General features: G+C 44.7%; 1 protein-coding gene across 1 annotated transcript; it reads left to right on the plus strand.

Moving 5' to 3' along the window:
* Nucleotides 1-11,446: 11,446 nt before the first annotated feature.
* Nucleotides 11,447-47,754, plus strand: SLC48A1 (solute carrier family 48 member 1). Its single transcript, XM_088465980.1, has 3 exons — nucleotides 11,447-11,643; nucleotides 38,895-39,062; nucleotides 41,701-47,754. Exons 1-3 carry the CDS (start codon nucleotides 11,511-11,513, stop codon nucleotides 41,835-41,837), a joined length of 438 nt encoding a protein of 145 aa, XP_088322106.1. The 5' UTR covers nucleotides 11,447-11,510; the 3' UTR covers nucleotides 41,838-47,754.
* Nucleotides 47,755-72,089: the final 24,335 nt, after the last annotated feature.

Consider the following 72,089-nt stretch of genomic DNA (forward strand, 5'->3'; position numbering starts at 1 on the left):
CTTATGTATGTAATTATCCTGTGTCTTTTTATAACATTTTACGAATCAAATTTAATCAGAATAAAAAAATATCTTACCTATTTTTAACATTGTTTAATTAAAATTTTCATAAATATTAAAGCCATATGCATATGTCAAAACTAGAGCCAATTGAAAAATAAGCATGGCATATTCATGATCAGGAGCACAAAATTAATCAAAATCGACTCTTAAATACCTGGCAACAGATTGACTGTTCCTCAGTGTAATAATAATAGTATCTGAATTATTCAAAAGTGAAAAATGGCATCTAAAGATATTAGGCCTGATTTAGAAGTGGATGCATTGACCATGTTTTCACAAATTGCAGATTTATGTTATTACTGCGCATGCATATGTCACACTGCGCATGTGCCACAATGGCCCTGAGACAGCAGTCTCAGCAGGGCTGGATTAAGAATTGTGGGGGCCCCGGGGCAACTAAATTGTGGGGGCCCCATAAAATAGCCACTGCTAGGGTAAAACGCAGGATTTAGAGTGGGGGGATATATATAGATATAAAAGATAGATAAATTGATATAGATATATATATAGACGCCGGAGACCGGCAGCAGTGAAGATCTCAACAGGGGATTAAGGTAAGTAACCCTAACCCCCCCCAACCCTCCCTTAGGGGTGCCTAACCCTAACCTCCCCCCTAGTGCCTAACCCCCCCGATCCCGCAGCCTAAACCTTAGTCTCCTGGGGGGTGCCTAACCCTAACCTCCCCACGGGGGTGCCTATCCCTAACCCCCTCTTCCCGTAGCCTAAAACTAACCCTCCCGGGGGGGTACCTAACCCTCCCGGGGGGGTGCCTAACCCTGTCCCCCCCGGGAGCCCTTAACCTAACCCTCCCCCCCCGCCCAGCCCAGCTTACCTTAGTTCGGTTTGCCGGATGTTGGGCTCCCGGTGTAGGGATAATGATAGGCGTCGGGATTTCGACGACTATCATTAGTCCCGTCGGGAAGCCAGCGGTCGGCATTTCGACCGTCGGCTTCCTGATTGCATCCCACTTCCTGACTGCAACCCATATAGATATATTTATAGATAAAGTTAGAGATATAGATAAATATACAGTATAGATAGAGAGAGGGGGGGAGGGAGCAAGGGACAGGGAGGGAGAGGGGGGAGAGAAAAGAGAGAGAGGGAGGGACAGGGAGTGAGACAGAAGAGAGACAGAGAGGGAGTAAGGGGAGAGAGAAAGGGAGAGCGAGAAAGGGCGGAAGGAACAGGGAGGGAGGAGAAAGATGAGTAAGGGGAGAGAGAGAGGGCGGAAGGAACAGGGAGGGAGGAGAGAGACAGAAAGGGAGTAAGAGCAGAGACGTATTAAGGGGAGTGAGAATTAGGGGAGAGAAAGGGAGGGAGAGAGATGGAGGGAAATAGGGACAGGGAGGGAGGGAAGGAAGGAGAAGGGGAGAGAGAGTGGGAGCGAGACAGAGAGGGATGGGAAGGGAGACAAAGAGGGAAATAGAGGAAGAGAGAGGGAGAAACAGAGAGAGAGGAAGGGATTGAGAGGAGGAGATAGAGGGGAAGAGAGGGAAGAAGGGAGCGCATACACAAACCTCTTTCAGCTGCAGCAGGCAACCCATCAGCCTCCTGTTGGGGGCGGGCACTTCACTGCTTTAGGCCCCGCCCACTACCCAGGCACCTGCGAATCGCGGCATTATGTCAACAAGGGGGGGGGGTTTCCATAGACAGCAACTTGCAGGTCTGTGAATCAGTGGCAGTGAGACTGTGCTGTGATGCTGCCGGGACTGGAACTCGGCCAGGGTGAGTGGCCAGGTTCCAGTCAATATTTTCGGCAGTGTGGGGGCCCCTGGACGACCGCCTCTTTCACCCCTCCTATAATCCGGCCCTGTCTCAGTGAGGATTTACTTGCAGAGTGATTGACAGGCAGGAACTGTTTGTGGGAGGCAAAAGGGGGTACAATACAGGCGTGTTGCAACCATTTTCAGGGAGTCTCAGCCTGCATTCGCGATTCTGTACGCAGTTGCGAAGGTTGCGGTATCTCAGTCCGGCGGCCATTCTGAGTAACCATGGGATTATTTAACAGTTCGATAATCAATCAATAATCCACCTGGGGTGGAACTGAAATGCTGCAGGTGGGTATCTCAATACAAATCCTGGTAGCTGTGACATTTGCATATTTTCACACAGCCACTGCGTATGGGATCGCAGCAGTGACAGCATCTGCATCCATCTCTGAATCAGGGCAATTGTATTTTTCCCTATCACTAAATAAGAATGTACTTACAATATAAATGAAAGGTATACTGAGTCTGTTATGAAATTTTTTTAAGGTCTTAGGGCCTGATTCAGAGGAGCATGCTATGTCACTGCCGCACACAAGTGTCCAATGTATTCAGTCTGCACATGCGTCCAAATCACACTGTGCATGCGTCACAATGGTTACCCCCAAAAGCTGCAGAACAAATTTGGAAGCAGAGAGAGGCAATTTCAGTGGGCGATTCTGGGTGGTAACAGAGGATGGCTAGCCAGATGCAGTTGTGTCACCATTACACTAATTTTGGTGGCCATGTTTAAATGGACTTTCTGCTCCTTCATAGGACTGGTGCAAAAATCGATACTGCATCTTAATATACAAGGTGGTAGTGCTGCAGCCTGTGGGCGTCTCTGTATGAATCCCATTAGCATAAAGAAGCAGTCACGCTGTGGATAAATAAGCAGTTGTATTAGCATGCACCTCTGAATCAGGATGTGCACTAGTCTTAACCAGGCCCACTTTCTAGCAGAATGCATCTAACAGTAACATTTGCAATAGGCTTTCTATCTTCAGGGGATGTTATGGACATATGGAGTCCTTTGTCTACGCGCAGCCTACGCTGATGCATTACAAACCCAATGCCATCAGATTTGAGTATTGCAAATACAGTAGTTTTTCTAACTACTCAGTTATGCTCCAGTCGGGGATGGTTATAGACAAAAAGACTGCATAGGTCCAGCACTCCCTAAGTGAAGAGTCTGCTGCAAAGAAAGTGCTAGGATGTAGAATATTACACTCTTAGGGGTTTATTTACGAAGCGCAGGTTTGTAAAACTCTGTGTTCTGATGGTGTTTATGCCCGATATTTAAAAGGGCAATGCTTGTACTAGAAAGACACGGCTTGTGAAAGCATTGCCCTTTTAAATATGGGGTATGAACACTATCAGCTCCAGGTTTTAAAACTTCGTAAATAAATCCGTTAGGACAGAGGTTCCTAAACACGGTCCTCAAGGTTCCCCAACAGTTCAGGTCTTAGAGATATCAATGGTTGAGCAAAGGTGGTTAAATCAAATTGACTGAGGTAATAATTAAGTCACCTGTGCTCATCCAAGGATATCTCTAAAACCTGTACTGTTGGGGAGCCTTGATGACTGCGTTTGGGAACCTCTGCCTTATGGTGCGTACACACGGCACGATTTAAATGAACGATATCGTTCATATCGTTATCGTTCACTATTTTGCAGTCACCAACCTGACATCGACCAACGATTCGCGTTCCCGCATGGACAATAACGTTATCTATGGTTTTCCATACATGCAGGCCAACTTGGACGATTTCAACACGGTTTGCATGTTAAGAGATAACTTCACTGAAATATCTATCATAGATATCTATCAATGTGTACACCCAAAATAATTCTGCACTACAGAAAGTTGAAGGGAAATCTATCAGTGATATCATTGGTTGTGTAGGTTGTACCGTGAGTATGCACCATTAGGGTCTGACGCCTAGCCTATCACTTGTCAGTGCATGAATACATACCTATTATAATATCTGTCACTTCTAATTGGTTGATTGTAGATTGAACTCAGGACCTCATTCAGAGTCGGTCGTTGCGGCCGCACGGTCGTACGCCATCAATGTTCGCTAAACTGCACATGCGTAAAATTCGCAATGCGCGTGCGCAAACTAGCTATTACGATCACAAATTTCTCTCTTCTTCAACTTGGCCAGGTCGTTAGTTTGAGTGACAGGATGAGGCGTTTGTGGGTGGTAACAGGGGAAGGCGCTTGTGAACGGGGGAGTGGAGATCCGAACGCAGGCGTGCCTGACTATGCAAATGGCGTTTTATGGGAGTGCATAATTAACTAAGTAGTGTCATGGCACATGTGACATGGGAGGTTTTTACACTGACTTGATCGTAGTGCTTAAGAGAGGGTATGGTCAGCCTTAAGCTCTACGACCAGCTCTGATGGTTCCTGATGGTCTCGATTAATCCTTATATGCCCAGAGATGACGTGTAATGCGAACGAAAAGGGGGCGTATTTTTAGTCTTACGGCCGCATCCTCCCCTCGCTCGTCCAGCTAACGATCCCATCTTAACGACGCAACTTGCGAGCGCTTCATTTGTCTTCATCAAGTGAAATGCATGCTCAATCAGATTCAGGTCAGGGGATTGACTTGGCCATTGCATAACATTCCACTTTTTAGCCTTAAAAAACTAATTGGTTGCTTGTGCAGTATGCTTCGGGTCATTGCCCATCTGTACGGTGAAGCGCCGTCCAATGAGTTCTGAAGCATTTGACTGAATATGAGCATACAATATTGCCCGAAACACTTCAGAATTCATTCTGCTGCTTTTGTCAGCAGTCACATTATCAATAAATACAAGGGAAACAGTTCCATTGGCAGCCATACATGCCCACGCCATGACACTACCACCACCATGCTTCACTGATGAGGTGGTATGTAGTGGATTATGAGCAGTTCCTTTCCTTCTCCATACTCTTCTCTTCCCATCACTCTGGTACAAGTTGATCTTTGTCTCATCTGTCCATAGGATGTTGTTCCAGAACTGTAATGGCTTTTTTAGATGTTGTTTGGCAAACTCTAATCTGGTCTTCCTGTTTTTGAGGCTCACCAATGGTTTACATCTTGTGGTGAACCCTCTATATTCACTCTTGTGAAGTCTTCTCTTGATTGTTGACTTTAACACATATACACCTACCTCCTGGAGAGTGTTCTTGATTTGGCCAACTGTTGTGAAGGGGTTTTTCTTCACCAGGAAAATAATTCTTCTGTCATCCACCACAGTTGTTTTCCGTGGTCTTCCGGGTCTTTTGGTGTTGCTGAGCTCTCTGGTGCGTTCTTTCTTTTAAGAATGTTCCAAACAGTTGATTTGGCCACACCTAATGTTTTTGCTATCTCTCTGATGGGTTTGTTTTGATTTTTCAGCCTAATGATGGCTTGCTTCACTGATAGTGACAGCTCTTTGGATCTCATATTGAGAGTCGACAGCAACTGATTCCAAATGCAAATGTCACACCTAGAATCAACTCCAGACCTTTTACCTGCTTAATTGATAATGAAATGAGGGAATAGCCCACACCTGTCCAGGAAATAGCTTTTGAGTTGATAGTCCCATTACTTTTGGCCCCTTAAAAAGTGGGAGGCACATATAAAAACCGTTGTAATTCCTACACCGTTCACCTGATTTGGATGCAATTACCCTCAAATAAAATCTGAAAGTCTGCAGTTAAAGCACATCTTGTTTGTTTCATTTCAAAGCCATTGTGGTGGTGAATAGAGGCCAAAATATGAAAATTCTGTCAATGTCCCAATATTTATGCACCTGACTGTACCTGCATTATATGTTTATGGGGGCTTACTGTAGAAATACTTATTTTGCTACTGTTCAATAATGCACAGCTATCTATGATTGATGGAGTCAGGTTAGTATAGTCTACATTTGTTATGTGTGTTGTGCAACCACCTTAAGACTTTAGTAGTGTCTTACATCCAGTGGCGTATCTATAATGGGTGCAGTGTGTGCGGGGCACGTGGGCCCCGGGTCCAGGGGGGCCCTGCACCGGACACCCTGCACCCAAATTATTTTAAACTTACCTGTCCGTGGTCCCGCGTTGGGTGTCAGCGCTGCTCAGAACACCGGAAAATGGCAGCTGCGGACATGATTCCAGTGTTCTGCGCATGTGCAGTAGACTCCGGGCACACTCTAGTGCCCGGAGTCTACTAATGCTCCGGTGGCTGGCCAGCTGCGTCAGTCGGCTACCGGTCACCAGGGAGAGAGGAGGGGGCCCTGCACGGGGAGTGCACACGGGCACCCTCCTCTCTTAAAACACCCCTGCTTACATCTCACATATTATCCAGTTTCCCATCCAAAAGCAGCAGGGTTCTCTGATATCATGGATATTGGCCACTCAATGGTACCTGACCAACAGATGCAGCATCTGCATTGGACTGATGCTATGCACGTACCTTACCAACAGATGCTGCGCCTGCATTGGACTGATGCTATGCACGTACCTGACCAACAGATGTTGCACCTGCATTGGACTGATGCTATGCACGTACCTGACCAACAGATGCTGTGCCTCCATTGGACTGATACTAAGCACGTACCTGACCAACAGATGCTGCACCTGCATTGGACTGATACTATGCATATACCTGATCAACAGATGCTGCACCTGCATTTGACTGATGCTATGCACGTACCGGACCAACAGATGCAGCGTCTGCATTGGACTGATCCTATGCACGTACCTGACCAACAGATGCTGCACCTACATTGGACTGATACTATGCACGTACCTGACCAACAGATGCTGCGTCTTCATTGGACTGATGCTATGCACGTACCTGACCAACAGATGCTGCGTCTGCATTGGAATGATGCTATGCACATACCTGACCAACAGATTCTGCGCCTGCATTGGACTGATACTATTCACATACCTGACCAACAGATGCAGCGTCTGCATTGGACTGATACTATGCACGTACCTTACCAACAGATGCTGCACCTGCATTGGACTGATACTATGCACGTACCTGACCAACAGATTTGGTGCCTGCATTGGACTGATACTATGCATGTACCTGACCAACAGATGCAGCACCTGCATTGGACTGATACTATGCACGTACCTGACCAACAGATGCAGCACCTGCATTGGACTGATACCATGCACGTACCTGACCAACAGATGCTGCGCCTGCATTGGACTGATGCTATACACGTACCTGACCAACAGATGCTGTGCCTGCATTGGACTGATGCTATGCACGTACCTGACCAACAGATGCTGCACCTGCATTGGACTGATGTTATGCACGTACCTGACCAACAGATGCTGCGCCTGCATTGGACTGATCCTATGCACGTACCTGGCCAACAGATGCTGCACCTCTACCCTACCGAAAGATGCTGCGCCTGCATTGGACTGATGCTATGCACGTACCTGGCCAACAGATGCTGCACCTCTACCCTACCAAAAGATGGTGCGCCTGCATTGGACTGATACTATGCACGTACCTTACCAACAGATGCTGCACCTGCATTGGACTGATACTATGCACGTACCTGACCAACAGATTTGGTGCCTGCATTGGACTGATACTATGCATGTACCTGACCAACAGATGCAGCACCTGCATTGGACTGATACTATGCACGTACCTGACCAACAGATTTGGTGCCTGCATTGGACTGATACTATGCATGTACCTGACCAACAGATGCAGCACCTGCATTGGACTGATACTATGCACGTACCTGACCAACAGATTTGGTGCCTGCATTGGACTGATACCATGCACGTACCTGACCAACAGATGCTGCGCCTGCATTGGACTGATGCTATACACGTACCTGACCAACAGATGCTGTGCCTGCATTGGACTGATGCTATGCACGTACCTGACCAACAGATGCTGCACCTGCATTGGACTGATGTTATGCACGTACCTGACCAACAGATGCTGCGCCTGCATTGGACTGATCCTATGCACGTACCTGGCCAACAGATGCTGCACCTCTACCCTACCGAAAGATGCTGCGCCTGCATTGGACTGATGCTATGCACGTACCTGGCCAACAGATGCTGCACCTCTACCCTACCAAAAGATGGTGCGCCTGCATTGGACTGATGCTATGCACGTACCTGGCCAACAGATGCTGCACCTGTACCCTACCGAAAGATGGTGCGCCTGTGTCCGACCGACAAAGGTTGCACACGTACCCGACTTACAGATGCTGTGTCTGTATTTGACTGAAGCTATGCCTATACCTAACAAACATGCTGAACATGTACCTGACATATACACTAGGATTGCAAACAACAAATGTTACATTGGGTCCCGAGTGGATACCGCACCTGTATCCAATCTACAGACCTGACCAATGGACCTAAAGCTAGGTACACACTGGAATGGTCATTTTTGCCAAATCATAATGACATATTGTGCAGTGTGTATGCACAATATGCGCACTCCCGTGGTCGCATGCGAAATGTCAGGTTTGATTTGCTGCACATCAAACCTGACGATATCGCAAGCAGCTCCATTCATGTCAATGAAGGACGGAATGAGTGGTCGTTCCGTCGTTCATAACATCGCTCTAATGTGTATCTGCGGTACGATATGTTGGCCCGACATATCGTCCCCGTACTCATCGTCCAGTGTGTACCTAGCTTAACAGATGCAGTGGCGTAACTATAAATTTTGCTCCCCCCTGCCAAAAAGTTACTGGGGCCCCCCTCCTCCCCCACAAAATGGCATTTTGGTAAAACTAAAAAGCATTTCTTGTGAAGAATAAAAAACATACTTTTATTTTTGACAACTATCTGAACTTCTTTCTCCGTGCCTTGGCTTCAGCAAAGTCATCAATAACTTTATCCATGTTAAGTTTTCTAGCTGCCTCACATTCTATGCTTAAAAGTGAAAGTCCTTGCAGCCGCTCCTGAGACATGTTGCTTCAAAGGTAATTCTTGATTAATTTGAGCTTTGAGAATGGTCTCTCGCATGAAGCCACTGTGACTGGTATGGTCAAGAACAATAGTAAAGCTGTGCAAATGTTACAAAAGCTGCTTGCAATAGTACAGTTTTCCACAATCAGCATATGTGCAAAATCAGCTATGTTGTTTAACTTCTGAATGTCTACCTTTAGTGCAGTTGTCAAGGTTAGCAACTCTTCGGCAAATAAGCTTGACAAAAATTTTGGATACAATTCTACAATCTTGTTTGCTGACCTTACAACTTCTTCATCTATCGCCTTTAACAAGTTGGCAGGTATAAGAATGCCAAATCTGTCTACAACTTGCCTCATACCTTTAAACCTGTTTTTGAGTTGTGTGTTAACTACATCGAGTGTGGCATAGTACACGTTAACTCTAAAAGTATCTTCGGGGTCTTTGAAGGGTTTGTGTTTGGCCAAATCATCAAAGTGTTTTGATACAGCGCGTGAGGGTTTTCTGCTAAAACTGACATCAATCTTCCAAGTTTTTGCTAATGCCACAGCTTCCTCCTTGGTTGGCTGAAAATTATTTTAGTTCAGTCATGTCATTGGTAGCCTGTGCCAGAAAGTTCACACTCTTTAATAAGTCCACATCTTTTGCCTGAAGGGACTTAGAAGTTGTTTGAACTGATTTCAGGACCTTGTACCAAATAACAAGGATGAAAACAAATTCAAAAGATTCCATAGCTTTTTTCAGGCCGCTAGCCTCAGCTCTTTCATCTGGTTTTCCTAGCAAAATAATCTGTGTTAGCGCCTTCATTATTGCAACAAATCGATGCAGCACTGCTATTACAGCATCAAACCTACTAGCCCACCGAGGAGGACACAATCTCTTCAATGTCACATTAGGATGACCATGTACATTCATGCTGTTAAATTCATGGTACGGTTCGAGAAGACTCCAACACTTAATGCTAGCAGCAAAAAAAGTGTACAACTTCTGCAAGACGTCAAAGAACTTTTGAACATCTTGAATTTCTGCTACAGCATCATTCACAACCAAATTCAGATTATGGGATGCACAGTGGACATACAAAGCATTTTCTACCTTTTTTTATCTTAGCTTGGACACCATTGTAGATGCCACTCATTGCTGTAGCTCCATCGTATCCTTGGCCAACACATTTTGACACATCAAAATTTTTTTTTGTAAACCATTAAGAATTATTACAGGCTCTTTCTCCCCACCAGCCCTTATTATTACAGCCTCTCTTCCCCCCCCCCCCCCCCCCAGCCCTTATTATTACAGGCTCCAGTCTCCCCCCAGCCCTTATTATTACAGGCTTTCTCCCCCCCCAGCCCTTATTATTACAGGCTCTAGTGGCCTCCAGCCCTTATTATTACAAGCACTCCCTGGCTGGGCCTGCTCTTTTTTACAGCCTCTGCCCTGTCCAGCCCTGCTGTATCACAGCCACTGCCCAGGCCCAGCCATGGTACAGCTGGGCTGGGCAGCACCTGTGATTCTGGGGTGGGCAGGGCAGCGACAGGCAGCCGCTGTGATACTGGGGTGGACTGGACAGCGGCTGTGATACAGGGCTGGGCAGCGGCTGTGAATACAGGCTGTCACTGTCACAGCCGCTGCCCAGCCCTATATCACCGCCGGTGATTAACCATCTGGTCGCGGCTCCCACGCCCCTGCAGGCCGCCCACGGTCCTCAAGAAGCGGCTGCCGCTCACCTCTCAACAGCAGCCACCCGGGCACTCTTCTTCAGTTCACAGTCACACTGACTGATACACAACAGGCGCTCCCGCGGCTCCCGTGCGCCTGGCCAGTGACTCGTCCTGGTCCTTCTCCATCTCCGGTGCAGCGCAGCATAACAGTACACTCACTCACTGCACTGACTGAGCACTGGGCGCAGCTCTCCCCTTGCTTCTTTGGCGGCTAGCGCCCTCATTCGGCGCCGCCCCCAAACCACCGCGGGGGCTGCAGGGACACTAGTTACGCCACTGAACAGATGTTACACCTGTATGCAACTGACACGAAACCTGTAGCAAACAAACTGACACTACACTGCTACCCCTACTGTCAGACACTATGCCTGTAACAGCATAACAACTTCATTTATGACTGCAGTCACCTGTGCTGAAAGTGAAACCCTTCTACAAACATACATAGACTCACGGGACCAGCCGCACCTGTTTACTACTCAGCATATCACTAATGTTTCTCTTTTCTGTTAAGCTTAATTTTTATTTTGTGTTTTAAGCACTTTGATTCCTATTCGGAAATAATGTAACATTATTATTATCATTATGTGGGAAGTCCAAGAGCAGAACAATTTCTATCTGGTAGAAGGGGTTATGTTTGAGGTTCTGTATTAATCAGACCGACACACACACTACGTGGTACCCAGCTACTGGCGGACCTGTGCCTGCAGCACCTGCACCGCTCGTTACGGACCTCGCAATAAATAAACACAGCGAATCGATGAGAACATTTGTCTGTGCACCACATGATCTGCCAGGGAACACGGCGTAAAAGCTCTTCTCCTATTGGGTAGCCTTGCTTCGGTTTTTCCATTGGTTGTGTCGCTGTAACCCCTCCTACCGATTACGTAGCCAATGATTCCTAGTAGTATACCTGACAGCTACGTCCGCCAATCTCAGCTGAAAGTGCGGCGAGAGCAGTTATCTGTTCCCGCCCCCTCCGCCGGGCACCACCCCCTCCTTCCCTCCCCTCCGCCGGGCACTGCCCCCGCTCTCTTCGTGTTAGCTGCTCTCTCCGGTGTCTCTATGGCGGTCACCAAGCAGCTCTGGATCCGAATCGTGTACGCCGCCGTGGGCACGGTCATTGGCCTATCGGCTTTTCTGACTTGGAATGTGGCATTCGGACAGCCCTGGACCGCAGCCATGGGGGGCCTGTCAGGTAGGCGGCTGCTGGTAATGGTGTGACGAGCTGCAGGTGGAGGACGGATGATGTCACTGTTTTCTTTACACGTTATGATGTAAAACTAGTGTGTGTGCCTGACCGGTGCCTGTGGGAAGATCAGCAGCATATTGGGCGTTGGGTGCTGTGTATTATGGTAGAAGTACATTTGTTGTAGTCAGTGCTTGTCATTTCCAAAGTGTGCACATTTGGTGGAGAGATATTCTGTGCCAGGAGGGCTTGGAAGGGCTGCTCCAGCGCCAGGAGGGCATGGAAGGGCTGCTCCAGCGCCAGGAGGGCATGGAAGGGCTGCTCCAGCGCCAGGAGGGCATGGAAGGGCTGCTCCAGCGCCAGGAGGGCATGGAAGGGCTGCTTCAGTGCCAGGAGGGCATGGAAGGGCTGCTTCTGCACCAGATGGGTAGGTGTGTGCCATGAAGCCATAGGGGGGTTTACTGTATATTGTGAGGGCATGGAGTGGGTGCTAGGGGATTTGGGGTGGCTGTGTACCAGGAGAATGTCACATGGGCTTGAGGGCGCTGTTTGCCAGGTAGGTTTTGGGGCAAGTAACTATGTTGGAGAGCTTTGGGGGGGGGGGGGGGGGGTGTTTGAAGAACAGGTGGTTGCATCGTGACAGAGACCAAAGCAATCGCTCCCTTCCTTTTATACTGGGGGTGGGAATTGCTCTGCCGTCACTCTGACGCTGCCTGGCACTGTGATGCGGCCAATAACTTGCGCTGCGCTGATTTTTCTATATAAAACGTCAGTGTGGCGCGACTTTCGGCTATGACACAGTGGTTGGGGATAGATCCCCTTCAGTAAATGTACCCTAATGCCATAATTTACTATCAACGTGGACATCGATTGGGAATAGTAACCTGTTGCAGTGAATCGAGTAATATTCAGAATAGTTAATCCAGAAATGCAGGCATGCTCAATAAAAGTAAAAGAGCACTAAAGAGATATATATATATATATATATATATATATAATTCTTAATGCTTTATACCTCTCAGCACAACCTGGAGTGTACAAGCAGCAGCATGTTGGTATTGTGACAGCAGCAAAAGGCTGGAAAGAGGCAGGGGTGTATCTATAATGGGTGCAGGGTGTGCGATGCACACGGGCCCCTGGATCCAGGTGGGGTCCGCACAGCACATACTTACGTCTCCGAAGTCCTGCGTCGGGTCTCCCAGTGCTGTTCAATAGATGGGAAAATGGCCATCGCAGCCATTTTTCCAGCGTTTGCGCATGCGCTGTGAGAAGATCGCTGGGAAAATGGCGGCTGATCTGCGCATGCGCAATAGACCCTGCCCAGAGTCTATTGATTCTGCAGTGTCCGGCCAGCCGCGTTATTCGCTGCCGGACACCAGAGTGAAGAGAGGGGGCCCGTGATGGGGGATGCACACGGACCTCCTTCTCTCTAAAGATGCCCCTGGAAACAGGTGTGTGTGTGTGTGTATATATATATATATATATTTATCTGAGCGGCTACGTGGAGCGGCTGGTTAGCCGTGGGTAGACGTTGGTAGCTGAGTGGCTACGTGGAGCGGCTGGATAGCCGTGGGTAGACGTTGGTAGCTGAGCGGCTACGTGGAGCGGCTGGATAGCCGTGGGTAGACGTTGGTAGCTGAGCGGCTACGTGGAGCGGCTGGTTAGCCGTGGGTAGACGTTGGTAGCTGAGCGGCTACGTGGAGCGGCTGGTTAGCCGTGGGTAGACGTTGGTAGCTGAGTGGCTACGTGGAGCGGCTGGTTAGCCGTGGGTAGACGTTGGTAGCTGAGTGGCTACGTGGAGCGGCTGGTTAGCCGTGGGTAGACGTTGGTAGCTGAGTGGCTACGTGGAGCGGCTGGAGTGCAGTGGGAAGGCTTGCTTAGCTAAACTAAGAAACTAGTTGCACTGGCAACTTGTGTGAGCATTGGGGATCCTTTTATAGTGGACACTGGGAGCTGACAGGCTGAGAGAGAAGGAGAAGGCTCCTCATTGGTGGTAGTGGGGTCACATGGGCAATCCAAGATGGCCGCGCCCATGGACCGGAGGACAGCGCTTCCTGGAGGTAGTCAGCGGGGACCAGCGGTCAGCAGGAGCCGGCGTGGGAGCAGCCCAGCAGCGGGACCCTCCAAAGGACAACAGCGGAGACTGCCTTGGGAGAAGAGGAAGGAGCGTACAGCGCGGGAGCCGGAAGACAGCGCGGGTCAGCGCCCGCACAGGTAAGCGACGGGGTCTGATTCTGGGGTCTCCAGGCCGGCGTGTGACAGTACCCCCTTCTTCAAGAGTGGCCACCGGACACTTCCTTGGTTTATGAGGTAATTTCACATGGAACGCTTTGACCAGATGGGGTGCATGGACATCGGAGGCATTATCCAGATTCGTTCCTCCGGACCATAATTCTTCCAGTCGATGAGGTATTGAAGACTGTTGTATCGACAACGGGAATCTAAGATTCTGTCAACTTCGAACTCCTCTCCCTGCTGTGTTTGAACACTAGAAGCTTTAGGCAGGACCTTCTGAAATCGGTTTAAGACTAGTGGTTTTAAAAGAGAAATATGGAAAGAACTTGGAATGCGAAGAAATGGAGGAAGCTTTAACTTGTAAGCCACAGGATTCAAGACTTTGATGATTGGGAATGGACCAATGAATCGCGGAGCAAATTTCATCGAGGGTACTCAGAGTTTTAGGTTTCGGGTAGAGAGCCAGACCATATCCCCAGGTCGGAAATTTGGAACCGCTCGTCTTTGGCGGTCAGCAAATCTCTTGTACCGGGCTGACGTTTTAGTCAGAGAGGAACGAACCTTTTCCCAGATGTTGGAGAACCGTTGAAGGGACATTTTGACCGCAGACACATCTAATGTGGGAAGAAGAGGGAACTCTGGCACTCGAGGATGTTGACCAAAAACTGTAAAAAAAAGGAGTTGAGCTGGTGGACGTGTGATAATGATTATTGTGGGCAAATTCGGCCCAAGGAAGAAGTTCAATCCAGTCATCTTGGGAGGAGGAGACAAAAGTGCGCAGGAACTGTTCCAGGTCTTGATTGACCCTTTCGGTCTGACCGTTGGTCTGGGGATGATAAGCCGTAGAAAATTTGAGTTTTACCTGAAGGGCTGAGCAGAGTGACCTCCAGAACTTCGCTACGAACTGTACTCCCCTGTCGGAGATGATCTCTTGAGGAAGGCCGTGGAGCTTGAAGATCTCTTTTATAAAGCTCTGGGCGAGTAGAGGTGCAGACGGAAGCCCAGTAAGTGGTACGAAATGAACCATTTTAGAAAAACGATCCACGATAACCCAAATTGTGTTGTGGCCCCGAGATGGAGGAAGATCAGAGATGAAATCCATAGATAGGTGAGTCCATGGCTTAGATGGAATTGCAAGAGGTTGGAGTTGACCGTGTGGAACCCGCCGAGGTATCTTGTGTTGGGCACATTTGATGCATGAAGACACATAAGACCTGACGTCCTTTTTCATCGAAGACCACCAATAGGACCGCTGGATAAATTCTAGGGTTTTATCCATACCCAGGTGACCAGAGAACCGGGAAGCATGAGCCCATTGCAGTAACCTCTTGCGGAGTTCCGGAGCGACGAAAGTCTTCCCAACCGGGGGTATAGAAGATAATTGGGTAGAGGCGAAGAAAGCTGAATTCAAGATTGGTTGGGGCTGTTCCATGGGTAGATCAGGGTTGCTCGTCATGGAACGGGCGAGTGCGTCGGCTTTGAGGTTTTGTGAACCGGGGCGATAGGAGACTTTGAAGTTAAATCTGGAGAAAAACATTGCCCACCGGGCTTGACGAGGGTTCAAGCAATTTGCAGATTTAAGATAAAGGAGGTTCTTATTGTCAGTAAAAATGGTAATGGGGTAATGAGCTCCTTCTAGAAGATATCGCAATTCTTCGAGGGCTAGTTTCATGGCGAGTAACTCTTGATCTCCAATGGTGTAGTTCTTCTCTGCAGGCAAAAACTTCCGGGAAAAGAAACCACAGGGATGAAGTTTTTCATCTTTAAATCGCTGGGAGAGCACTGCACCGACACCTTCAGAGGATGCGTCCACCTCCAGGATAAAGGGCCGGGTGGAGTCTGGTTGCTTTAAGATGGGAGCGGAGATGAAGGCTTGCTTAAGAAGTTGAAATGCAGAGGTAGCTTCGACGGGCCATATAGTTGGATCTGCTCCCTTGCGGGTGAGGGCTGTAATCGGAGCTACCAGAGTCGAGAAACCTTTTACAAACTTGCGATAGTAGTTGGCAAATCCTAGGAATCTTTGGTCTCTTCCTTAAAATCCATACAATCAAGAATGGCTTGTAGTTTTGACGAATCCATTTGAAGGCCTGTTCCGGAGATAATGTATCCCAGGAATGGTACACTCGAGACCTCAAACAGACACTTCTCTAATTTGCAAAACAGTTGATTGGACCGCAACCTCAGAAGGACTTGTTTGACCTGGTCTCGATGAGTTTGGAGGTCTTGAGAAAAAATCAAAATGTCGTCTAAGTAAACGACCACACACTTGTACAAGAGGTCCCGGAAGATTTAATTGATGAAAAACTGGAAGACGGCCGGAGCATTACAGAGGCCGAAGGGCATAACGAGATACTCGTAGTGCCCATCCCTGGTGTTGAAGGCCGTTTTCCATTCATCGCCTGGACGGATATGAATTAAATTATAGGCTCCTCTTAGGTCGAGTTTGGAAAAAACTGTGGCTCCCTTGACTCTATCAAATAACTCTGTAATGAGAGGAAGAGGGTAGCGATTCTTAATAGTTATTTCATTAAGACCCCGGTAGTCAATACACGGGCGCAAGCCACCATCTTTCTTTTTTACGAAGAAAAATCCAGCCCCTGCTGGAGACGTGGAAGGTCGAATGAAGCCTTTATTTAAGTTTTCCGTAATGTACTCCGACATGGCCTGAGTCTCAGGGAGAGTTAGAGGGTAGGTTTGGCCTCTAGGAGGATTCTTCCCGGGAATCAGATCTATGGGACAGTCCCAATCACGACGGGGAGGTAACAGGTCTGTGCTCTGTTTGCTAAAGACGTCCTGAAACCCATCGTAGGCTTTGGGCAGGTCTGTAGAATCCCGTACAACGGAAGATCTGATAGGTATTACCCGCTGAAGGCAGCCTTTGAAGCAATTGGAACCCCAGGAAATTATTTGCATGGTGGTCCAATCGATTTGAGGTGAATGTCTCTGTAGCCAGGGTAATCCGAGGACTAAAGAATGAGAGGCTTTGGGAATCACTAGGAAGGATAGTTGTTCGGAATGGAGCACCCCAATGGTAAGTTTAAGTGGTGTTGTACGATGGGTGATGGTTCCACTAGAAATGCGGCTACCATCGATGGCAGTTAAAGTGATGACTCGAGGCAACGCTTCCATGGGGATTTGATGCTTCTGGACAAATTCAGTAGTGACAAAGTTCTCTGCCGCTCCGGAATCCAGGAGAGCTAATACAGCTTTGGAACCTCGAGGACACTTTAAATGAGCCTGGATGGTGGAATCAGACTTCCTTTGTGATTCAATGGCAACTCCTAACTTAACCTCTCTTTCATAAGTTAGGAGGAGGCGTTTCCCGGACGAATGGGACAAGTTTTAACTAAATGTTGAGGAGATCCGCAGTACATACAGAGGTTCTGCCTCTGCCTTTTCTGCCGCTCCTCAGCCGATAAATGAGAGCGGTTGACCTGCATGGGTTCTTCGCCCAGAGGAGGAGAGGGTAAGCGGGAAACTGGATGTGGCCTTCCACGATCAAATCTGCCTCTTTCCAAGGCACGCTCCCTGTGACGGAGATCCACCTTGTTGCAGAGAGAGATTAACCCATCCAAACTGGTTGGAAGATCACGGGAAGCTAGGTCGTCTTTGAGCCTTTCAGAAAGGCCACTCCAGAAGGCAGCGATGAGGGCATCCTCGTTCCAATTGAGTTCTGAGGCCAGAGTTTGGAACTGGACTACGTATTGGCCGACGGTCCTGCTGCCCTGACGGAGGCGTAGAATATCAGCTGATGCGGAAGTGGTTCTTCCGGGTTCATCAAAGATTTTGCGAAATGTAGCAACAAATTCGGGGTAGTTGGAGAGCAGGGGATCCGACTTCTCCCAAAGGGGCAAGACCCAATCGAGTGCTTGGCCAGAGAGTAGGGAGATGATATATGCCACCCTGGTTCTGGCCGTCGGAAAGTTGGCGGATTGTAGCTCGAATTGGATTTCGCATTGGTTTAAAAAACCCCTGCATAATTTGGGGTTGCCATCGAACTTGCTCGGAGGGGAGAGCTGAAGACGAGCAGGAGGTAGAACCGGAGGAGCAGGTGACACCACAGGAGGAGAGGCGGCTTGGGAGCCAGCGGGAGCGGGATGAGCCAGTAAGGACTGAATGTTGTCCAGGCGTGACGACATATCTTTGATAAATTGGATCAGCTGAGCCTGAGAGGTCTCCTGTCTTTCCAGACGGGATAGTACATCCTGCGAGGCTTCTATCCCAGATCCTTGACCACTTGCCGAGTCCATCTGGCCAGTGCAAACTGTCACAAGCGTGGAATTTAGGAGCTGTGTTCCCGGACTGGGCCTTGGATCTGTATTACTTGGCGCAGACGCTCGCTGGAGGAGACTTGGCTTAATGAAGTTTCTCCGCATGAGAGGGTGCAGCGAACTGACAGGAGTTTGAGGAATGCGGCAGTAACGAGGTAGCTAGGAAGCTACGTGGAGCGGCTGGATAGCCGTGGGTAGACGTTGGTAGCTGAGTGGCTACGTGGAGCGGCTGGATAACCGTGGGTAGACGTTGGTAGCTGAGCGGCTACGTGGAGCGGCTGGATAGCCGTGGGTAGACGTTGGTAGCTGAGGGGCTACGTGGAGCGGCTGGTTAGCCGTGGGTAGACGTTGGTAGCTGAGCGGCTACGTGGAGCGGCTGGTTAGCCGTGGGTAGACGTTGGTAGCTGAGCGGCTACGTGGAGCGGCTGGTTAGCCGTGGGTAGACGTTGGTAGCTGAGTGGCTACGTGGAGCGGCTGGTTAGCCGTGGGTAGACGTTGGTAGCTGAGTGGCTACGTGGAGTGGCTGGTTAGCCGTGGGTAGACGTTGGTAGCTGAGTGGCTACGTGGAGCGGCTGGTTAGCCGTGGGTAGACGTTGGTAGCTGAGTGGCTACGTGGAGCGGCTGGTTAGCCGTGGGTAGACGTTGGTAGCTGAGTGGCTACGTGGAGCGGCTGGTTAGCCGTGGGTAGACGTTGGTAGCTGAGTGGCTACGTGGAGCGGCTGGTTAGCCGTGGGTAGACGTTGGTAGCTGAGTGGCTACGTGGAGCGGCTGGAGCGCAGTGGGAAGGCTTGCTTAGCTAAACTAAGAAACTAGTTGCACTGCCAACTTGTGTGAGCATTGGGGATCCTTTTATAGTGGACACTGGGAGCTGACAGGCTGAGAGAGAAGGAGAAGGCTCCTCATTGGTGGTAGTGGGGTCACATGGGCAATCCAAGATGGCCGCGCCCATGGACCGGAGGACAGCGCTTCCTGGAGGTAGTCAGCGGGGACCAGCGGTCAGCAGGAGCCGGCGTGGGAGCAGCCCAGCAGCGGGACCCTCCAAAGGACAACAGCGGAGACTGCCTTGGGAGAAGAGGAAGGAGCGTACAGCGCGGCAGCTGGAAGACAGCGCGGGTCAGCGCCCGCACAGGTAAGCGACGGGGTCTGATTCTGGGGTCTCCAGGCCGGCGTGTGACAATTCTGCTTTTACTGCTCTTGACAGCAATTAAATGCAACTAAATCGGGTTATGTTTCTCCTGCAGCATTGTGCCCACTGAGTATATACTTGCAGGGCCTTATACCAAGTGAAAATGGGTGAGAACACTTCTGGGGAAAAAAAGAATTATGTACAGCATAAATCAACCTAATTTATTCTAAAATTAAATACTACCCTGCCTAATGGATGACATTAATATGGCCTCCAGTGCTCAGTGCCATGTAGTTCACTTGTGCTAACTGTTGCTGTGCTCTGAATTATGCAAGCTCTCTCAGCTGATTGCAGACAGGAGTCCACCCCCAGCTGACTCTCCTGTTTGTTTTGACCTGGATGAACAGCTAATACATGGTGCAATAGGGATGGCCATTGGTGTGGTAACCTCGATGGTTACCATCGATGGCAATTTAGCAAGTGGCCATCAATGGTGACCAACTATGCAATGGAGGACTATCGATAGTTTCACCAACCGATGGTCATCCCTGTTCTCTGACCAGGGCCATCGAAAACTGGGGACGGGACTTTGCGGATGTCTACGGCCATTCAGTTATGTTTTACTACCATCGATGGAGGGAAACCCTCTGGTTCTCCCCCATTCATGATTACAGCATTCAACATCGGCCACAAACCATCAATGATGATGCGTCACCGATGGTCGATGGCCATCCCTATGGTGCAAAAAGTAAAGCCTGCAGCTACCAAACGGAGTCACAAAAAAACTGAAATAGTGATGCAGTATAATAGGATATACAATGAATTCTTGTATAAAATTCACTTTGAATTTCATGCCGCATGCTCATATTTATCATTTCTGAATTTGGCCCATCAATATTATCATTATTATTATACTTTTTGTTAGGCTTTTGTCTTGATGGTTATGTTTATTGGTATTTATTTCTCAACAGTTTGAAACCATCCCTGTGTTCTTGGAGAGCTGTGTACTTTTGTTTGGATTGATTGTTTTCTGCTTGGCTGCACTAAAAACAGCTGCATTCTGCAAGATAAGGCAAAAAGTGCTGCCAATATGTCTGTAACGCACTCTAGGCCAAAATTACTTCTGACCGTCATTAAATTCATATGCAGTATACCTAGCAGGAAATAACTCCAACTGAATTCAGTGCCAGTAGTTAATATTTTCAATTAGCTTTGTGTTTTGGTGGTCCCGGAATATGCAAGCTATCTAGTAGCAATACAAAGTCATTGCAAACATCTGTTTTCTCTTTAACAATGAGGGAATTTGGGAGATTTGGGAATACATTTAAGATAGATTTTGTCTGAGGATTTGGTTGTTTTCAACCACATTGGCAGACTAATTGAGAGATGTGAAAAAATGTATTTCAGATAAAAAAAAAAAACACTCCTTTTAGATTGCAATTTAATCATTGTGACAAGAATTCTGGGAGTCACTGAATACTGAACTGGCTTTGTGTATACAGTGCTCTAAAGAAGGGTAACATGGACCCACTGAATATCTGTTCTCTCACCTAGTTTACTAAACATGTCACGTTTGCGTGGGTTGCAAGATTTAGTAATTAGGTGTCTGATTGACCAGACCTCCGCAATGTATAAACACACTAATTGGACAAGCCGTAGTTAAAGCAAATTAGCCTCGCTTCAGTATAAGTTTCTCCGGGCAGTAAGAATCCCTTTTTAAAGTATACTGGTAATTGTACAGTTTGTCTACAATGTTTCTGTGATAGATCAGTTGTGGTATTTGGTACATTTTCTATTATGGCACCACAACACTTACTAGACACTACTGCAGAACCACCAATTGAACCTGGTTAACCAACATTTGAATAATGCTTGTAATGAAGCCAGAAATATAGTATGTTGCGGTTACCAAAATTCTTTTGGCAACAGGTTATGCCTTAAGCTGCATACACACACACAACGATTTTGTAAATGAACGATTTTAGTAAACTATTTTCGTTAATTTTTTTCAAGGGAAAAATGACCGAAAATCGTTTACTAAAATCGATCATTTACTAAAGGTAATGAACGATTTTTTTGAACTACAATTTTTGCATATTCCCTTACTGAAAATCGTTCAGTTGGTCAGCCTGACTAAACTACAAACGTGAACGCGCATGAATGATCGTTCATCGTTTTAACTAATACCCCTTTTACACAGGAGCTAAAACCTGGGTTTTTGCAGGGTTAACCCGGGCAGCTCCTTGGTGTAAAAGGGGTGAGGGTTGGATCGCCGGGTCGAGTGACCCGGCAATCCAAACAAGGTAAATAGCAGGGTTTAACACTGGCGTAGCCCGTGAAACCCTGCTGTGTACGGCGCACTCCGGGTCTTGATGACTTGCAGTGCGCCGCAAGCCGGCCGTTTGGTCCAGCTTCAGTGGCGCTTGGAGATGACGTCATCTCCAAGCGTCCACTTTCACGCCGGAAAAGCCTGGTCTATGCAGACCCAACTGCGGTGTGAGCGGCGCCGACTCGGGAATATCCAGAGTCGGCGCCGGCTAAATTCCGGGTCTGATCCGGATAGGAACCCTGTTCCAAGTCCGGGTCAGACCCGGCATTTTGGTGGGAAAGGGGTATTAGAAAGTGAACGATTTTTTGAATGATAAACGATATTGTTAACGATAATTGTTCAAAAATCGTGTGTGTATGCACCTTCAGTCATAATAGAACCATTTTTTTTTCTTGTAATTATGCAGGTGAAGAAAAGAAAATCCAATATTTTTATTTTTTTTTTGCTTGGCTTAAACATGATTATTCTTGGACTCTGGACTGGTCATTCCCAATATGCAGAATGGCATAAACTTGTTTTTGTCATTACATTGTATGGTCCATACAGGGGTATATTAGTGTTTGTATTAGTGTTTGTGTGAATATCATTAACAATTGCTTAGATTGCACTAGCCTATTCCGTTACGCTTTACAATTGAATAGAAATGTAATTGTGTATAAACTATTGTGGATTTTCATTCTGCCAACAGAGAACAAGACAAAGGGGAGAATTTACGAAGCTGTCTTCTGTAAGCCGCTGCTTCCCAGGGGGTTGCACAAGCATATTTAAAATTGCACCCTCAGTCAGTGTAAAGCCTGGCGTGCTCTTCACTGATTCTGGTTAAAATATTCACATGCAACACGTCGGGAGGCTGCGGCTTACAGCCGCTGCTTAGTAAATTCTCTCCAAAGTGTCACCTCCACCAAGTGTATGCAGCTGATCAGCTCACTAGGTATCTGTTACATCAGCAGAGAACTGACTGACGAGACCACACTTTCAGTACTAGTTCCTAGCTAATTAATGACTTAATTGGATACCTTCACAGTGTGTTGGAGAAGAATACACTTTAATGAACAAGAAGCTTTAAGCTGGATACACATTACCCGGCCACCCGATGCGACGACCGATGGTGCCGATGATCGTTATATTGGGAGGTCGGTACACACTGCACGATCCGGTAACTGACTGACCCACATATCTTTAACCGGCACCATTGAACTTGCCAACGTCAGCAGTTGGGTCACTCCATGCACGGACGATGGAACGACCCTAATGTTGGGCCGCAGGAGCGTGTATAGTGGGTACACACTAGAGAATGTGTCCGAGTTGTGGGCCTGATCTGTGGGATCGGGCCGACATATCGTTTGGTGTATAACCGGCATTACACATTGATCCAAGTGTACCACGTATATCTCCCATAACCCACACAGACATGTTAGCTCACAGAGTTTAATTTAAAATAGTTGTAAATGACATTCTATTATTTTTTGCTCTTAAGCAATACTATTAAAAATGACATAAATTTTGTAGCTTTCCTGCTATGGTCTTAACATTGTCATAGTATATTTTACTTTATCATTATGCTGTTCGAGAACCTGGACCAAGCAGCTGGTTAGTACAGTCACACAAGATCGCATTCACAGGACAATAAGGACGATCAGTGGTCCTCTTCCGATCATGTTTTACACCATACCCGATCATGACCCTTTCAGTTTCAAGGTACCCATATGCTGTGATATCTGGCTCATCAGCAGCTTTTTTTTTTTATTGCTGCATGATTCATTTTAATAAATAGTTTGCACCTTAAGTAAAGGCTTTAAAATCTTGAAGAGACTGATAATTGAGGTGGTCTTTAACATTTATCTCAATTCTAACCATTGCTTTCTTTATTCAAATCCGTTCCATGCCGGGAAATCCTATATGAAATATGTTTTTTTATGTCCGTTATTGCCCAAGATCTGCATAGAACTCATTGCCTAATATTTCTTGCCTCCCACATGTAATTTTTTCCAAATGACTGCATTCCTGAGGATGGGAGGGAGAGGGATTTCTTGTGAAAGTTACTTTGGGAATTGCAAGTTTTTCCAGAAACTCCTGGGAACTGATAAGTGTAATCATCTCAATAAAAACACTTGTGAATATGTGGTAACTATGTAAAGTTTCGTATTTGTTTTATGATGTTTAAACTATTTTATTTTTTTTATTTTTAAACTATGAACACCGCTAAAATAAGTACTTTGTTAAACAACAGTCAAACATGTTTTATATGATCACGCACTAATAGCATTTTCTAATATGCTGTTCAATGTACAAGGTCCAGGAACTTAGCTGTAAACATCTACAGTGAGGCAACCTTTGTTCCAAAGATGAAGCTGTTTAGAGGCCTGTTAACTGTTCACACTGTAGGATAACCTGCCAATATACCCACTCCTTTACATTCGATGGGGGTCATCATTATTCCCAAAATCAATGCTAGCTGAGTCTCCAACATCCAGGCCAGGATTTCCTAACACATCACCATGCCAGTTCTGTCCCATGTAAATAGAAAACTGAAATTAGTAATAAAGCTGGCCATACCCTGAAAGATTTAGTAGACCATCCGACCAATGTTTATGAAGGCCTGAGACATATTTTTTTTTTTTTAAAGCTTTTGCAGTGCCTACGTACGCTGAGTGATGTGTCAGCACGATATTAAGTACAGCGAATGAAATCAGCAGAACGTCAGTCTAACCGATTTAGAACGTTTGAAAATCAAAACCAACGATCACCACTGTTGTTATGCTGTTTTCCAGCATTGGATGATTATAGTTCATGTACATACACTGAACAATTCTTGTTCAGAACAGTCACAAATCGGCATGATTAGAACGATTGATTATCGTTCAGTGTTTGGCCGGTTTAAGTGACTGAAATCTATTTATGGTATTACAAGCATCTCGCAACATATATTGTTGGGTTAGTAGAAATTTAACCTGGCATTAAAAGCTCTTAGCGCAAAATCTTTTCGCACGTACAAAAACAAAATAACATTGGAAATTGAAATGATCATTGTGGAAGATAGGGCTAATCTTTTAAAGCTACTCTACCACCTAAAGTGGTGAATATTCTAATGCCCCCCTGACCCCACCACTATAATGCTCTGCTCCACCCATATGTACTGTGCACCTTTACATATCTTTTAGATTTTTCCCATTTGTATTCAAGAAAAAAAATATATAAATACTGTTCATTAAGTTATGTAGCAAATAGGGTTATGCGCAGTGATAGGTCGTCCGATATGTCGTAACATTTATCAGGCACATCGTCTAGTGTGTACCATCAATGTCACTGACTATGCACGTTCCCGCGCTTTGTCAGCGACATCGCCCATCTCGGGGGACATCGTTACTGAGGGCCATGCTGCCACAAGGCCGGTACAGACTAGACATTGGTGATTACCGGCCTTTACAGATGAGGAGGAACCGTTACAATAATATCATTAGCTTTACACAAATAGCAGGAGTCATGTTACTCTGCTTTATTTACTCAAAATAATGTATAGTGTAACCATAAATCCTTTATAATCTCAAATATGCTTCATTCATGATTTCAGAATGCAAGATTGTGATCTCCTCTAAACCATGCGCATTAAATGTGACTAATCATCGTTGTGCAGGGAACATGCTATATTACAGGTATAATTATGTATTTATATGTTGTCATGATACTCTCTGCCTTGGTGAATAAAAAGTTGTTCCTGGCAAGTGGAGCAGGTACTGCTGTTGTCATGGCATGCATTAGTATGTGGTGTCACAGCTGGTGGGGTGGCAGGCTTGGTTCTGAAATGGGTATGCATTGCTATACTGAATGTCACATGCTAGTTTATGGGGGCACTTGTATAAAGTGGTGGCATAGACTGATTTGTGGGACATTAGCTGGGTAGACTGTGCAGCTACAGTTTCATTAGAACTTCTAAACGCTTAATAATGCATAGCTCACTGTATAAAGTTGGTGGCTCTTAAATTTGGGCACAGGTTCCTAGACTTTGTATGCATTTTTCCAGGCTTGCCTTAAAGTAACCTCTGACATCACTAATGGCTTTCCTGCGGGCTGCATGAGACCCGGAATGAGATATTTTTTTTTTTTTTCCAGCCTGCAGAACAGGTCCAGGATAGTGTTAGAGAGAATGCATCAGTACATTTTATAATATGCTAGCTAGAAGCTGATTGGTTGGTGTGGGCAACTTGTCCCGTTCTCCAATCTCTAGAGGCTTTGATAATTCTCCCCCTTAAGCGGCCCATACACGGTGCGATAAAGCAGCCGATCCGACAGATTGATACGAATTGGCTGCTATATTACACCGTGTATGGGCATGATGTCAGACCGAGCGTACACCTGTGTGGTTGTACATCACACCCCCTGATCTTACTGCAGGTTCAGTCGCTCATGGCATGTGATGTGCGATCACATGCAGCGCTATGCGGGTGTAGGAGGGGGGAGCTGGCATATCGGATATGATATGTCGGACGTCTGATTCCTCTGCTGCGTCGCACGATGCCTATTGCACCGTGTATGGGCCGCTTTAGTCTTGTGAGTGATACATTGGTTGTCTTCTCTTAGGGTGTAGGAAATGTGTTATAAGGGGAAGCATGGTAAATGTTTTACAGCGGTGGGGGAGGACAGATGTGTTACAGGGAGGGGCATAACGTATGTCACCTCTGTAGCATCATAACGTACCAAGCAAATCTATCACCACTGGACTTTTTAACAACATTACAATCTGTAGCAGGAGTGCAGCGAGAGAGATCTTTCCCTGTTGTACAATACATACTATAAAAATGTACTATGTTTTAAAGCTAGGATTTGCTACCTCTTCATATGTGCAGGAGCCAGGAGAGGAAGAATGCAATGCCTGGAATTGGGCACATGGATTTGAGTTGTAATAAGTCCTACATTATGTATTTTACTTCCTTAAGGATTGGCTCCCCACCTATCTTGCTGAGCAATTGATTGTGCTGGACAACTTTTACATACGGTACTAGAGAATATATGGGATTGGGGAAATATTGTGCCCGGAAGCTGTAGAGCATCGATACCAAAGTGGCCTGTAAAACTTTTAATTACTTTAAAGAAGAGGTTAATTTTTTAGATTTCATCATATATGTGGAGGATAACATAAAAACAAAAAACTTCAGTAAGCCTATGGATAGCAATTCATTTATAAATGTTAAAAGCAATCACGGAGTCACCACCTGTTATGGCTGAAAACTATACCTAGAGGCGGGTACGGAGGAATTGCACTGACATAGGAGTATTTAGAGAACAAGAAAATGATCTTAGGTGGAAGTTTATGAAAAAAGGTTCTACAAAAAAAAAGACCTGGATCCCCATATAGAGGAGATGATTAAGATGAACAGAGATTTATTGGTCAACAAATCGAGTAGAAAGAACCTGAAAATTTGTCTTTACCATTTATTACCACTACAATAGTCTACATAAACAGGTGGAGAGCATCATAAAAAAGAAAGCACCACTACCTATTGAAACAAGACCCCATAATTGGGTTCAGATCACCTGCAATTTATATATAAAAAGGCCCCAAACATCAGAAATAAGCTTGTTAAAAGTGCTATCCATACGGGGCTTATGCAGTTGAGAAGCCGGCGGACCTAATCCCGACAGCCGGCTTCCCGACTGCTTAATCCCGGCGAGGGTTAAATGACAGGCGTCTAAAACTAGACGCCTGTCATTTTACCGACGCCGGGAGACCGGCTCCTGGCATCCTGATCGAAGGGATGCCGAGTGCGGATAGCCGGGGGGGGGACTTAGGGTTAGGCATCCCCCTGGAGGCTAGGTTTAGGTGTAGGCGGTGGGGAAGGGGGGATTAGGGTTAGGCACTGGGGGTGGGGGGAGGTTAGGGTTAGGGGGTAGAATTAGGTTAGACAATACTTACCTTGGACGATTGGGATTTCTTCCTCTGCCGGGATGCCGCTGTCGGGATTCCAGCCGCCAGGCATGGGTCCGGCGATAAATCATACCGATTCCTTACGGGGAGAAGGGGCAGGATAAAAACCAAGGGGTTTTTGTAGATGCGGATTATGTTTAATGTGCAGAAACCATGTCTATCAAGAGGGGAAAAATAGTCGAATATACATTGAAATCGACAGATCTTAAGTTTACTATAGGTGATTTTGTCGCATGTAACAGTAGGAACTGTATATATCTGGTTGAATGTAGGTGTGGACTATAGTACATTGGTCGAACATCAAGACCGTTGAAAGAGAGATGGGCTGAACACTTTGCTTCACTGTGTAATAAATTGTAATTTTTTTTATATATACAGCGCTCTTTGTCCGAAGTAGTCAATCTAGATTTATTACTATTAGCCACTGAAGACATTTTTCATGTGTGAATTGACCATGTTTCAGGATTTCCATTTTTTAGCCAGATCAAATGAGTTTAACAGATTAACTCATTATTAGGAGCAGCTCTTAAGTTATTATGCTTTGTTTAAATACATTAGTTTATATGCGCCTGAATTGTATATGTTGCCATATATTGTACCATAGGAACAGCAAAAAAGGTTAATTGTAAAGAATGTCATCATAATTCGGCCACAGGCATAGAAAAAGTAATTGGTATTAAACAAGTTAGGCAGCATTGGAGAAAAAAGGGGATTGAAAATGAGTTGGCGAACGAAGAGATGAGAAACCCTGATACCACACTCTTTATAAGAACCATTTTATCTCAAAATCATTATTTAAAGTGTTTTTTTATATGCAACATTTTTTTTTTCTTTTTTAGATATATCTACTTTTATGTATTTATGCTATTTTAATTATACATAAATTATGGACACATTGCACTTTAATATGATGTCCTGTATAATGTATACCACTGGAAAGGCACAGTGGGCCTGATTCAGAGCTGGGAGTAGAGTGAGATATCTCTCGCAACTGATAATCTTGGTGAAACCATGCTGCACTGCAGATGGGGCATATTTAAAATGTACAGATTTAGATTTGGGAGGGAGGTGTCCAAACTGACATCTAAATTGTAGAGTAATAATAAAGCTGTGCAGTATTTGTGAGCTACGTACAAAAGCAGCCAGTATTTACCCTACATGCAAAAAAATAAAATGTATTTACACCCCTTGCATTGCAACATGGTTTGTCCAGGTACACAGTTAAGTGCTATATCTCTCTCTATTCCCAACTCTAAATCAGGCCCAGTGTACCTTGGTTTGGTCTGTTTTTGGCTATTTATTTGAATAGATGTACTTTAGTGTTCAATAGGATTATTGATGGGAAGTTTTGTCTCCCCTGATACTTTGTAATCTATCCTAGGGAGTTTGTTTATTTTACAAATGTATTTACAGGAAATACTTCACATTCCAGTAAGCGGAACACAAGTTTCTGGGTTCTGGTATAGAGAAGAGGGTGGACATTTGTGCGTTCCAGAGATGTAACGCATGACTCATACCAGCCTGTAACCAGAAGTAGCACTCAGACCTTAGGGTTTATGCTATGGTCGGTACGAAAGATGATCGGGGAGGTACCAGTCTGTGCTTCAGAGGTGGAACACATGATGAGGGTCCCGAGTCACCACGTGATGTTGTATTCACCTATGGGAGTAAGTGAGTCGCTTCCTAAAATCCATTAGGTGCGTACCAATCAGAACGCTGAGACTGGAAGTGTCTACGGTCACTCTGGTTTTCTTGATACTAATAGGTTTGCCAGTAGGAAATGACAAAAAATAACAGTGCAATTTGCCCAGAATAAAAGGTATGTTTGTTTTGTGTTGATTTTAACCGATGTTGGAACCACTTCCTGTCATTAACCAATGGCAGTACGGAGTAGGTGATAAAAGGGATTTCAGTCCCCCAGGGTTATACACGTTGATACAAACTCTAGACAGGCAGACTCAGGACATCAGCTTCTGTTAAAACAGGTTTTTAAACCTGGGAAAAAGAACCTTGTTGTTTGTTGGAATACTGTTTACACCTTCCATTCTGGTACGAGGCTATATCCCACTGGTGGTGGGTGATTTGAGTAATCGCTGGAAGTTTAATTAAAACGGAATTGAATCTTTTTTTCCTCCTATGTGCTACAGTGGTGCTTGTAAGTTTGTGAGCCCTTCAGAATTTTCTATATTTCTGCTGAAATTTGGCCTAAAACTACCTCAGATTTTCACACAAGTCCTAAAAGTAGGTAAAAAGAACCAAATCAAACAAATGAGAAAAAAAAAATTGCTCTTTTTTTTTTTTTTTTTTTTTTTAGGAAAATGATCCAATATCACATATATGAGTGGCAAAAGTATGTGAACCTTTAGGCTTAGCAGATATTTTGAAGGTGAAATTAGTCAGGTATTTTCAATCTATGGGATGACAATCGTGTGAGTGGGCAACCTGTCTTTTTAAAAGAACAGGGATCTATCAAAGTCTGATGTTCACAACACATGTTTGTGGAAGTGTATCATGCCATGAACAAAGGAGATTTCTGAGGACCTCAGAAGAAGAGTTGGTGATGCTCATCAGGCTGGAAAAGGTTACAAATCCATCTCTAAAGAGTTTGGACTCCACCAATCAACAGTCAGACAGATTGTGCACAAATGGAGGAAATTCCAGACCATTATTACCCTCCCCAGGAGGGGTCGCCCAACAAGGATCATTCCAAGAGCAAGGAGTCTAATAGTTTGTAAGGTCACAAAGGAACCGAAGGATGACCTCTAAGCAACTGAAGGCCTCTCTCACATTAGCTAATGTTAATGTTCATGAATCCATCCTCAGGAGGACACAATAACAATGGTGTGCATGGCAGGATTGCACCCAGCAGGTGCACAGGTGTAGTCATTACTCACTGACACATTTTAAAAGATCCACAGGTGGTTATAATTATTTCACTATTGATTCTGCGAAGAGAACTGGAAAACATACTCTGTGGGGTCCTGAGGACCAGGTTTGAGAACCTGTGATCTAGCAGCTTCTAGAATATAATAGCTAGAATCTGATTTCCTGCTATGTGCAACAACTTCACTTCTAAAAACCCCGCACTTTAGTAAATATACCCCTAGGAGTCTGGTGGAGGCAACAAAACCCCTGGGGCAACTAGATCAGAATGCACTTTATACTTGCAGGTGGCCCAGGACCCAAACCAAATGGCACAAATAGGAATGGTCAATGATGTTAAGTTACTGGGGAACCATCCTGTATACTGGTGGGGATGTAGTTAGCGGACGGGATGCCGCCGGTCTGAATCCCGACTCTGGAAGTCCGACACGGGACTTAAGGTAGGCATTGAAATATTGACTCCTATCTTAATCCTGACGCCAGAAAACGCACAGACGCCAACCCGAACCAGCTAAGTCCGGGGCATCTTGGCTGTTAGCCGCGGGTTGGGGGGGGGGGGTTGTTAGGTTTAGGTAGCGTAGCAGGAATAGAGTTAGGCTTTTTTGGGGTGAGGTTAGGGTTAGGCAACCTACGGGATGCCGTTTTCGTCTGTATTTTGACAGGAGGCATCCTGACAGCCGGCATTACATAACGATTCCTACTGGTGTCAGTCACAGCATTTTTTTTTTTTTTTTTTACAAAATCTGTGCAGAAAACAGGAAGTTAATCGCATGCAAACATGTGTGCAAAAACATGACTTTTAACAGCAAGAGTTGGTCAGTAGTGGTAAGGTCAGCACAGTGACGATGACTTTGCATATTTGAGATTGTTAGAAAACAGCTGAATCACGCTGGGAGGCTTCCTGTGTTTGAGCAAGCACTATTCTGTGAGTTCCTGTTTTATGTTGAAATTGAAGCAGATTAGCTTTTCTGTTTATGCAGCATTGTTGTAAAGATGTGTCCACATACACCTATCCTCGAATCATGTTAAGCAGTCCCATTTGGCATGCCATGAATAATGCAACTAAGCCGCACCATGCATCTTTTACTCTCCATCATTTACTGAACTTCTGTCTTTTTCGCACTGCTAATGCGACAAAAGTACATGGTACCCTGTACACCACTAGTGGCTTTGTGTGCTATAGCAGTGCGAAAAAAATAAAATGCTAATCTGAGAAAAAAAGACAAGAGACCAGGGACCAATATGACTGAGCCGCATATGTCGAGCTAATTGTTTAAAAAAAATAAAATAAAAAAATAAAGCACTTTCTAGACCCTAAAATTTGTTTAAAAAATAATTAAGCAATAAAATATCCTAAACGATAGTCAGTGTGCAGTGATAACTGGCAGCATGCAATGCTTAACATCGTGCTGTCTTCAGATGTGTTTACTGCATTATCTCTAGCGAATCCTGGCAGAAAAGTTAGTAGTAAATGTTAGCCCAGGGCATGAAGGTACCATGTGTCAAAGCTGGATAATTGGCTGAGACAAGATCAGTTTAAAATTGGATTGCAGCGACACCATCTTGCGACTGGCCGCAAGACGCCATCTTGGAAATGAGATCGCAAGATGCCATTTTGCGAATGGCCACCTAAGCGCCATTTTAGATAAACTCACACTTTAGTACTTGTGGCGATATTACTATTAGCATCATGCGATTGCATCTGTGACCATCGCCATAAGTTACGGCGATTCATCAAAAGCCCATTTCATGACTTTACGTAGTTTGGGTGCTCTGGATAAAGTGTGTGTATTATTATAATTCCCCTAAAGGATGTATTTCAGAAATGGCTGTACAGTATGTCAAAATTGGATTGCATTAGCTAAACAGAGCAAATGGCCACGTGACAACTAGCCTGTGAAGACGAGCTTCATGGACATAACATCTGCTCTCACTCCAGGTGGCACTGCTCGAATACAGCAAGAGGGTCGTTTGTAGTACCTTACATTAGCAGGCTTCCTACAATAAAATACCTTCAAAGCCAAGAGTGTTATTTGAGGTTTGGGTCTTGTAGCTGTGCTAATTTGCATCTACACAGGCCCTGGGAAAACAAAGACCAGTATTTTGGCGCCTGAAAAGGGTAGGGGCTGCTGGGGCATGAGCAAGTCATGGAACTATAATGCTCAGCATTCCACACTGCTAGGTGTTCTCATACACACATTAATACGCACAATTGCGCTGTTAACTAGTCGCATATTAGCGAATGCATAAGACCCTGTATGAAAACGCTGAATATTAGCTCCATGCACACGCATCTGCCCCAAGTTAACTAGCCATCAAACCCCACATACTCACACATTACATATTCACATACAAGGTTCCATAAGCTTTAAGGTATAAGATTCAAGTATGCACATTTACTATAATTGCTATGAAATAAATGTTATTTCGTAACTAAGGTTTTATACGTGATAAGTAAGCCATGTTTGGTATTGTACTGATGTGTACTCTCTCAACAGTATTCCGGTAATATCGATGGAGAGATTGCAACATGCATTCTCAACTTATGGACCGCAGAGACTTCAAGCAACAAAATGTACATTATATGAACAACTGTTAGGATTTGCATGAGGCGGGAAACCAGAGACCTCCAGTTGTTAGAGGCTGGATTGTGTCTATTTGAACCAACCTGTTAAATTCCTTGTAACATATGCCCTCTCCTTTAGGACCAATGGTATTAGCAACAAATTTCTCTATTGTGTTGTTTATTCCTGGGGGGTATAAATGTGTGCTCTGACCCTGGGTTCCTATTCTTCGTGCTGAATGCTGATGGACGAGGGGTTTCTTGCTGATGCCTAACATCTGGACCAGAGAGCGCTGCGTATGTATAATTGTACTTGGGTCTGTATAATCTCTTTGAGCTAAGATTATATGAGGATCATAGCGTGTAACTGCTGTACTTCTACTTGAATAATACTTTGTGCTTTGGAACCACAGGTTTTAGGTCTTAAGTCTTTATTTACTGTATGACTGCGTACGCAAAATAGCGTCATCCTTAGAGGTTTGTAGGCAGGATATTAGAAGGTATAGGCAGGGGTATATAGAGGTTCAAAGGCAGTATCCTTACATGTTATGCACTCAATGCTGCCAGTTATCACTATATAAACAATACTCTGATTTTTTTTTTTTGTAATACTTTCCTTTGGGTGTTTTTTATATAGTGCCCATGCAAGCATGAGGAAAACATACAAATTCCACACAGGTGGGCCATGTACGTGAGTTGAACTCAGCACAGCAATGCTTACCACTACGTCATCTGTGCTGCTCACTTTGTTTTTATGTAACACTTTCCAGTGCCTACAAGAGGCTACATAATTTAACTTCTATTGTACCGTTACACTTGTGAGTTGCACAGTGTTGCAATGGATAGCTTTGCTGCCTCACAGCACTGGGCTATTTGGTTTAGATTCCAACCAGTGTCCTATCTGTACAGTTTGTATGTTCTCCCTCAATTTGTGTGGGTTTTCTCTCACAATCCAAGAACATAGTGGTAGGTTAATTGGCTTCTGACACAAATATTATCCCTGTTGTGAATTTATGTCCATGTTATAGGGCAGGATTAGGCAACTTGTGGCACTCCAGGTGTTCTGGAACTATACCTCCCAGCATGCCCTGGCACCGTTTTCGCATGCCCTAACAGCAAAACTATGGCAGGGCATGCTGAGAGGTATAGTTCACAGCAGCTGGAGTGCCACAGGTTTGCCTTATGCCAGCAATAGGTAGGAACTGAAATATTCTCTATTAAGCGCTGTGATGTGTTCTCTATATATATTTATTTATATAACTTTAAATACATAGGTATTAATACAGGTTAGGTATGAAATACCGGCAATCGGGATGCCATCTGTCAAAATGCCGATGGCGGCATCCCGATGCTCGGTATCCCGGGTAAGTATGCTAACCCTCTGCCCTTCATATAAAGGTATCTTTTCCGGCCATTCCTTGTGCTGTTTACACGAATCAAAATTTCAAGTCACTCACTTAAAACAAGAAGCAACAAATCAATAAACTCCTATTAGCAAACGCATAGGAACCCACAGCTCAACAACAATGTGTCACCAGGAGCCAACTTACATAAAAACTAACCATGTAGAAAGGGCGTAATATCATATGTTTCATTCAACCCACTTGGTGCTAACGTTCCAAGGGAGTAGATCCAGAAAGTTTCTCTTTGCTAATAGTTTAAGGATGTCTCCACCTCTTTCATCCAAAACAACATGCTCGATTGCCTTGAAGGAAAAATTATCTAATTTTGAGCTACAACATTTAAAAAAGTGTCTCGATACACTGATTTTGTACATTTATTTAAAATATTTCTAGTATGCTCCAAAATACGACTTTTCAATTGGCGCTTCGTTTTCCCAATATATCGTTTCCCACATTTGCACTCCAACATGTAGATAACAAAAGTGGTTAGGCAATTCATTTTTAATCTCCCAAGACCTACTATTATCCATATTCCAAAATGTTCTTCTTTCCTTACTAGCAAATTTACATAGTTTGCACCTATTACAAGGGAAAAAGCCTTTACTAGACCCAAGTCAATTACTATTCCTAATAACACTTAGATTACTTGGCGCTAGAGTATTCTTAAGAGTCCTAGCTCTCTTGAAAACCAATATGTATAGGCAACAATAAGAGTAAGAATAATCTAAGGAGAGATGAGAGGGCAGCTATTGGAAATTTAGAGTAGAATCATGATATTGTTATCAAAATGGCTGACAAGGGGAGTGGGATGGTTATTTTGAACAGAGTGGATTATTTGGAGGAGGCCTATAGATTGTTAGATTATATTACCACGTATTTGAAGGTCGAATTAGATCCAACATGTAGAATTGTATAAGAAATTAGTTCACTTCTTGAAGAAGGAATATTAAAAGGATTTTTGAGTATGGATGAATTTAATAAAATTTTTAATCCTTACCCTAGAATGGCGAGTTTTTATCTAAAATACATAAGCGGCTAGCGAAGCTGCCAGGTCGCCCAACTATTGCAGGGATTGATTCTGCTACTTCCCATTTATCTGAATTTATCGATTTGTACATTAGGAACTACAGTCAGGTGCATAAATATTGGGACATTGACAGAATTGTCATATTTTGGCCTCTATTCACCACCACAATGGCTTTGAAATGAAACAAACAAGATGTGCTTTAACTGCAGACTTTCAGATTTAATTTGAGGGTAATTACATCCAAATCAGGTGAACGGTGTAGGAATTACAACGGTTTCTATATGTGCATCTTGTTTGTTTCATTTCAAAGCCATTGTGGTGAATAGAGGCCAAAATATGAAAATTCTGTCAATGTCCCAATATTTATGCACCTGACTGTATGTTTATAACTCTTGAATCATATGTAAAGGATTCCACCCAGATCCTTGAGTTTCTTTTAATGGGTTCGTTTGGCAGGATGACTTTTGCTGGTGTACGATAGATGTTGAAGCCCTGTACACAAGTATACCGCACGAGAAAGGACGAGATGCAGTTAAATATTACCTGGACCAGGATGAGAATTTGAGTGTTGGTGTGAGACAGTTCATCCTTGATTGTATAATGTACATTTTGATGAATAATTATTTTAAATTCCAAGGTGAATTTTATATTCAACAGTGCTGAACCGCGATGGGTACACCGTATGTGCCCAGTTTCGTGACTTTATATCTTGGTTTATGGGAAACTAACACAATTTATAATAATAATCCGTTTTTTAAACACTATATTGATGATGTTCTTATCTAGGTACCTCAGGGTAGCCACCAACCTCTCCTCAGCCGGAATGGCCATCCTCATGCTGGTGTCCTGCCTCTGGATATAGGGAGTCACCAGAGGCAGCAACTCCTGGAATGTGGCGTCATCCATACGCAGGTTGTTGCGATAATCGTCCGGGTTGTTCTCTCTAATATCCATCAGCAGGGGCATATGGGAGCGACTCTCCCTCCTAGTCAGCCACTCCTTGGTCCAGCACAACTGCATCCTCCTCCTCCTCAGCTCCTACACCTTTCAGCCTCAGATAGCCATAGGCTAGCAAAAGCTTATGGCGATGGGAATCACGTTAACGATTTCAAATCGGAAACAACGCATCGTATCGTATGACCAACTGTACACCATTTGTACACACCGTAGAGAGAATTTCAAGGGAAATCGTACAACACATCTTAAAGTAAAAAAATCGCACTGTGTATGGGCGGCTTTAGAGGTAGGTTTGGGTGGCAGCATAACAGTACACCCAGGCGCTCCCGGAGTCTCGGATCTACTATACAAGTTCGGGGACAGATTAAAAAGAAAAATAGTTTTTTTGATAGAGTGTTAGAATTACTTCACCAGAATACAAGATAAGCAAGATATATTAATATTGTACCATCTTCATTCATGCTGGTACAATGGGGTCTGGGTATATAAACTCTTGATATTTAACAGTAGGATGGAGTAGTAGACAAAGTGAAACCTGTCTGCAGGGTGTACTTTAATCTGATGGGGATCACTAGTAGCCATATTCAAAACATGAGATACAGGCATGCCAGGGCCTTCATTTCTGCCACCCTAACTTTGAATGGCATTCATTCATGTGTGGCTATGGAGGCTGTGGGGCCAGAGGGAGTATCTGGAGAACTGTCCATCTCCCAAGGGTCACTATATGGAAAGTTAGGTTTTTCTATGCTTCCTCCTTGTTGTACATATTTGTACTTTTCATAACTTGCCTGACGTAGCTGCACAAAAATGCTGAGCAACGTGCTCACATGACCTAGTAGATCTTGCCAGTCTGTCATTATGAAATTGCCTATATCATCATACAAGTACAAGCAATAAATCAATTACCTTGTCTATTTTAAACCAGCATAATCTTTATGGTCTTATATAGTAAATATAATATATTAGCAATGTTTGTTTTCTTGTTTTGTTTATGCTGTCAGACCACCAATTTCTTGTCTGTGCCAGATTAGCACGCCAAAAATATTCCTCTGACTGGCTTTAGAGCATTGATGAGGGGGCATCAATGCTCTAAAGTCAGACAGAGGAATATTTTTGGCGTGCTAATCTGGTTGACAGTACAACTCTCTTCTAGTACTGGGGACTTGCAATGTCCGCAAGATAATTTACCAGGTGGTGGGCCATTCAGACTTCAGGTCGGCACTCACCTGGTAATTCTCTAATCTTTTCTTCCTGATAAGGACCTGAAGTCAGAGGTGCATTATAAATATGTAAAAGACGAAAAACAGTGTCCCAGACATAATGATAGGAGTGTGGGACTGCTCTACTTATTAAGAACACATGATTACAGAAGATCCACCTGTCCACTACCAGAGTTTCACAATGATATATGATAAAATGTTATAGTGGTGGAATTTTTATCTGGCATAGGGGTCCTCTATGGTCCTTCATTTTATTTATTTGTTTATGTATTTATTTAAAAATATAGGAATGTAGTTAGTGTGTGTTTTGGCAAATAAAAAAAAGTTGAATAGTAATATACCTATATGCAGCACTTTACCATGACAACTTATACTGTTGTTTTTAGAATTATTTCTTAATATTCCAGATGTTGTCCGACCGACTATATATTAGGTCACATAGGATTGGGTTGTATCTTTATGATTAGGCCACAGAACCAGCCACTTGGGTTGCGTTTTGAATCTTCCTATGTATGGGCATGTGGAAACCTTAAGCCCTAAGTACATACTTATTGATAGAAGACGGATCGTGTACATTTTAGACTACTTCTGGCATTAGCCATAACATATACTGTAACTCCTTTCCCCTCCACTAACCTCATTGCTGTTCATTTCTCCTCCATTATTTTCACCCTCCCCTGTTTGTTTTCATTATAGTTGGGGCAATTAAGTGGGCTTGTCTTTCCAGAGTGGAACTTCTCCTGTATGTCTCTCCTCCCCCATTTCACCCTTCTTCACACTGTAGGAAGCTGTACTGCATTTTCTTATCAGATGTGTATACAGGGGGAGGAGGGGAAGGGAGTAGAAGGGGCTGCATCATGCTTGTTGATAAACTTGCTCTCTTACACAGAAATGTATTTAGCCAAATATGTAACATGAAAACAGATTTACATTTCCTATTGAGATCAGTGTCCACTCTTGTATGGGGTGTGGATTGAAAGATCTACAGTAAAAAGGTAAACAATGTCTAGATAGACACCAGATGTTAGACAGACAAAAGGTCGACACAACCCTTTCTCTTTTTATTTTTTTGTGTTTCTAACCCTAATCTTCACCCTAACCCTCCCTCCTGGTGCCTAACCCTAACTGTCAGGGTAAGTGCCTAACCCTAAAAAAATAAAATAAGTCTACCATTTTTGAGTCAACAAATTTTGTGTCGACCTTTTGGCCACGACGACCATTCTTGCATGTCGACCATTCTTACCTGTCGACTTTTAGTGTGTCAACCTGTATGACATGACATTTTCAGTGATTGTAATAGTAATCATCTGTTTTGTTTATCAGGTGTTCTGGCCCTGTGGGCTCTCATTACACACATCATGTATGTACAAGACTTCTGGAGAACATGGCTAAAGGGACTGCGCTTCTTCATCAGCATTGGGATATTCTTCTTTATCCTGGCTTTCATAGCGTTCATCACCTTTCTCGCTCTTGCCATATCGAATCATCAGTGTAAGTATGCAAACCTGCTGGTTAGAAGGTGGTATAAAATTTTCAAGTTGAGCGAAGCTATATAAAGAAGAGCGTTTTACGTGCGGTGCAGTAGCCGCAGTAGGAACACCTGTTTATTGTAGAGTTGCTCAGTGGTAATCGACATCCGTACAGAACAGAAAATGCTGCATTCATCTCTGCAGTAAGCGTGGGAGACATTTGTTCATCAGGGGATATGCTCTTAGCTTGGATGAGCCCCTTGGTCTGTATGATGTGATTTCATACCCTTTAAATTCACTTTATTTTAGTACTGTTTTTAGTTCTGTGTTTACACAATTGGCGCATGGATGGAGGGAAAGGGACTGATGCAGAGCTGAACACAAGTTTGTTTGTGGAGCTTATATTGTGCGTTTTCACACTGTATATGCTCCGGATTCAAGTGTACTCAACTATGGGAGAAGTGGAGTCCTACGCATCTCAAGCGCAGAATACATACGACACGTTGATAATCAGAATTTCGACAAGCATTGTTGAGTCACCGGAACGCAGATAGTGATGTCGGCAAGTGCTACTTAAAGCATTTTACCTATTCCGGCAGTATGTACAACTGTCAACATGATGGTAATTATGTTGACTGTAGCACTGTTGGCGCACAAAATGCTGTATTTGGCAATTTACAGTTGCCCACATCACTGTCTGCGTTCCGGTGTCCCCATAATGCATTCTAATTGTTGACAAGCCAACTACGTCCCTCAGACGCATATACACTTGTAACTAGGTAGGAGTAACTGCGCTGTAACATATCGTTCTCCCATAAGTTTAGGCTATACAGAGTTATGGGTACAGGTAATTATGCCTGTCTTCTGACCTTATGTCAAGTCATAGGAGTGATGCACGAGCTTAATGATAATGGAGACAGCTATGAAGACAGGAGTTATAGATACCTGAAGTTTGATTGCGGCGATGCACTCATATGGGTAAATGCGCACGTGTAGCGTGGGAGCAATTACAGCCAACTTCTGTTCAGCTCTGCATCAGCCCCCGGTCTTTGTTTTGGTAGCATATTGGAAATTTGTATTTTATTTGGATGACATAGAGCAGTGGTTCTCTGTCCTCAGGATCCCACACAGGTCACGTTTTGCAGGTCACCCTGCTGGTACACAGGTGTATTCATTACTCACTGACACATATTTTAAAAGTTCCACAGGTGGAGCTAATATCTCACTTGTGATTCTGTGAGGAGACCTGGAAAACATGCACTGTTTGGGGTCCTGAGGACCGAGTTTGAGAACCTGTGACCTAGAGGATCTGGGTATAATCTATATAATAAGCGAGAAAGCCTGTCTGTCTGTTTGTCCTTTATGCACGGCCAGAGTTTTTGACCTAGCTCCACCAAATTTGGCAGGGTGGTGTAGTTTGACCAGGATTTTGTTTTTGCCTAGGTTTGAACATTGTCAGGGCCACACACTGTCACACAATCCCTACATATGGGGACATTCTTAAATTACAGTACACAGGTTCCAGGGCTGGCTCAAGTGGAAATTGGCAGTGTACCAAAAAATCTGTGTGAAAGCTACAAAAGTATCCTTTTAACCACAGTTTAAGCATCATGCAAGTTCATATTAAACCCAGAGTTAAGTCCTTTTTTAAAGTGACCATATATATGTCAGCCCTCTGTGTTTGCATGCAAGGGCACACCTAGAACTTTGTAGGCCACATAGCAAGATCTTAAAAGTCCTGCTCCCAAGGTTAAAAAAAGAAAGATAACATTTGCCCCACCACACAGAGCCCATTCAGGTTATGCCACACAGTGGTAGTGCCTCTTATACATTATGTCACACAGTAATGCCCCTTACCGATTATGCCAGATAGCAGTAGTGCCCCATATAACACATAATTCCAAACAATAGTAGTGCCCTTTACACTTTATGCCACAGTAATGCCCCTTATCGCATTATGCCACATTACAGAGGTTCTGTGACTGGCTGTCTTCATGCCTGGATTTCACCTGGTTTTAATGAGCCACCAGTTTAAAGTGATGATATGGTAAACCTACTTATTCACTATGGGTTTTGTGAACAGACAAGTCCTATCACCTGAAAGAGCGTGGAGGCATTAAAACATGCATTTAAGGGGCTTGTGGGGCTATCTGATGCTGTTGGGGGTATCAGATGGGCATTTTAGGGGGATGTGAGGAGGTCTGAGAGGCATATGGGGCGCTCTAAAGCATACATTATGATTTGGACCCTGAAATGGTCAGGTAGGACCCCAGTCTTTTAAAGTGGTGGGTCCCTGGGATCCACAAATTTTGTCACTCACCGCGATCACTGGGTGTACTTCAGGGTCCAGTCTTCAACCCGGGCAATGCTGGGTATCCCAGTTAGTATTTAATAACGTAAGACTTCATACAAGTTACATTTGATCTTTTGGGGTGTGGTGTATTTGGCTGTGATAAGACTCCTCGGGGACCGCTTTGGTGAAATGCATTATGAAAATACAAGGGACTGTATTGCATGTAAAAATAAACAAAAACTGTAAAAACTGTGTAATATGGTAACTAACGTATTACGATTTATTTAAAAAAAATATATATCAATTGAAAACGATAACATTACTTTTATTTCTGCTTTAATTCTTTTCCTTTTCTTTCCTCATCCAGCCATCACTGATCCAAAGAGTTTATACTTGTCCTGCATATGGAGCTTCATGTCCATGAAGTGGGCCTTCCTGCTTGGCCTCTACTCTTATCGGTATAGGAAAGAGTTTGCCGATATCAGCATCCTCAGTGACTTCTGACCCACAAATCTCTTGTGACTGAACGCGGGTCCTTTTTAAATGTGTTTAAACACTTACCAGCTCCTTTTCTGTCGCCCTGATATTCCACAGTGACCATCTGAAGGAAACGAGACATGGGAAGCGTCAGAGATGTTGAACATTACATATTCACATTCTCATTTTAATACTACGCTCTGATTCCTCTATTAGTACTTTTTTTAAAGATTAACTTTGTTTTTTTGTTGTTCCTTTCTTAACCTAATTTGGTTATGGGATTTGCGAATAGTATTTTTAACAGTAGTAATAGAACGTGTCTGTCAGGCAGACGTATTCCGCACGGTCACTTTATTCTCTACTCTGCCCAATGGAACTAGATTGTAAAGGTCTCTCCTAAATGGGACAAATTCATTTCCGATATAAATTAATTTGCCCCTGTGTAGGTGTGTGTGTGAGAGGGTGTATAGATCTATAATGTACATTTTGGCCTGTGTGCCAAAAAAACAATCACTTTTAAATTAATGAGTTCTAGGTTGCAGTTGAAGGCCCAGGTTAACTCTGGAACATTTACTTGTACAATTTATTTTTTTATTTTTTTTTGTATGATGTTTTTAGTATTTTGTTACAAATGCCCCCCCCCCACCCCCTTCACTTTTAGACAAGCCCACCTTTACCTAACATGCCACACACGTATAACTTACAGGGGATTCCCCCAGTTCCCTGAAGCCGACTAGCACTGTTGCAGATGGATAGATAGTTATATAAGTTCTTGTAGATGATGTGTATCAGTTAGTGTATGTATTTATTTGCCCTCTTATGCATGTAATATTCAGCTTGTCTATCAAATATTTGCACTGACTTTTGTTTTAACTGTTAGCGCTTCCATATATTGCATGTGTCAATCATGAATCGTAAAAACTATTTATCTTGTGTTCTGCGGACACTTTCTAGGCTGTGTAAGTTGTTTTTCTTGGGTGGATACATGCTGGAGCCTAGAGATCTCTCTCTCCTGCCAGCTCCTGAATTACAGTTAAAAATTGACTGACCTAAAAAAGAAGTGAAAAAAAATTATATATATATCTTTATTCAGAGCCCAGTGATCAGTGATCGAATACAATATGATGTATCCTAAACAGGGCATTCTTTAACCAAGCTTTCGGCAGTGAGGTTGGTGAGTCAGCCCTGTTACGTAGTGTACGGTAAACAGGTTGTGTGAGTGCAGCTCCTGCATTTCATCTGCGTGCGGCCATGGCACGAGGATGACCATCCCTCTCTGACCACGATACCCACACGCGAATACGTACATGAACACAGAGTATACTTTATTAGAACAAATGTTGTGTGTCCCTCTTAATGTTAGTGTATGTTTATGCACAATCTCCTGGCTTGTAAGGTGACTCTGGAAATTGCACAGGCACATGTTAAGCTGTATACACACCTATACAATCATCGGGCCGTTCATTCAATATCGAGAGAACGCCCATTGGATTGTATAGGTGTACCGATGCATGAGCATCAACCGATAACTGCTTTTAACGCCCCTGCAACGGTCTGGATCGGGAGGTCGCATCGTATGTACAGTTTAATATTCGTCGGTTCGACCTCCCGATCCCATAGAAGACTGTACACACTGTGCTATGTCTGCACAGTGTGTACGCGGCTGGCGGGGTCGCACTGGGGACAGACTGCACGCTGATTGGGACAGTTTTACGATTGCAGGCTGATTTGGCGTAAAAGTGCGTACCCAGCTTAACTCATGTTGCAGACATCTAATGAATGTATAAGCTGATTTGTAGTTCATCCCATAATATGGCGCCCACCACCGGGTTCTAGTTTTCCACAAAATGTGATCTGGTCTGTTAAGCTCAGTAATATCAGTGCAATTAAATTCTGTTAGAAAAGTAAAAACATGACACTAACTGACTGTAAGGGGTATATTAACTAAAGTGCGGGTTTATAGAAGTTGAGATGTTACCCATAGCAACCTATCATCATCTAGCACCTTTTAGAAGGTAATGGCTAGAATCTAAGTACAAACTGGTTGCTATGAGCAACACCTCCACCTCTATAAACCCACAGTTTAGTAAATATACCCCTGAGAGACTGTTGAGAAGAAAACAATTTGATGTCTGAACGCTCTGCAGCACTGCCAAGCTTATGATCAGTTTCTTCAATCCACACGCAGCTGGCATGGTGGGTAAACTACGTTCCCTAACATTATATGGGCTGCCATTTTGTGTGTTTGGTGATTGGCTTGTGTGCTACATCACTTGTACTGTGTTCTATAAATGTCCCGCTTGGAATGAACTGTGTAATACAGCCATTGTTGTATTGATGTACCAGGTTATCAGTGAATTACATTTTAAAGGAATGTCCATCTTCAGACAACTCTAATTTGTTGGGTTGTACAGGTTTTACTGTAGATTCTTTTAATTTTGTTTTTTTTTGAGCCGCTGAATAATATATAAATGGCCTTGATGAAAAGCACAGAAAGATGACGCCATGTACAAAAGTTAATTAATATTTAACATTACTAATTGTATGGTGGAAGCCCCCTTCATAATATGGGTTAAGCTTTGTACACGTTTTTCCTTTAAAGATGGCACGTTTGTCCCATGTGGATAATGAGGCAATCATTTTCCTATGTACTTGTGTGTTGCACATTAAGTTTATAGTAATACTTCCCTATCTAGAACATACAGTGCAAGTGGTTTAAGAAATGCCAGTGTAGAGTCTTTCATATCCTTTATAGGACAAGTGCTGACCACATTTTCCTAGAAAAGAAGTCTTTGTCCACGTTTGTCTTTCCGTAATGGTTCCACGTTACAGTGCAGGCTAGGACTGAAGGCAGCATGTGTGTGTTAATAAGATGTACACATGCATTGTTTTCTTTTGACCTATGTTTGTATTTCTAATACACTTTTTCTTTTCTTTGTCTTTACCGCGTGATTGGATATACGTCTGCTGTGACCAGTTGTGGGACAGAGAAAGGAGAGCACATGATGGCTCCTGGGTCAGAGAGGTTTCCCAGAAATTAAGTTTTCTCATGTAAATACATTTTCCCACATCGCATCCAAATGTGTACAGATGATAAATTCTAGTCACTATTTTTGCTTTATGATTTGCATAGTTAGACAATGGAGGGGGGCTCCCGCTGCCGGTTATATAAAGTCACTAAGGAAGTAGATTACAATGTCAGATAGCACAGGCCATACTGTAGTATGGCTTTAGCTTTTCCTGTCTACAGGCTGCTATGATAACCCCTGAGATAATGTTAATAAGCAGCAGAAATTGAGGGTAACACTTTCGGGCACAATTGAATCGCTACTCTGGTTTTCTGTTTGTTGAAAACTGATATAAAAAGGGAAAGTCTGCTATTAACACACTGCTGCTTATAGGACACATTCATTGCTAAAGATTAGTGAGTTGTGATGTAGGACCAATTTTACACATGAACATGGCAGCAGGCAGTGAGCAACAGGGGTTCTGTTCAGTCCCTTAATGTGATATGTGTCATAAATAACAGACTTTTTTCATTATTGTCTTATATACAGCAAAGTACTCAAAGACTTAATTACACCAAGTATTGTAACCATTCATTTCTTAAAATGTGATTAATGCTAAATATTATTCTTACAGTTTTGTACCTAATCTCTACAATTGCTGAATCATTTCCTTGTTCTAGTAAATTCACACTAACTCCAAGCGTAGTGTCACCACCTTCTCATCTGCACTCCCCGACCTCAGCTACCAGCTCTGTATGTGCATCAGAAGCTCCTGCAATTTATTTCCTAAAAGTAGAGAACTTAAATGTGTGACTCCAATGACAGAAAACATTTCAAAATCTAGAGCTAATTTGCATTTCTAAACACAATTAAGTCAGATTGTGTTATTGTTATAGTGACGTCTTCCTCGGAGTCGGGGGGGGGGGGGGTGTACGAAGGGATCCGGTCACTATCCCGGCACATGGGATGCCAGCGCTTAGAATACCTATCAGAATCCTGGTGTCGGTATCCACAAGGTAAGTAGAGGGGTTAGGGTTAGGCACTAAAGGGAGGGTTATGTTTAGGATGCGGGGAGGAGGAGGTTAAGTTTAGGCACAAATGGGGGGGGGGGTTAGGTTACCTACTGATAAGTGTATGTATCCTAACCCTGTCGGGCTGCCGGCGTCGGGATTTTGACCACCAAGATCCTGACAGCCAGCATCTCGTCTCCAACCCTGTACGAGTACTCACAGGGAGAATGTATTTATTACATCACATTTATAACATTGTAGTAAACAAGGAATTATGCCCCAAAGAGACTTATTATTGACAAATGCTGAATAAAAGAAAATTCTATTTGTGTGTATAAAGTAGGGATGTGCAGGCTCGGCTTTTCCCCGCCAAAAATCGGGTCTCAGAAAAAGGCAAAACGTCATCTTTCATGGACAAACATCTTCATTCCAGGACAAAAGTCCATGAAAGATGACGTTTTGCCTCTTTCTGAGACCCGATTTTTTTTGGCGGGGGAATATCCGAACTAATCTGAGCCTGCACATCCCTAGTATAAAGCTGTTTTTATATATTGCTATCAGCAGTCGCTTTTTTTTTTTTTTTTTTCATTTGTGTAAAGGGAATTGCCACATATGTAAAGCACACGCTAACTAGTCCATCACTCTATCTGCATGTATAAGTTCATGAGCAAGGTCTGGCTGTCATTACTGTTGGACTAAAACCTGTCCCTCTATTCAAATGACACTGTATTTTAATGTCGATTTCTGGTCAGTCTGTTATCTCAAAATTATAGGGCTATGGTTCATTATTTTATGTTCTTGTATAGCAAACATTTTACATAGAAGTAAGATATCACTAAGGAGCTACTGTAAATGCCTCTTTCATAATGTATGCCATCTACTGGCTAATATTGGTATTGCAACTATCCAGTTTTTGTAACCGTTTTGACTATATCTCATAGCTTAATTCCACTTTTCTGTGTATCACAATTATATTCATGTTATGTTTAATATGTCTTATGTTTGAGTGTGAAATGTTGATAAATTTAGCACCTATTTGATTTTCAAAGTATTATCTCTGCTCAGCTAGGCTGCTTACACACTGACTTTATTTTCCTTAACACATTATAATACAAGTAACAAAAACCGCTTAGAAAGCTCATTGTGTTTGTGTGTTCAATCTGATTTTTTTTTTTCCTGTTCTTTTAAATGTATCTGTGAATGGATTTTATGTTGTCCAAGCTAACTGCATGTTTAAAAACCACCTATGCAAACCCTTAGTAACTGCATTTCATCGCATTTACCATGCGCGCCTATTGAGATGAATGTATATTTTCAACTGCATTGACGACAACCAGGCACACGGAAATGGAGACAGAAGCATAAAAAAATAATGTAAGTTACTGTACATATTTGGGTTGTTTGTGTATATTGTCTTCTTTGGGACAGTTATTTTTATTTTCACACTCTATTTCATACACTTAAACACAGTCAGTGTGCACACATACGTTTTATTCTTTGTGTAGTAGTTGTGTAGTCTGAGCCAATCCATGGACATGGAAAAAACAGACCACATCTTTTGTTCATCATAAAATTGTAATGCAAAATGGATCTTTTCTATTTCTGTGCAATCCCTTGTTGGGGTTGTTAAAATGTAGATTTTTTATATTCTGTTCCATATATGGTAAATTAACCTGTGAGTATCCAGCTGTTGAACTACAAATCCCAACATACCCTGCCATACTGTCACAGCAACTGGAGAGCCACATGGCGCTGTCTTTAATATATTAGGGTATTGCTGTTTTGTATAATATGACATCAATTTTGCAGTACTTTTAACCCACAAAAAACTGGAATGAGTAACGTTTTCATGTATAAAACATGTATCTTTGCATTGTATCCATATTCATATCTTATATTCTTTATAAATAAATATGGCAGATATCATTTTATCTGATAGCGTGATTTACTGTGTTACGGTTTATTTAGCACCAATTGTGTACATATTTTGCTGATCCGCTAAATTGTACACTGCAGCTACAGAGTTGGTCTTCATTACATCAACAATTGAGCCCACTTGCAGTAGTGAAGCTGGGCCTGATTAATAGTGGGCACGATGGGACTGCAGACTCAGGCCTCTCCTCTCAAAATACTACTGTTGGCCTTCAGCTGCAGTCCCCAGGTCTAAACCTTTCTCTGACATGTTCTCTGCTTTCTAATGAAGCAGATAATAGAATGAACAGGAGCCACTGGCTTCCATGTAACTTGATTTGTGCACACTGTAGACAGGTCACATCTATGGATGGATTTTGGCTGCCCATTATTAAGTGGAGGTGCACGGGCTTCCGACTTTGAATTTTCTGATGCGATGGTAGCTAACCATTGCATCAATTTGATGGCTGTACCACTCTGATCGTTTTGGCATGCCCAATAGAGACCTGCAGCCAAAACACATTAATAACCGTTGTATATTATCATTGCAGGACCTATGCTTCCACAGCAATCAATTGCTGCTAATGTTGGAAATCTACCATTGAATGGAAAAACACTACTCTTGCAACAGAACCCTTGATGGTTGTAAACCCCATCTTCTATCTATGTCCATTCCTAGTGACATAAAGGTGCCCATCCACTAAACTATTTAATTGAGCGATTGAACGATAGCTTTATCGTTCATAAATCATTTACAATTGTCTTCTAGTGGATGGGCACTTTAACTCTGGCAGCACATCTGAGGAGATCATGTGGTGTGTTCTCACGCTCTACCTTGCAAGGCCCTTGTATGGAAAGCTGTCTAGTAGTGAGTGGGGGGCATGTGTAGCATGCCTTTATGTGGAGGCATGAGCAGAGTGTAAGTGAGTGTGGGCATGTGTGGAGTGCAGTTTATAGAGGCATGGTAAGAGATGTGAGTGACATGGGGAAGAGGTGGTGTGAATACCTGTGAAGGGGCTTATACAGAAGTGGGTGGGACTTACGATTTTTCCCTTACAATTGGGTGGTATGCAAGTATCATTGGAGATGTTTCTTTGGCATGTGGGGTAAATAGCATGTGAGGTGGCTTATGGAAATATGTCGGTGGCATGTGAAGAGGGGTGTGGGGGAGGTTTAAGTGGTATCGCATGGGAATACCATGTTGGGAAGTGTTTGGGTCGAATGGGGAAGTCTTAGTGACTTGTGATGAAATCTGAGTGGCATATATGGAGGTCTGAGGAATGTAAGGGCATATTAGGGGCCTGAATGGCATGTTGGGAGGTATGAGTTGAATGTGAGATTAACTAAATGGTGTTCCGCGAGGTCCTGGAATCCCGACACCTGTCAGAATCATGCCACCAGCATCCCAAAGGTAAATAGCGTGGTTAGGGGAGGGTTGGTTTAGGCACTGGGAGAGGTGGGTTAGGTTACCTTCCGACCGGTGTCTGTATCCTAAACCTGTCAGGATGCCGGCGTTGGGATTTTGATCGCCGGTGTCCGGTACCCAACCCCTTAGGTTGTCATCGTCTCCCTGCTGCTCCAAGCTTTGAGATTTAAAAAGGAAAGAGAAAATCAGTATTAAAACGCCGTCGCTTTTTGCTTTCCTTTTATCTCCATATTTAATTATTTTTATGGTTGTTGGAACAGACTTGGTGGTAAAGGTCTTTTCCGATGTGGAAATAAAAGAGCTCAGTCTGTATATCATCTCTGCAAAACTGCCATGTGCCTGCCAGCAGAAGGGGCCAGGGGGTGCAATGCCATATGGGAGAGAGGAAGAGACTGTTCTCTTCCTGCTGATCTCTGCTGAGGATGCACATTACACCACCCTGAGATGGAGAAAAGCCTTTATAAACAGACCCCTAAATTCTGAGGTGATTTTGTAATTTGTAATCCCTTACTATAGTGCAGTGAGGGTTCTCAAACTCTATCCTCAGGACCCCACACAGGGCCTGATTCAGAGCCGGACGTTCTGAACGAGCGCCCGCTCTGAATCAGAGCGTTTTTTTTTTTTTTTCTGGTGCGTCCTCCACCCACAGCTTATGCGTGCATCCATGATGGTCGCAATGGTCAAGACAATCGCAACCATCGGGCTTGCGACGAGACCCAGCGGTAGGGTCTCGCTGCCACAAGCCCTGGAGTGATTTTGGCTCTATCAGAGCCAAAATCACTCCCACTGACATCACTAGTGATGTCAGTGGGGCCGGACGCGGGTACCATCGACCCGCTTGCGAGCGTCCTGTGCTCGCGTGCGGGTCTGAATGAGACCCACAGTTCACAGTTGACCTAGCAGGTGCACAGGTGTACTTATTACTCACAGACACAATTTAAAAGATCCACAGGTGGAGCTAAAGCTGCATACACACACAACAATTTTATTACCAACGATTTTCTGTCAGATTTTTTACAGTGTAATGAACGATTTTTTTTTTTTAACTACAAGCGATTTTTGCATATTCCCTTAATGAAAATCGTTGAGTTGACAAGTCTGACTGAACTACAAACGTGAATGCGTATGAACGATAATCGTTCGTCGTTTGACTCAGAAAGTGAACGATTTTTTCAAACAATTATCGTTTAACGATAATCGGTGTGTGTGTGTGTATGCAGCTTTAGTCATACTTGCCAGCTCTGCCTAATCTCCCTGACTTCCCGAAGAGTCTCAAGGTGCATACACACGTAATGATTTTTTTGAACGATTTGTCGATAACTACGTTATCGTTAAAACGTTAAAAAAAATCGTTCAGTTTGAGTTATAACAATGAACGATAATCACATGCACACTCCCGTTTGTAGTTATCGTTCATCATCCATTTCAGACTGTCCAACATGATGATTTTCATTAAGGGAAGGAACATTGGCCCTCATTCAGAGCCGCACGTTAACAACAGTACGCTCGTTGCGTTCCGATGTTGACTAACCGCGCATGCGTCGGTGTTACATTGCGCATGTGCGTACGGCAGATTGCGAGCTTTTTTTCTATCGTTCCTAAAATAGCGTACAGGAAGTGACATGTCAAATGTGATTGACAGAACAGGGCGTTTTTGGGTGTTGACGGGGGTGGAGATGAAAAAACGCAGGCGTGGCGAGGCGTTTTTGGGGCGTACATACATTAGCAGATGCGAACGTCAAATGTGTTCGGACCGTCTCATACGTCACTGAAACATCCGCTTTCCCTTCAAAATGCTCGCACAGCTTAGGGTCAGGATTACTCGACCACATTGGCGATGGCCTTCTCCTCCGTCCCGGGACTCCACGATGGTGCTGCGATTAATCGCGGCTGGTCAGTAAAGTAATTAGTGTTGGATTGAAATCCGGCTTGGTATGTGTTTGGAAAGCAGTTTATTGGGATAGCACAAAAGCGTACGCAGGTGGAAATCAGAGCTGCTAATGTCATGATTACACAATCAATTAGCGTACATTTTTGGGGTTTTATTTTGGCCACAATTTGTTGGTTATGGCCTATTGTAACAATAATGTCATCATCTTTTAATTAGCTCCCCTTTTTTTTGGTTTACTGTGGAATTTGCATCGCTATGTGATTTTTGAAACGTTCCTTAAAGAGGCCTTTTTTTTTTTTTAAGAGGGTCAGTTTTTGCCTTTAGGGCCAGGATTAAATGTAACCCATTTGTACAATAATGTCACAATACAATGTCAGTTTTTGGTTTTAATTTATTGTTTAAACACAAACAAATTGGCCTAATATTTTGTTGCCTTTTTTTGTGGCCAAGATATTTGATCAAAAAAAAAAATAACCATAACTGCTAACATAAGCGTAAATACAAAATTTAAAAACATTTCACAAGAAAGGAGAGGGAAGTTTTGACCAGAAAGGAATATGAGCCAAGCACAGAAGGAGTGTGGGAAAAGTCGCCATTGCTGTCACCGTTTTCTCGCCTGTTTGGCTGGGTGAGGGTGGGCGCCAGACCGGGTCCGGGATGCCATCGGGCTGGCCTGTCCAGAGGCAGATGTTGTGGCCTCTGGACTAGGCACAGGGCTAGGCACATTTGGAGGATTGCCTGATGTTGTGCCAGAGGTGGAGGATCCGGATGTTCCGGCAGGAAGGGAGGTCGGCTCCACCATGTGCTGGCGAACGAGCTGCTCCAGGGCATCAGCGATGCGGATGTTGGCCCTGGTATTTTCCGCCAGGGCCTGAGCAATGGTCACGTTGGCCGCAGCATTTTGCTCCAGGGCCTCAGCCACCCGTATCAGACTGGCGTCCATCCTCTGCAGAATCTCCGTATGGCAATCCGATTTAAAATTGAGTTCTGTGAGGAGGCCCACTGCCTGCGAGGGGGCACGCCCTGGACTGGCTTCTGCAGGGTCCTCAGCCGGATGTACTGGTTCCTCCCCTGCAGAGCCAGCAGAAATTCTGCGGCCAAGGCTCCCCTCTGGAGCAGACTCATCCGCCTCTGTCTCTGTTAGGAAATTGGAGAAAAGACTCACATTAGAATCTACATATTGGCACAATAGCATTTCAGAGTTGGTGACATCACAAGACTTACCTTGGCCAACATGAGGAGCCGCAAAGTCTGGCATGTCCGTATCCATGTTGGACACGCCAAACACCTCCACAGCCTGCACACACCCCTGTGCCATCTCTTCTAAGTCTGTCAACTCCAATGACACAGGGGTGGGACCCCCACCTGTCCCCCTTGCATGCCTAGCCCTGTCGGCAAGTTTTTGTTTGAGACGATATTTGAAGTCTGCCCATCTGTGGAATGAAATTGGAACCATTATCCTTTTTTTTACAATGGGGTTTGTTTATAGGATGGGAAAGTGTTTACTTACCGCCGTTTGACATCCCGGGCTAGACGGACATAATCACCCACCCTATTGACAGCAACGGCGACCTCCTCCCACATTCTCCACTTCTGGCTTTGGCTCATATTCCTGGCTGCCTGGGGCAGGATGTCAACGCACTTCTGGATCAAAACCTCCATCTCCTTGCTTGTGAAATGTGGCTGCCTTTTTTTTTTGGCAGCTTTGGCGGGTTGACTGGGGCCAGCAGTCTCTTCCATGTCATCCTCCTCACCTATTTGGGTAAATATGCAGATTTAGCCACTTCACAACTTGACCAATATATTTGTTTTAAAATAATCATGGAGACAAAATGCATGAAGGCCTTACCGCCGGATTTTTGGCCATTGTTTCCCTGGTCTGAAGCCATGTTTCTGCTTCCAGAATGAAATCAGCCAGAAATTCAATGTGATTTCGTGACGTATTTATACATGCGTCCTTTGTTTGCGGCCGCATCATTGATTGTGCGTCCCTATGATTCATCCTTAATTTGTGCGGGAAAATAAACACTATTTATGGCTTGGTGTGTGTGGAGTCGAGGTGGGGTTGTTGGATTGTTGGCGGTTAAGTTGTTTGGATTTGGTTGTTTGCGGTTGGAGGATTTGGCAGAGTTGGTTTTTTGTTTGTTTTTGCTACAGTTCTTTTGTTTTTCCGTTCGCATTTTTTTCCTTTTTTCCACATCCTTTCCTGATTTGGTAAGTTTTTTGTGCAGTCAAATTTGTGGGCAATTGGTGTCTTCTTCTGTTTTGTGGTTAGTTAATTTTTTTAACACTCATTTCATCTTTTTTAGTTTTTTTTGGCTTTCGGACCCAAAGACGTTTTTTTTGGAAATCTTATATATTCGAGTTGGGTAAGTCCATTTTTTGTCTTGCATTTGCGAATTAATTACCGGATTTTTGACTGTTGGTGTAGTGACTTGCATTTGCGAATTAATTACCGCATTTTTGACTGTTGGTGTAGTGACTTGCATTTGCGAGTTAATTACCGCATTTTTGACTGTTGGTGTAGTGACTTGCATTTGCGAATTAATTACCGCATTTTTGACTGTTGGTGTAGTGACTTGCATTTGCGAATTAATTACCGCATTTTTGACTGTTGGTGTAGTGACTTGCATTTGCGAATTAATTACCGCATTTTTGACTGTTGGTGTAGTGACTTGCATTTGCGAATTAATTACCGCATTTTTGACTGTTGGTGTAGTGACTTGCATTTGCGAACTAATTAACGCATTTTTGGCGGCTTATTCATCATGTAATCCAGTTTTGCTTTTCCCTTTTCCATTTTTGGGGTCCATTTGAACCCTATTTGACGTACGGTGTGCAATGTCGTTTTCATCGATGGCCAAATGTGTGTTTCGGCTATTTTCTGTGTTGGCTTGCAACAATTTGAAAAAAAAAAATTCACCCTCTAAATTTTTGAAGTCTCATTTTTGGCTTTTTTACAGTTTATACGTATCATGACAATACCCCGGCATGTAAGCAGCTATGGATGGTATCAGAAAGCTAAGTTGTTTTTTCTTACTTTTGGGGTGGCTCAAAAGCCTTACATTGTAAACTTTGAATTTCAGGTAGATCTGGGGCGAATTGTTCTGGCCCTGCTCCCGGAAGACGACCAACCTCAAACTCGTCCCAGGCGTAGGCATCGTAGGCATGCAAGGCCCCAGATATTTCGAACACGTGTCACCCTTTTTGGAATGCCCGATGATGAGGTTTTAAGACGCTACCGTCTACCTCCCAAAATCATCATAGACACTCTCTCATTAATAGAAAGTGATCTTGAGCGGCAAATTAACAGTCCAACAGCAATACCACCACTGACGCAATTTATGGCGGTGTTACATTTCTGTGCCTCAGGATCGTTTCAAACAACGGTGGGAATAGTGGCGGGCATCTCCCAATCCTCCTTTTCCAGGATCCTGAGGGCAGTGATGGAGGCACTTTTCAAGCACCTCCATCATTTTATTAAAATGCCTTTGGATATGGGTGCCCTTAGTGTGGCCAAGGCCAATTTTTACCAAATAGCTGGCTTCCCACACATCATAGGGGTTGTGGATGGTACTCACATACCACTTCAGCCTCCAGCACGGCTGGAGGCAATATTTAGAAACAGGAAACACTATCACTCCCTGAATGTAATGGTGGTATGTGATGCCTCCCTCCAGATCCTGTCCCTGAATGCTAAATTACCCGGAAGTGCTCATGACTCCTTCGTCATCCGGCAATCAGGGATATGGCAGAAATTAACCAACCTACAAGCTGGTGATGCGTGGCTTCTGGGTAAGTGGAGACCTTTAGTACATAACAATGTTAAGCTTGATACACAGTGTTCCTGATGTGGTCTATTTTTGTTCACAGGAGACAGTGGATACCCTTGCATGTCCTGGCTGCTCACTCCTTATTTGGCTCCCACACCAGGGCCACAAAGTGCGTATAATTCCGCACTTACAGCCACCAGGCAAGTGGTGGAGCGCTGTATCTGCCTTTTAAAAGGCCGATTCAGATGCCTCCACCGCTCTGGTGGCGAGCTCATGTATGTGCCGGATATGGTGTCGAAAATTGTGGTCCTGTGTGGGATATTTCACAACATTGCCATAAGGAGTGGTGTCCCAATGCAGCCAGAGGATGCCTTACCTGAGGATGGCCCCCCCGAGGTTGGTCGAAGGTCAGTATGTGGGGGGGCCATACGCGATGATGTGGTGGCCAGATTTTTTAGGTAAGTTTGAACAAAACTCCAGTGTTTATACCTAATGTGTTTGTGTTTGTTTGCGAACATCTAATTTATTTTTATTTTTCTCACCATCTTCTGTTTGTTCACATAATCTTTGGCACTCCAACGCTCACTACTTCCTGCTACCCTTACCAAACCTGGATCTGGTCCTTTTGGGCATATATTCTGGAACCCATATCGCAACGCCATGTTTGTGGAATCATGTTGGCATGGTCCTTCGTCAACCAGTTCTTGATTTTGTGTTTTTATTTAATTATTTCTTGGTATGTGTTGTATTTGAATTTATCACTGTGTTTTTTTTTTGGGAGTGACCACTTTGTTTTCTCTGTTATGTTGTGAATAAATGTTTGAAGAGTGAAATGGTCTTCCTTTTTTGGAACGTTAACAGCAAGTGTAACCAGGTTAACACAAGTTACATTTGACTAAGGGGTAAACCAGTACTGACGCCAGTTGAGCTAAACTGAAATATGTTTTCAGCTTCCCAATCCACACCAAAAGGAAGCCTGGCCCAACCTTGGGATTTGTAAGATTGGCCTAAGCAGCTTGCGCACCAAGTAGGAACCTGGAAAATGTAGAAATATGTAATTGACACTACACCCAAAAAGGGAAATGACATTGTTACTGTTATGTGTTTCTTGTGTCTGTTTGACATACAAAGACAAAACACAATCTAACTTTTAAAAAAGGGAAATCCTTGCAGGAACAGTCTACTTATGTCATGCTAAACTATCTTGGTTTTGGTTTTTAAAAATGAGCCACAACGTATATTTGTCTTAATAAATTTAATTGGAAAATAGAACAAAAATAAAAAAACTAATGCCGAAGGAGGCCAGACAGCCGGTCGAGGGCCACCAGAATGCCGATGACATGTTGGCGCATCTGCCCCACAACATCCGCCACCTCTTGCCGACGCCTCTGTTCCTCTGTGGGTGAGAAAAGTGTGTGGGTTAATACAACAATAGGGAATCCACATAAAAAAAAAAAAACACAACCAAATCACTCCTAAACCCAAAAACAAAAATAAAAAGGGGGGGCTGGCAAAAATACAAGGCCTAGGTACAAATTCCCACAGGTATGATATGTGTATGTTTAAATCACCAGGAAGAGGTAAAGGCAAACCTTCACAATCAACAAAAGTCAAGCCACAAAAACACGAAGAAAGGCACGACACATGATTACATACAAACAGTTTGTGCTTTAAAAAAAAAAAAAAAAAAACATACCGGGAGACAAAACGGGAGCTCCGGGCAAACCTCCATGATCCTCCTCGGAGGATCCGTCATTACCCAAAGAATGGGGCGGAGTTATGATGGACTCCGGGGAGGGGGTAATTGGAAGAGGGGTGGGTGGAGGAGAGGGGGAAGTGGGACGGAGGGGAAGGAGGCCCGACATTTCCGGGAGAGGGTCTGGGAAGGATGGGGAGGAGTGGGGAATAGGGGAAAGATTTGGGGTGGAGTGTTGGCTGGGGGTTGGGGATAGTGGCCGGGAACGCCGTCTGGACGGACGGTGACGGCGGAGTCTTGGCTGTCCCCCTAAAATATGTCAAAGAAATTGCGTTTAGTTTATGGACAAATCCGGGCAACCAAACTAATAAAAAAAAAAAAAAAAAAAAGCCAAATAGCAGTAGAATTAATAAATCAGAAATAGAGGGGAAACATGCACACGCAGATATGAGTACAAATAATAAATAGAACAGACAGGAAAACATGCACACGCAGATATGAGTACAAATAATAAATAGAACAGACAGGAAAACATGCACACGCAGATATGAGTACAAATAATAAATAGAACAGACAGGAAAACATGCACACGCAGATATGAGTACAAATAATAAATAGAACAGACAGGAAAACATGCACACGCAGATATGAGTACAAATAATAAATAGAACAGACAGGAAAACATGCACACGCAGATATGAGTACAAATAATAAATAGAACAGACAGGAAAACATGCACACGCAGATATGAGTACAAATAATAAATAGAACAGACAGGAAAACATGCACACGCAGATATGAGTACAAATAATAAATAGAACAGACAGGAAAACATGCACACGCAGTTTGCCCCACAAACACAAACATTAAAACCACAATACATAACACTTACTTGCCAGGATCTGCATGCGAAAGCATGCCAGCAAGCGGGGCGTTCGCCGTTGCAGGTCGGACCACCTGCGCTCCAGCTGCCCGATGTTGCGGCGTGAGCCGAAGGACCGCAGGCGGGACCGTGCCTCCGCATACGCGGAGCGCTTCTGCCGGTTGGTCATGGGTTGAGGCTGGCTGGTGATCCGGCGATCCATGACCTCCGTAAGCACCAGCAGCTCGCGCCTGGTGAATGCGGAGGCTCTCATGATGGCAATGGTGTTTTTCTTAAAAATCATTTTTGATAAAGTGTGTAAAAATTTTCTGATTGGCTAATGTATTTTGGAAATTAACAGGAGCAATTTTATTGGTTAGTGTATGAGTCATGTGTTCGACAGGGCCAGAAATCTCTGGAGAGTTAGGATAGGCTTGATGCAGTGACATGCGTAAGCAAATTTAAATAAAGAAATGAACCCAGGGAAATATGCGGGGATCCACAGCAATAGTACAATTGTTTAATTGTGGTTCACATGTTTTTTGAACAATAAAAGCGAATGTTTCATCCGTACGTATTCTGCGGGTAAACACAAACACGGACAAGAGTAAAGTTTCTTGCATTGTGTTGAAAAAAAAAAACAATTAAGCTAATTGATACATTGATTGGCATGATACGATTGATGGAGGTAGGCAGAATAAAGGAGCAGGTAATCGACATCTGACAAGGCCACTTCCTGTTTATACTTGTGCGTGCGTTCCTTTCAAGCCATTTCGGGGATGTACGCTCGCTATTTCGTACGCTCGTTAGTTAGAGGAGGGGTCGTCAGAGTTTTGGGAGGAATTTTAGATGCGAACGAAAATACGAGCGAGCCATTGAATTTAAATATTTTTGTACGTACGCCTAACGTACGTGCGCCCGCTTGCGAGTGGGTCTGAATGAGGGCCATTATTCGTTCCAAAAATCGTTCACTTTTTCAAGGGAAAATCTGACAGAAAATCGGCGGTTACAAAATCGTTATGTGTATGCACTTTAACAATCTCCCTGATTGCACGTTAACCCCCATTACGATGCTGTTATACTGTATATATAAAAAACAAAACAAAAAAAACTCATATGTACATTCAAATGGGATAATTAATATCATTTCCCTGCATTGGTTACATGGCACAAATGATCCCTATGGCTACATGCATTTTCTGTGTGTTTTCATCAACAAGTCTTTCATACTAACTGCTTTCAGGCTCATTTACATTTGGATGTTAATCAATGTTATGACACGCCTCTCAGATGTAGCAATACACGTCCACTTTACGGCCGCGCTCATAGGTGTTACTTCTACAATCCCCCTGAATGCTTTTTCAAAAGTAGACAAGTATGAGCTAAGTATTTATTTCACTTGTGATTCTGTGAGGAGACCTGGAAAACATGCACTGTTTGGACTCCTGAGGAGCGAGTTTGAGAACCTGTGCTATAGAGTTTACGTGACTCCTGTTAATATAAAAATATACTCAAAATAAAGCATGCAAATTGAAAAATAGAAAACTGTACACTGACTCACAAACATAGAATAGAGATGAACATTGTCCCATCCCACACAGACACATATACTCTGCCATAGACACACCTTTATTAACAGACTAAGGGGTCTATTTACTAAGCAGTGTTAGCTGCACGTCTAAATTAATATACTTTCTTCTTCAAGGTCCATAGGGATCCACAGGCAGGGCCATAGCTAGGGTAGTGCGGCCGGTACTATCGCACGGCACCACAGGGCAGGGGGCGCTGTTTGGGCCTGTCAAATTTCTGTCTATTATCATTCTCACTTGTAGCTTCCTCTAATTTCATCCCTAGCATCTCCTGGGCTCTCCTATCTCTTCCCTGGCCCTTCCCCATGAGTCCATTCCCCCTTTTTGGGTGCATTATGTCCCTTTGAAAAATGAGCCAATGCTCTTTCTGGCACAGGGCACCAAAAAGTCTAGTTACGGCTCTGTCCACAGGGATACCATGGGGTAATGTGGTTGGAGAGATCCAGGCACCAAACAGTTAAAGCTTTCAGCTCCCAGTATGCACTGGGTTCTCCTCCATATATACCCCGCCCCTAGCCACAGGCCTTCAGTTTGTTTGAGGCGGCAGGATCAAGACACACCTTTTTGTAACATGGGACTGCTCGTGCAGTCCATGGCTTTTATTTTATTTCTTATGTTTGAGTCAGCAGTACTCAGCGTCTGCATTAAGACACAGATAATGCGCCTCCATCTACCTCCGCCAGGCCAAAACATCAGTAATAGTGCTGGTGATTTTGGTGGAACTCTCTGCGTAGCTTGCTAGCAGCGACACGGGGACCTGGACTGCAACCGGACGCACTGAGATGACAGCTAAGGCGGTTCCTCCCTTACGGGGAATCGTGCGCTGCAGTCCTTGCTTCCGTTGTTAGTAATGCACCGAAAGCCGCTGCAGTCTGGGTTGCTCCGCATACCGTCCACGTGTATATGAGACGCTCACAGCCCGCTATTGGTGCGCTACTGTTTGCAGCACACGCCCACTTTACAGCCACACTCATAGGTGTTGCTTTCACAATCTCCCTGAAATGCTTTTTCAAAAGTAGGCAAGTATGAAGTGCGGGTTTTTAGGTGTGGAGATGTTGCCCATGACAACCAGATTCTAGCTGTTATCTTCTATATAGTGCTACATAAATGTTAAGTAGAATCTGATTGGTTGCTATGGGCAATATCTCCACTTCTAAAAACTCACTTTAGTATATATACCCCAGTATGTCGGATTTGTTTCAGACCTGAGTGATGAAACAGAGCGCATGAAGGGGATCTTTTGTGTGTCCCTAGTCTGCCTTTTTTATGGGGGTGTTTTACAGTTTGAGGTTGCATAATAAATATATATATATATATATAATTATTTTTTTTTTGTAAAATATCTGTTTTCAAATTTAAAATTTTCTCTCTTACTAAGAGAGAAGCTTCTTTTTCCGTTACGGTAATTGTCTAATTCTCATCACCTTTTTGCCACACTCAACCCCCTAATTTTCCCTCACACATCTGCTGTGCTCTTTCTACTGTCTGCCCTTAACTTTTTCACCCATTTCACATTCAGTATTGACACCATCTGAAAGGACATCTCCTCCCTCCAACTTCTTCCTGTCCCTTTCCATTCTACTGTACTTCCCTTCCCAACTTATCCTCCTCCCTACTAATGGGGAGGAAGACTATATCCTCCTCTCATCTCTATCCCTCCCTCCACTTGCCCTCTGAACCCCATCCCCTTCACTCTTTCTCTCCTGTAGCCTACTCCCACCATGGCTATCTTCATGGCCTTGTCTCACGCATCCTTTAGAAACCATCAACTGACCAACACTGTCTCTCGAACTATAGCGTTCTCTCCAACCCTATGCCTCCCAATCTCAGGAGAGGATTGTCTCTAACTCACCATATTGCTCTCACACTACTCTCTTCACTCTACAATTTGTTTTCCATTCTGGCCACACCGCGGTCACTAATGAACTTCTGAAAGCCAATAGTTACTTCTCAACATCTTCGATCTGTTTGACACTGTTGATCACCCACTTTTTCTTAATGCCCCCTATTCTGTCGGTCTCCATGAGTCTGTCCCTTAATGGTCCAACTAACTGTTACTTTTCTATCTCAACCTGATTCTACCCCCCCCCCCCCTTTCTCCTACATCTGTGTCCTTCAAAGGTCCGTACTTGGGCCCTCACTCAGAGCCGTACGCTCTGAGCAGAGCGCACGCTCTGAATGAGGGCCGCCCTCCATAAAAATGGAGCGTCCTCCTGGACGCTCGGATAGCTGTGGGTCACCACCCACAGCCTATACGAGCGTGCAGTTTGGTGGCCGCTCGTCGCGTCTGGCGCATGCGCACGACGGAGCTCCCTCCGTCGTGCGCATGCTCAGTGCAGACCATCGTCCCACTTGTGGGTCTGAATCAGGCCCTTGGTCTACTCAAATATACCTCTCCTCCCATATCTCCTCTCTATCTAGTTCTTTATGTGATCAATTTTTTCTTCAACTCTATACTGAACACTGCTGCTCACCTAATTTTCCTCTCTTGCCACTGGTCTCCCCAACTGCAACCTGCTTCACCGGTTTCCATTGACCTTAGAGTCCATTCCTAACTCTACACCTTTGCCCTTTTCACTCCTCCTCGTCCTATCTTATTTCTGTCCTTATCCCTCCCCTCCCCCTCTGCTCTTTCACTGGTTACCTTCTCTCATGCTCCCCACCAAGACTTTTCCCACTTCATCCCCCTCCTCTGAATTTTGCTTCCTCTCTGGCCTGCACTAGGAATAGACATAGGAAACTGATGGTTAGCAACCATCAATGTTCCCAATTAGATAGAAGTACTTTTTCCATCGAATTGCAGGTATTCAAGGATTTCCAGCCATCGAATGCAGCTTTCGACTATCCGATGCCTGGCTGCTTCTGTGCTTCTCGCGGGGCGTCATCTTGTTAGTAATGTATTCAGAAGACTGGCACTGTACAGGAGCTAGCAAAGACTCTGGCACAATGCTAGTGTTTTTGCTCTCTCCTGCATATGCGCTATCCTTCTGAATTTATCATTGTAAAGATGGTGCCGCTGGAGAAGCTCAGGAAGCTGATGCACCAAGTGGGAGGCAACACTTCATCAGGTACAGAAGGGAAGTCCGCTTCATGGTGGGATGAGGTGGGAGCACTGCACACAGGCTCCCCAAGTTCTTAATACATCCCTGAATTATCATATGTCAAGTTACACTGTTACCATATGTATTCTTTGTATGGCATTGCACAAACTTTGTCGCTTTAAATAAAATAATAATGGAATGGGGGTTACAGTTGGTATAGAAGAGGGATTTTTGCAGGTATGGATGTAGGGGAGGTGGGTTCCAAACCAAATACCTGCCTTGGGCTCCATGGGGGTCTTAATCTGGCACTGCATCTCATCTTCACAGTGGACATATTAATTTTAATGTAGCCTATTGGTTACACATTTAGATGAGTTGGCACCAATGAATTGATTGGCTGTAGACTCAATTATGTTTTTCATTCCTTGACAATTATTAGGCTACTTTCACATGCCTACTAGATAAGCCCACACAGTGTACATCCCTGAGTTTCTCTATCGGTCCAGGGCTTGCGCACGCACAGTGCGGCCACTGCGCGTGCACAGGACCAAAACATCGACCCGGTTGCGAGCGCGCAGCGCTTGCGACCGGGTCTGAATGAGGTCCTCTGTCTTTTTAAGCCAGGACCCATATTCATATTTAAAATGTGTGCAAGCTTGAGCCAAATGTGGTAGATCAAAGATCATATATCTGAGAGTCAGTGTAGGGATTGGCCGGATAGGAAGACTGTGAAGTGATTGGTCAGCTTGACAAATTATTGCAATATTTTGGAACTAACATTCCCTGTATTCAAAGGAGTTACAGTTTGAAAAGTAAGTGAGTGCCGAGTGTATGTGTATGTATATATATATATATATATATATTCTCATACATAGTATATATAATGCATAGTTGCTGACATTCAGCTCATTCTGGGAGGGAGCTGAATGTCTGCGCACAGCGTGGAGCATGGCCGGGTAATGACGCGATTTTGGGGGTGGAGCCACGCGATCACGTCATCATGGCTCCACCCTCTCTTTACAATGCTGAAAATATTGGCATTGTGAAGCAGGGGTGGAGTCACAATGACGTGATTCAGCACGAATCGTGCTATCGGGCCCCCCGCTGCGGGGGGTTTCATGTAGTAGTCGGGTTCAAGTGGCAGCCGGGAGGCTTGCCTGCCTTTCCGGGGGGCAGAGGCACCCGATATTCGGGAGCCTCCCGACCAGATCGGAAGGGTAGGCAAGCCCGATATAATGCAGGCAGCGCTCTATGACTGTCCAACTCCCAAGCTCAAAGCCCGGGCGGCATCCATTCCCTGATCCTCGTCTCCTTGAGGAAGAGAGGAGGAGCAAAAGGGGTAGTATAGTTAGCTAGGGAGTGGGCAATTGGCTTGCTTTCACATACAAATGAAAGCAAGTGCTGCGGATGGGCGGCACATTATGTCAGTGCTGACACTGTGACACAGCACTGACAGCAGGCAGCCTGAAACTGCCAGACGCTGCAGCTTCAGGGGCCAGGAAATGAGGAGATAGCGTACAGCACTACCGCTGCACACTGTCTCAGTCAGGTCACTGACAGAGTGGTCGCCGCGGCCGGCTTTTCTAGATTCCCGCGGCTACCACTTGGACTTTACACAGGGGCTGTCAGTCAGGGCCATAGCTAGGGTAGTACGGCTGGTGCCATCGCACAGGGCACCACAGGTCAGGGGGTGCTGTTTGGGCCTGTCAAATTTCTGTTTATTATCATTCTTGCTTGTAGCTTCCTCTTATTTCAACCCCAGCATCTCCAGGCCTCTCCTATCTCTGCCCTGGCCCTTCCCAATGAAGCCATGGCCCTTTTTTGGGTGCATTCTGTCCCTTTGAAAAATGAGGGGGGCGCCAATGCTCTTTCTGGCACAGGGCACCAAAAAGTCTAGTTACGGATCTGCTGTCAGTGTATGTAGACTGTCACTAACAGTACACGGCAGCAAGAGGTGCCCTCCAGTGGCCGGTGCCCCTAGGCAGCTGAGTATTGGCGGCACCGGCCCTGCACCTACCCAAGCTTGGTGACTCTTATTAGTTTCATCTATCAGGGCGCTTCAGTGAAGGAAGTGAGATTATGGGCCTGTTTCAGAGGTGCACGCAATGGCGACTTGTATAGCGCTTGTGTTACACAGTGTATGCATAAAGACGCGTCTGTGGTCGAGACAGACGGTATCAGAAATGTGGTGTAAAAATGATGGGAGTTCCTGGGCGATGACTCGGAGTCGGCTAGTAGTGCACGCAAAAATGGGCCGTTCAGAGGGCGTGTTTAGGGGGGGGGCAATGCGAGTGGCTGTATTCACAGACACACACCTGCAGGCATAGTAAACCATGGGCAAACAGAAAAGCTTCACCTGCCATAGGGCTAGCTCCTAGTTTAGATGGTGCAACTGATGGTGACATATAAGGACGCACCAATCTCTATTACAGCTTGCACAGGCACTAAAAGTGGCCATCTCAGTCCTTGCACATCCGGCCACACGGATGTACACATGGGAAGGAGTTTGTAGCAGCATTTGCATAAAGTCTCAGGTGGGCGTCTGCCAATAGACGCTGCTGTGTGCGAGTCAGAATCAGACCCCTATGTCACTGTGCGGGTCACTATGATGCCCTGCTTGTCACGGCTTGTAGTTGAGTTACCCAGGAGCCAAAGTTGGTGGTGAGGAAGAACAGTAGGGCTGGGTGCAGGTGGGTGATGTGGACTGAGTAACGGCTAAAGGGGGGCATCCACTAGACGATTTTACTCCTTGTCCAATCTCTAAACGATTTTCCCTTGAAATTTTATCTTTCAGTCTGAACGATTTGCAAACGATCTTTAATAGATCAAGTGAAATTGACCTGCATGTTCAGTCGACTGACGAGACGATCAAACGACCAGCGGGAGCGCGCATCGTTGATCGTTAACGACCAAACACTGCACGATTTATAAACGATTTTTAAACGATTGAACGATAACAACGTCGTTATCGTTCAATCGCCTGCTAAAATCGTGTAGTGGATGCCCCCCTTAAGAGAGCTGGAGGGAGATGGGTGTAAGATAGTTTTATTGCTTTTGCTTTGAGGGGATGATTAAAGGGACAAAAAAATGAAAGGAGAAAAGAGCAGGGTTAAAGGGGAATGCAACAATTAGGTGGAAACAAGGAGCAAACATAAAAGGTAAAATAAAGAAAAAGGGGAGGAAGATAGACTAGAGAGCCAAAGTACGAGGCAGTAAAAGAAGAAAGCCAGACTTACATGTGTAAATAGAAAGTGGTAGAATCGCTATCTACAGTAAACAGAAAATATACAATAGAAATGTATTTAGAGAATAAAGGTTTTGAACACGTTTTTGGCTGTACAAAAGATTCGAATATATGTCTCAGTGTAGATATGTGACACATACAGTATAAATGGAATAAGAAATATTAAAGATTGGTGAATATGAGAGACTACTGCTGCTCACCACATGGCACCCCGCCACCCCTCCCCCCACCCTATGGAGCGCGCAGCATAAACTACTGCCATTAGGCCACGTCCCCCAAAAATAACCAGGGCCTGACAATCCTCACTACGCCCTGGTTAGAGTGCCAGTGGCATCATGTGCAGGGTGTGGGGGGTGCGGGCTGCACCAGGGTGCCACCCTCGATTGGGATGCCACCAAAATGCCAGCTACTCAGTGACAGGAGAGCCGAGTGCTGCAGTGTCACATTCTCCTGCAGCACCCGGCTCCTGTAACAGAGGAGGAGCCGACAGTGCAGGCACAGGTCTCCGGGGGCAGCCCAGCATCTCTCGGGATGCTGGCACACCCCTGGAGTGACACAATCAGGATTTCCAGATAGGCCATGTCCCTTTGTTAGGCCACACCCCTTTTAGGATGCCCACGACTCCGCCGTGTGAGGGGGGCTATAGAGTGCACACTGGGTGTCACTATACCCAGTGACACCTCTGTAGAGCGCCACAGTAAGAGACAGTTGTGTTCCACTTATCTCCGGTGAGACCTGCAATTACCTGTGACACACCATGCCTTCCAGTGATCCTGCACCACTACCTACTGCCTTCATACATTCACCGACTGGTGATCTGTATGACACCCCGCTCCGCTCCAGCTCCATTTCATTTTACCAATGTGTATAACAGTGAGTATGGCTGTTCCTCCATTACATTTACCACTACACTGATTAAGTAACTGGGCTGTTTGTAGTTTCTGTGCATCCGCTGGTGTGTACAGGAACTCTGCTACATCATCAAGCCTGTACACTTATATTTCCAACAGTACCAACCACTACCAAAAGACTCTGAAGCTTGTATAAAAGAGCGTGAATGAGTTGCTGATGGTGAGATAATATATAACATTGAGCCTCCTAAGGGCAGTGGTGTCACAAGGGGAGTGCGAGTCGCACCCAGGTGCCACCCGCCGAGGGGTGACACCAAGGTGCACACTGTACCTCAGTGACAGGAGCCGGGTGCTGCACTGTAACATTAAGTGCAGCACTCGGCTCCTGACACTGTGAGGAAGCTGACACTGCACATAGGACAGTCCGCATCTCCCGACACACCCCCCCCCCCCCAGTAATAAGCACGGGACCACGGGGTTCGGGCCGTGAGGCCACACCCCTTCCCATGTGGTCATGCCCCCTTTTCGGCGGTGTGCGGGGGAGGGACGCCACTGCCTGTGGGAGAGACCTCTAGTGATTCCGTTAGATAAGGGTTGTGGAGGCTAAGAGTACTCTCCCTGCACACACATGAAACTGGGCATCTACTGTACTTCAAAATAGGAATTCTCATATTCATAAGGAAAACAAAATACTTATCTTATGATCACAGCAACTAGAGATGTGCGGTTCGGTTCTCCAGAAATCCGAATCCACCAAAATTTTGTGAATCCGGATAAATCCAAGTCCCGGTTCTGATCTTTTTTCGGATTTTAAATCTGAATTTCGGGTTTTGGATTGCATAAATTACCTGATTTTAGCTGTTTTTAAAAACTTTTTATCTATTTCTTTTTTTTTTTTTAAATCTAGATTCAAAACAATTGAGGGTGGTTTTGCAAAACTAAGACACAAAGATCAATCCAGATCCAAAACCAAAACACGGGGGTCAGTGCACATCTCTAGACCAAACTAAATAGTTTGTTTTAGTGTTAAGCAGGGTGAGAATCCCCTCCATTCTTTCCTCCCTTTTCTTTCCACACCATTGTTTCCTTAACCTCTCTCTTCCCATTTAATATCTATTGTTATGATCTCCCCATATATAGCATACTTGCCTACTTTTAAAAAAGCATTTCAGAGAGATTGTGACAGCAACACCTATGAGCGCGGTGGTAAAGTGAGCGTGTACCAGGGCCGGACTGGCCATGGGGCAGTTCTGGCAAATGCCAGAACGGCCGATGGACAAATGGGCCGGTCCGGTCAGTGGCGCCGCGCAGCCTTCACCCCCAGCTCAATTCCCTGTATCTCCTCCTCCAGCGGCCCGCCCCTCCTGTCACTCACCGTGATACAGCCTGTGTGACGTCCCGACGGCACCTTTTGCGGCCCGGCGTTTGAAACGTCATGCTGTCACTCCGAGGCGGGCTGGCCGGGGGGCAGGGTCCGCCGGATGTCTGCAGCTGCACGCTGCATCACATACCCTACGGCTGGGAGGCAGAGAGAAGATGGTCCCCGACCGCTCCATTTATATTATTCTATACAGTCAGAGTGGCCGGGGAGCATCTTCTCTCTGTCCCCCAGCCGCATGTCTCATACTTGTGCAGCCGCAGCGTCCGTCTGTTTGGCAGAACGCTGATTGGTGGATGGCTATAGTCCCATCCACCAATCACAGTGGTGGGATGTCTCCCCTCACTGATTGGTGGATAGATGGAGCTATCTGGGCACTATTTACAATGAGAGAGGGAGGGAGAACATATTTGGACCATTACTTTTAATAAAAAGGGCAGGCAGATTTGGGTAAGATATTTAATAAAGGGGGTATTTGTGTTATTATTTTTAATTATGGAGTTGGTTGCTTGTGTGTGTATGGGGGTGGTTAATCTACTGCATTATTTTTAAAAAGGTGTGTGTTTGTGCGTGTGTGTAATCTGTGGTTTGGTTTTTTCAAATCGGACCACCTCTTCTCGCTCCCCCGTCAGATCTGGTATAAAATGTTTAAAGAGCGAGGAGAGGTGGTCAGATTTGGGGGTTTAATTATTAAGTCTGGGGTACTAAACCCAGCGCTTTTGATTGTGTTAATGCCCAAATTTTAAAAGGGCAATGCTATTACTAGCTGTATTTTTCTAGCCATGCCTTCTAGATAAAGCATTGCCCTTTTAAATTTCAGGCATTAACACGATCAGAAGCGCTGAGTGTTAGAACCCGACACTTAGTAAATCAACCCCTTGGGTCTGATTTTAAATGTGTTTATTGTATAGACAATAGAATAGTAGCTGCTTTGTCAGTTTGGCTGGTAGGTTTTGTATTTGTTTATAGGTTTTTGACATAAGATTGTTTTTATATTTAAATTGCTACTTAAACCATACCCACATTACACAAGCTAAACCCACATTGCATAAACCATACCTGCAAGATTTTCATTACACTTTTTTCATCACAGTGCGCTGGTAGAAAAGCTGGGGCCAAATGCTTGTATTGTCCCTCAGGCTGAAAGTTGCCAGCCAGCCCCTGCTGTCACTGCCGCTGAGGAGCCGCGAAGAGAAGCTGGGGCCAGTAGTGGGCAGGATCCGAGAAGACTTAGAAGGTGAGTGGGGGTGGCAGAGACTGAGCGATAAGGAACCAGTGGGAGTTGCTACTATACATACAGGGAGGGGGAGAGGGGGGGAGGAGACGCAGGACAGGGAGCTGCTGCTATAGGGAAGAGGTGGATCATCTGTTGGGAGAGGAGACACAGGAGACGGACCTGCTGCTATAGGGACGGTGGGGGGATTATCTGCTGGGAGATGTTGACACAGGACAGGAGCTGCTGCTATAGGGATGGGGGGGGGTCATCTTGTAGGAGAGGAGACACAGGACTGGGAGCTGCTGTTATAAGGACGGGGTTAGGTCTAGAACGAGATGCTTCACAGGACCTTTGAAGTCACAACCACGTGACCGGCGACCAAAAGGGAGGGGCAAGGTTCAGAACAGGGGCCAAAAGTGTTTGCTCGCCACACTTCGGGCACGGTTTAAATTTCTTCTCCATAGCCACTTGTACAGTAACACTGGTAGCGGTCCGGCCTTGTCATAACAGTCACACGGTTGTGACATCAGAGGTCCTTTCTTCAAGTTGGATCTAGCAACAACCAACGGGGGAGGGGGTATAATATGGTGGGAGAGGAGACAGAAGGCAGGGAGCTGCTGCTATTGGGGTGGGGTGGTTGGAATATGGTGGTAGAGAAGACACATAGACAGGGAACTGCTACTAGAGGGATGGGGAGGGTTTACTCTGGTGGGAATGGAGAGACAGTGACAGGGAGATGCTGCTAGAAGGACACGTTGGGGGGGTTGAAGCTGCTGGTCGGAGAGGAGACATATACACACTTCATGTGTTTTAAAGGGGCATAATGTGTTTTAAGGGGCATTACTGTGTGGCATAATGTGTTTTAAGGGCCATTACTGTGTGGCATAATGTATGGAGACCTGACCATCGAAACCGGTTACGCTCCCTCCCCAGGCAGAGGAGACAGATCTGGTTTCCCGTTGACAGTGAGGGGTGTTTCAACCAGACGCAGCTCCGGTCCGCACTGTCAGTGTCAGTGCCCTTGTCTGGAGTCCCTGCTTTTCGACCCCCCCAAGTCAACCTCGTATTCCACCTTGATCACCCCAGGCAACGGATGCTTCACTGCGGCATCACAAGGACTAACAGCATCTAAAGGGGTGAGTAGCGGGACACCGCTCCGGCTCCACAATTACAGAAGCTGACACGACAGGCTGTATAGCATCACAGGTAAGAGGCGTTCAGAGCGCATTTACTACTCCTCTTTACTTTTTGTACATATACAGTAGGGAGGGCACCCTTCTTTGTAGATGCAGGACACCCCGCCTATTACATCAATCCCATGTGCGCAGTGTTATTACTCATTGTTTTCCATAATGTGTTTTAAGGGGCATTCCTGTGTGTGGCATAATGTGTTTTAAGGAGTACTACTGTGTGGCATAACGTGAAAGGGCTCTGTGAGGCGTAATGTGAATAAGGGACACTACTGTGTGGTGTAATTTCAAATTGGCGGTACTATTGTGTGGTCATGCCCCTTCCCAGCGAGACCAAATCTGTATTTTTCGGAGCGCGTGACACTATCTAATCTTATACAATTGCTAAGCTGGGGCTTGGTCAATTGGGAAAATGCCTTCCCCGATCCTTGTGTGTAACCTACACCAAATGAAGTGCTGGCTTTACCTAACAGAATGAACCAAATACCAAATGTCTGACTGTGGCACATGTTTGAATCCCCTGCAGAATGTCTCCTGTTGTGTGTAGTTTAATACAGAGAATAATGTATACTTGTACAACCCTCCCTTAGGGGTGCCTAACCCTAACCTCCCGGCTAAGTGCCTAACCTTAATCCCCCCCCTTCCCCGCTGCCTAAACCTAAGTCCCACGGGGGGGTGCCTAACCCTAACCTCTTCCCGGGGGTGCCTAACCCCCCCTTCCCCTAGCCTAGACCTAACCCTCCCGGGGGGGTGCCTAACCCTAAGTCCCCCCGGGGGCCCTAAACCTAACCCTCCCCCCCCCCTGCGGCTGTCCGCGCCTGGCTTACCTTCGTTACCTTCGTCGGTCTTCCGGCGTCTGGTTAATGACAGGCGTCGAGTTATCGCCGCCTGTCATTAGTACCACGCTGGGATTAGAGAGTCTGGAAGCCGGCGGTCGGCATTTAGACCGCTGGCTTCCAAACTACATCCCATGTCAGGAGCCAGGTGTTCACGTTTGGTGGGCCTGTGTGCTTTAAATGCCAGGGCCTATTTTTAGTCCCAGTCCGGCCCTGGCATGTACTGTTACATCTGAGAGGCGTCTTAATACTGACTTACATTCAAATGTAAATGAGCCCCAAAGTAGTTAGTAAGATCTATGTGTTGATGAAAACACACTGATACTTTTCACTAAATGCATGTAGCCATAGGGATCATTGGCCCTCATTCAGAGCCACTCGCTAGCGGCAGTACGCTCGTTCCGAGCGATGTTCACACATCTGCGCATGCGTACGGATCGTTATACGCATGCGCGAACCAGTCAGTGCGGCCGAAATTCATGTGCTCGCAATATAGCGAATGCCTGCTATTTTGAGTGACAGAATGAGGCGTATGTGGGTGGTAACAGGGGAAGGTGCTTGAAAATGGGGAGTGGAGATCCGAACGCAGGCGTGCTTAAAGGTCAAAACGGGCGTTTTATGGGTGTGCATAATTAATACAGCAGCGTCATTGACCACGTCACTGGGTTATTTTATAGCCAGAACTGCTCGCAAGATTGTGGTAGCAAAAACCAACCACAAGAATAGCGAGCAGTTCATACGCTGGTCGATGTACTCGATTAATCTAATAAATAGCGGACATGACGTATGGTGCGTGCGGCCAGGGGGCGTTTTTAACAAATAAACGAGCGTATGTTTTGTTCGCTCATTCAGACTTAGAGGTGTGATCAGACTGCAATTTGCGAACTGATCATTTGAATAGCCACCCCTTGTTTTTGAACGAACGACTGCAAATAGCGAACGGCTCTGAATCAGGCCCATTGTACCTTATTATAACCAATGCAGGGAAATGATACTAATAATCACATTTGAATGTACATATCTCTGTTTTTACTTTTATATATAACAGCTTCATAATGGGGGTAAGGTGCAATCAGGTAGATTACTAGACTCTTCAGGGAGTCAGGGAGATTGCGACTATTTCAGGGAGTCTCGCTGACAATCAGGGAGAGTTGGCAAGTATGGGGTATAGTTACCGTTCATGTGAAAAATTTATATCAAATATAAAAAATGAAAAACAAATGAGTTACAAATAGACAAACAATGCACAGTAATTCTGAATTTACTTTAAGATATACATTGGTTTATTGCTTCTAACCCTTAACAACCTTGTATAGCTTACAAGGAGATGGGACCCGAGATCAGACTGTTTATACAA

Source organism: Taudactylus pleione, unplaced genomic scaffold, assembly GCF_031769625.1.
Source record: "Taudactylus pleione unplaced genomic scaffold, aTauple2 ptg000065l, whole genome shotgun sequence".
NCBI classification, from domain to species: domain Eukaryota; kingdom Metazoa; phylum Chordata; class Amphibia; order Anura; family Myobatrachidae; genus Taudactylus; species Taudactylus pleione.

Excerpts from the sequence above, each read along its gene's own strand:
- SLC48A1 (XM_088465980.1), top strand. The coding sequence starts at position 11,511 with ATGGCGGTCACCAAGCAGCTCTGGATCCGAATCGTGTACGCCGCCGTG. Across the intron at positions 11,644-38,894 it reads AGCCATGGGGGGCCTGTCAG|GTGTTCTGGCCCTGTGGGCT; the intron begins GTAGGCGGCTGC and ends TTTGTTTATCAG. Across the intron at positions 39,063-41,700 it reads TGCCATATCGAATCATCAGT|CCATCACTGATCCAAAGAGT; the intron begins GTAAGTATGCAA and ends TTCCTCATCCAG.